The sequence below is a fragment of the Mixophyes fleayi genome, chromosome 4, assembly GCF_038048845.1.
Source record: "Mixophyes fleayi isolate aMixFle1 chromosome 4, aMixFle1.hap1, whole genome shotgun sequence".
NCBI lineage: Eukaryota > Metazoa > Chordata > Amphibia > Anura > Limnodynastidae > Mixophyes > Mixophyes fleayi.
Genome location: NC_134405.1, coordinates 8,304,281 through 8,376,369, shown reverse-complemented (window position 1 = coordinate 8,376,369; position 72,089 = coordinate 8,304,281). Strand labels below are relative to the sequence as shown.

At 36.2% G+C, this 72,089-nt stretch overlaps 2 protein-coding genes and 1 pseudogene across 2 annotated transcripts; all 3 read right to left on the bottom strand.

The window, feature by feature from the left end:
- Positions 1 to 20,444: 20,444 nt before the first annotated feature.
- On the bottom strand, positions 20,445 to 21,059 carry LOC142149629 (uncharacterized). The gene has a single exon (XM_075204950.1). The coding sequence runs from the start codon at positions 21,057 to 21,059 to the stop codon at positions 20,445 to 20,447; it is 615 nt and encodes a 204-aa protein (XP_075061051.1).
- Positions 21,060 to 30,092: 9,033 nt separating this feature from the next.
- On the bottom strand, positions 30,093 to 30,743 carry LOC142149628 (uncharacterized). Its single transcript, XM_075204949.1, has one exon. The coding sequence runs from the start codon at positions 30,741 to 30,743 to the stop codon at positions 30,093 to 30,095; it is 651 nt and encodes a 216-aa protein (XP_075061050.1).
- Positions 30,744 to 40,325: 9,582 nt separating this feature from the next.
- On the bottom strand, positions 40,326 to 41,081 carry LOC142149627 (uncharacterized; annotated as a pseudogene).
- Positions 41,082 to 72,089: the final 31,008 nt, after the last annotated feature.

Here is a 72,089-nt window from a genome sequence, read left to right as displayed (position 1 = left end):
CATTTAAATAATTTCTCTCCTGTGTGTTTCCTCTGATGTTCAACCAGATTTGCATTCTCGGTAAAGCACTTGCTACACTCAGAACATTTAAATGGTTTCTCTCCTGTGTGAGTCATCAGATGTCTTACAAGATTTGCATTGTAGTCAAAATACTTGCTACACTCAGGGCATTTATATGGTTTCTCTCCTGTGTGAATTCTCTGATGTACAATAAGCTTTGATTTCTGGGTAAAACATTTGCTACACTCAAAGCATTTAAATGGTTTCTCTCCTGTGTGATTCCTCTGATGTGTAATCAGTTTTGACTTATGTGAAAATGTTTTGTCACATTCAGAGCACAGATAGGGATTCTCTCCTTTTAGATTCATCTTCTGTTTGATAACAAATTAGTTGTAGAAAGTTTCTCCTATTCAGAAATGAAGTTAGCTACTGTAAGAATTGATCACTGTAGTATAGATGACTTGTAGGTGAGTTTTAGGAACACTCAGATGCTCAGAGAACAAGGACCTTTCCAAAATGTCTTCTGTTATTAATGGTAATTCTGCTCATTAATTCACCTGTAAGCAAAAAGAGTGTTAAGATTTAGCAGCCTAATCATTACATTAATGAAACTACTTGAACAATAGTAATGTTATATTGGATACGGAATACAAACATGTTTTATACACTAATAATTATGACCCAGACATTAATCATTGTTTTTATTTTTGTGTACAGCGATACAGAAACATACATACTTAAATTAAATCTGTGAAGGCCTATCTGTGCCAAATAGACTCCCCACAGACTCACTATTATTTAACAGTTTACATCTTTAGATGTAGGTGTTTCACAACAAGTACACTAAAGAAGTAAAAGTATTAAAAATTAAAATTAGACACTTTTCAGTAATGTAAATATATAATCAGTAATTCATGCGGCAGCAACCTAAAGGGGGGTAGTACGCAGTACTAGAAATATGTATTTAATAAAGTGACCACTGAGTGCATATCTATATATCTTCACAAGAATAAACTTTGTGGCGCTAACTGATTACAAAATAATAGTAACAAACAAGTAAAAATCAAAACAAATAAATTAACACCATACAGGAGGCTGCTCTTTCCTTAGACAACTGCTTCAGGTATATCTACAAAGTATCACACAAGAAAAAGCACCAAACAATGAATTATTATCAAACAATTTTAAATAAACAGTGATGTGCTCTAATCAATATCTGTTGTCTTCTTCAAACAATTCGCTGAAAGTTCTCTTCAAAAAAGTTTTACTCATACAAAAGAGGTTTTTCTATATCTAGCTACACCAGAACCATAGGAGAAAGCAGATACATATAATGTACAGTGTATCATCAGGATATATAAAGTTCAACACATGTTTTCCCAGCTTTGTCTTGCAATAACACTTTTACTAATGGATAATACAAAGTACAGATTATACAATGTACAGTAGAGAACGCTAATAATTGTAATTCTGTATATATCAGTATATTCTTATGTATAATATAATTACCTTACTCTGAAGATTTCTCCTTCTATCTCTTTCCCTCCTGATCATTCTTACTGTTCCATCCTTCCAGCTCTCCAGCCACCAACTCACTAACACTGGGCTGATACTGCCTATTTATAGTCATTCCTCCCCATCTCTCTTCAATAGTTCCCGGGATGTCCAGAAGGTTCTCAGACTGTTTGTCTCCAGGTCTCTCATGTAAATCTCACTGATATGTAAATGAGGTATAAACATTCCTACTTACTACAAAGGAAAATTCTAATTAGACCTTGGCAGGTGGTAACATCTCACATTCTAATTAGATCAGCGCAGTCTGACATCCTGTTATGTCAACAAATGGACCTATTGTTTAGGATTCATCTATTATCTAGACAGAGAGTGTGAGCAGAAAGGTGTGTTCTGAATATCAATAGTAACACTGACATAACTAAAATGAATTGTTAAAAATAAAACATAACAAAATATTTAAGTAAATTAATTTGTTATGGCAGATTATTAATGATATTCATCTAAATTAAGCCATAATGATAGATATCACAGAACCTAATTTAAAAAATCAAATTAATTTTACAGAAAAAAAACTCCTTTTCACTTGTTGTAAAGCAGGTGATAGCACCCTCGGGAACATGATTCAAAGATTTATGCATACAGTGATTAGAATTAGCCGTTAGGATAATTTATCAGATAAATTAATGTCAGCCGAGTTCAGAGAACAGACTTGAACAGGTAACTTAGCAATGTCAATCATTCATAGAATCCAAGATTGTAAGGAGACAGTCAGTATAAAGGTGAGTAACGTTGAGATATAAAACCCTTCAATTACCAGTGTTTTGGCTTAAAATGACAGGGAAAAAGAGGCTCACCATAGATATTGAATTTCTCAGACCTTATGTCCCTCCAAGTACCGTGAGCTGACACAGCTCAAATGCTGAAAGCAGAGATCTACTTCTGAGAATAATGTGACCAATCCTCATGGAGACTGTAGTAAGAACCTTGACACCTTTCTGTGCTGTTGTACTTTCATCAGAAGGATGAATCCAGGTGACACAGTCTCAGTATTTATATGTGATGTATTCAATCACAACTGATCACTAATCACCTGTACAACAGAATGACGAATGTCTAATACTTTAAGTATTGCTAAAAGGCTCAATGATATTTCAGATACAAAATTGAAAACATATATTAAACATGTATTAACAGATCTTATGTATATATATATATATATATATATATATATATATATATATATATATACATATAGAAAAATAAGCACATGGGATAGGGCGCCAAAATGGTGCAGTATTGTTTGTGTTAACAGTACTGAGAGATACATATAGATACACAGAATAGGTAGAAAGAAAAACCATCATAGTGTAACACTGTAAATTCAGCAGATTTATTGCAATGAAAATAAGTATCACACTTACATAAGAACAAGTATAAAATGCTTATCTGGGTTTCTTTGTGACATCCATCAGCGAATGGTATCTTCTGTCTGGTTCAGCTGTTACATCCAATAGAAGCTAAGTCACAGTGTGCGCTCCTGATCAAGAAACAAAGAATAAATAGTCCCACAATAGAATCGCTAGTCCTCAACGCGTTTCATCTGTGTATTTCTCAGACATTAGATGGTGCATGATCAAATACAGCGGGTGAAATAAGTATTGAACACATCAACATTTTTCTCAGTAATTATATATTTAATGGGGCTATTGTAATGAAATTTACACCACATGTCAGCAGCAACCCTTGCAATCCACACATGCAAAGAAATCAAACCATTGATGTCCATAAATTAAGATTTCTGCAATAATGTAAAATGACACAGGGAAAAAGTATTGAAGACATGAAGAAAGGGAGGTGCAAAAAGGCATGGAAAGCCAAGACACCAACTGAAATCTATTAGTAATTAGAAAGCAATTCTGCCAGCTGGTTCAGCCAAAACTGATGACCTATAAAAAAGTGTCTCATTACGAAGGTGTCACACAAGAAACATCTCATGATGGGTAAAAGCAAAGAGCTCTCTCAATACATTTGCTACCTTATTGTTGCAAAACATACTGATTGCATTGGTTACAGATGGATCTCTAAACTGCTGAATGTTCCAGTGAGCACTATTGGGGTCATAATCCGGAAGTGGACAGAACATCATTCATCATAAACCAGCCACTACCAGGTGCACCTCGCAAGATTTCTGACAGAGGAATGAAAAAAATTATCAGAAGGGTTCTCTAAGAACCAAGGAGCACTTGCGGAGAGCTTCAGAAAGACCTGGAATTAGCAGGAACAATTGTTTCAAAGAAAACAATAAGTAATGCACTCAACCGCCATGGCCTGTATGCACGCTCACCATGCAAGACTCCTTTGCTAAAGAAAAAACATGTTGAAGCTTGGTTTAAAGTTTGCTGCACAACATTTGGAAAAGCCTGTGAAATACTGGGAGAATATAGTGTGGTCAGATGAGAGCAAAATTGAACTCTTTGGATGCCGTAATACACACCATGATTGGCGAAGCAATGGCGCTGCACATCACCCCATAAACACCATACCAACAGTGAAGTTTGGAGGTGGGAACATCGTGGTGTGGGGCTGTTTTTCTGCACACGGTACTGGCATACTACATGTGGTTGAAGGAAGGATGAATGGAAAAATGTACCTAGACATTCTTGATAAAAATCTCCTGTCATTTACCAGGATGGCAGCAGATTTGTAATCTGTAATGTTTTGTCATTAATAACTATATTATTAACAGGTCACATCAATTACATCTTTTTTTTCTGTGCGTTGTTTTGGAACTTGATATTCCACATATGTATGGGATGTATCCCGCAGTGTATTGTCTGTTAGAGCAGAGCGCACATAGACCCGTATTCATCACCACACGTATCTTTACATCCGCTCCTTGTTGTATATGGATGTGCGCATACCCGATGGACGTCTGTTTTTAAAAAAACGCACATTAGATTACATTACCCTAACACTTACCTTTCATGACAATCGGCATTGACGCTTTAAAAGTGGTGATATCTCGGGCGCCATTCTAAATGATGTCAAAACACCCTGCCGGCATTACTGGTGGTCGTGTTTTCTCATCAGACTGTCGGGGACTTCTTTTGTCATTATGAAGGTCCGTCTGCATTTATTAACTGTCGGGCAAGTAGGTTTTGTTAATTCTTTTGTCGTTCTACTCACTGTCGTAAACAATGTTACATGGGTGAGAATGATAAATACTAGGGGGTAACTGGAAATATTGAAGACACAGAGACCAGATTGAACAGTCACAGGGAAATTCTTATTGTTTGGTAACCAGTTTATTTGCAGAGTCACTTTTGTGTAATGCTGAATATGGATACTTGATGTTTTCTCTGTCTCATGCATTGAAAATGAAAATATACCCCAAGGTCGTTGTACTGTACACTGTATATGTTAAATTTTACCTGACCTGTATTTGTTATAGTCATGATAAAGCTAAAAGTCAGAAATTAATTATGTCACCTGGATTTCCTGCAAAACACTGGGCTCACTTAGAAAATAATAAGGAAAACACTAGTACAGAGAGCCTCATGTTCTTCTATTGTCGAAGTCGTATAATTGGATGAACGAAAGTATATTGGTTAATATTGTTTTGCCGTGCAATAGCGATCCATACGGCACGTAACGCGTGGCATGGTGCGATCGCACGGTAAAATATGCACGCACGCACACGCACTATAACATTTAGTTTCATATATATATTTATAGATTACATTCCAAAGTGATTTATGAGCAGACAGTATTTGGTTTATTATTAGTTTATATACTATGATTCTATGTACACTTTAGTGTTATCTAAGGTTCAGGTTATGGGAAATGTGTCATGTCTGATATCATACTAATCCCCTATTCATCAGCAGCTGTCCGGTACCATCGCCGAAGACTTCGCATATTGCATACTCTAGTTATTGATGTTATGGAATAAATAGCCAAATTGATATCAGAATGTGAAATGCTAATTAACTCATTGTAACTGGAGCACATCCCCTGGAGAGACGACCCCCACCTTTGGATTCCTTAGCCTGAACTAGCCTATGACCTGTTTTCCCTTAAACCACCCTTGTCTGGACCTATAGAAGCAAGCTACGTCATCTCTATTGTTCACTGTGTAACACTGACTGTATATATAATCATAGCTGCACCCCCAAAAGCCTCAGTCTTTACTGATCACAGTATTCAAGGGTGAATCACTGTTCACTGGTGCCCGTGGTTAGCGCAGCGCATCGCTGCGGTATGTATGTATCTTTTTGGTATTGGCTGTACTGTACTGTTGATTATATTATAATAATACATTGAACTGTTAACTTTTTACATCTGCTAAAATAAATCACTTTGTGCATTAGAAACACAATACAATCGCCTATGTACTGCTTATTTGAAAACTATAGAATTACTTTAATACTATCTTTGCCCCTAAACCATGTCATCTATCAGGTATTCTGAGCTGTTCTCTGTTAGTGACGTGTGATGGCGGGTTTTTTGAAAAAAGCACCTGTATCATGGCCTTTTACTATTAGCTACTTTCAAAGTCAGGAGATTTGACATTACAAGCCCTATATAAATCACTTGCCTGCCACTTTTTCTTTGATAGGGTTTTGAGGAGAAAAGAGATAGGAGCTTGGAGGATTTAGGATTGTGAGAGTTGTTTTTGAGCGGTCTCGTGCTGCGATTTCTGATTAGAGTGTAAGTAGTCCTGTGTTCTTTTACAGTATTGTGCCTTTATTTTCTGATTTAATTTCTGTCTTGTATTTATTGTATTTGTCTAGTCCTTTGTCTCTGTTACTTGTGTGTGAGTGTGTTGTGAGTGTTTCAGTAGTTAGTCTACTTTGTCCTTAGTGTTTGTCAGTACTCTGTGTTACTTGTTTTTTGTATATTACTGGACATTATGGCCAGAGATAGGAGGAGGGCAGAGGAAGAGGAGAGGAAGATGGAGCTGGAGGGGACAGAGGAAGGTGAGGAAGGGTTAGAGGAGGCAGGAAAGAGCAGGAAGACCAAGTCATGTAGGAATGTGAGATTTTCTCATGACTAGAATTGTCTGTTAGTGCACAATATTGTTCCCTGCTATTAAATAATTTTAGGGAACCTGGCAGCCCGTGCGAGGCCGTGAACGCGGTGCGGCCATTAAAACGGTCAGTGGCTCACTGCTGCAAAAGATTTTCAGATATAAAGAGGAGACTTAAAGAAAAAATGGCTGAGGAAAGAAAGTCTGCAAGACGAGCAAGTGGTGGACCCCCACTTTGTGTGGAATACACTACATATGAGGAGAAGCTTCAGGAGATACTGCCCCGGGAAATTGTAGAGGGGTCAATGTGCAGGATACAGATGCACCTTCATTTGGCCAACCAGCTGGTGAGTTATTTGCAATTTGTACTCTAACAGATATGCAAGTACACATGACTTTTTATAAAAAATTATTTGTTTTTTCCAAAAACATTTTTCAAATATACTGTATATATTTCAAATGATTATTGCTGCAAATACATTATATGCTTTATCTAATACATCCAGATTCGCCTGTAAGAGACTCCGCTCCGAATCCAAGGTCTACTCCTCCACCTTCTGTGAGGGATTCTGTCCCTGAAGAACAAGCAGGTGCGTGTAGTCTGTTTGGGGGAGAAACAATGGTGCTAGATGTTTTTATGTGCAAATGTTGGTGTACATGTTATATATCTTGATTTTTATATGGTTTGCAATGAAAACATCATGTACTACACAGAGGGAGAGCTAAAATAGTAATAGCTTACCCAAGAGCACTGCCTTGCAGTATTTTGCTGCCAGCACCATCATATTTGTGTATTCAAATAATTTGCTTTTCTATCCCCCTCATCCAAACATAGTCCAAATGTAGCAACACTACAGAACTCCTGTGATGCCTTATAAATAAAGGATAATAATTTTAGAACCAGAGTGGCCATGAAAGGGCATAAATGGCAAATCTAACAGAGCGAAGAACCCATAAGTGAAGCATATGAAAGCAACCAAAAGTAGCTGACAACCCTCATATAATGTGAAGAGTGTCATTATGACATAAATGTGAGTGACCACTAGAGGGTGCAGCTAGAGGATTGTGGCACAATGGAAGCATAATACTTTTATATAAGACATATAAAGCCAAGGTGACTACTAATATCCATATTACAGGTAAATTGTACAGCGACGATTAAAAGTCTCAAAATTCAAAGATTATTTTATGAGGTCAGTAAATATGCCTTGTTGGAATTTGATGAATCTAAGTTTCTGCAACGTTCTGTTATCTAAGCTTGTTGACTCACAAGGAGTAAGCTTGGACTGCTTTATCATAGAAGTGCTACTGTGTATTTTTAATGTTAACGTTTGTTAAAAATAGGTCAGGAAAAGGACTGGATGAACAGTGATCCAATTTGGTTCCCTAAATTTGACATTTTTAAGGTTGAAATTGTTCTAGGGCATTGATGCTGTCCTTGTGAGAGACCTCAAATGTAGCTTTGTGCAATTTTTAAGAGTATCTCTGGTGGTAAGAACCGATTGTCATGATAAACTCTTCCCCTCCAAACATCTCTGACCACATCAAGAGATAGACCTCAGCTCAACCACAGTGCTCTACTTCTGATCTTCCCCTCTCTCCCGCTCTTTAAACCTTTTTCCACTCCCATCTCTAAGACTTCTCCCAATCTGCTTCCAACCAATGAAATTCCTTTCAAAACGCATCTCTTCAAGCTTGTCTACTATACTCCCTCCTAGACCATCATGTCCACTCCAACTATTTCCTCTGTCGACCTCATCCACTCATGTCCTATCTGCATCGACTGTCTCTCATTACTCCCTCTCTCTAGAATGTAAGCTATCATGGGCAGAGTCCTCTATTCCGTAAACCTCATGTCTGTCAGTCTCATATGACTCTGATATGGCAAAGTCTTCTGTTGTTTGTTCACTCATACACATATAACTCATACTTGTATCCATACTAGCCTTATGCCAGCTCATGAGTATCCATGTACATGTTGTTATACTTAATTGTATTTATGTATATGTTAATATGTTTATTATATTCATGTTTGTCATATCTGTAATATGTGTGTTATATTTGTAAGCTGATTGTCCAGCGTTATGGAATCTGTGGTGAACTATATATAAACAATGATGATGAAGATGAGGAATGTCGTCAGAAGTATTAAAATGAAATAAGTCTGTGATGGAGGCTTCAATATCGAGAGCTAAAGATCAAATTAGAAGCAGTGATTAATCCAACCGCATTCAGTATTGTTGTGGGACGTTAATGAAATGAAATTATAAGAAAATCCGCCATAATGTGTCCATAAAATGGGAATGATCTATGGGAAGGTTGTCCATAATGGGCATTGCTATATGGGAGTGGTGGGTACAGAATAGTTATTATTTATTTAAAATTTTTTCATGCAAATAATGCAGCTCAAGTAGGACAGTAATTTTATGCGATGCCCTGGAGGTGGTCTGACGGTATTGGAGCTGATGGATATGTATATATATATATATATATATATATATATATATATATATATATATATATATATATATATATATATTAATATATATTTTATGTACGTATTGTCGCTAACCAATAACGATTGCCGAGTCTCGATTTGTGTTTCCAACGCACAAAGATTTATTCGCAAAAGGTAGTATAATATGTTCAAGCGAAGTGATAATAAATACAGCCGTTACTTATCGCAGGCGCTCTGGATCCAGTGCAGTCATTCAATCCTGAAGTCTGGGGACAAGATGTCTGAACACTGGATGAGAAGCTGCTGCTTATATGCACACAGAATTACAGTAATACAATGGAGATGGTATAGCTTGCTTCTATTGGTCCAGGTTTCAGGAAGGTCTCAGGGGTCGTCATCATTGGCTACTTCATACTAAAGAATCCAAAGGAGGGGGTCATCTCTCCAGGGGGTATACTCTGCTCTTCCCGCCAAGATTCCTTAGTCTTAAGTAGTTCATAATTCCCTATCATTCATAACTCGTGTATGCACTCTGCGATTCCTTCGCAGAGTGAACCAAACAGTAAAAAATGTTAAAAGGTTTATTATGATACCACATATGATATGATTCCTTCAACCTGTTCCATATATTTCACTAATGTGCATATAACATATAATATATAACATAAATACTACAATATTCCGACATTACTGACTATGTGTTGCAACTACCATTAATGTGTACTATTTTACAAGTATGCGTGTTTGTGCGAATGTATGGTAAAAGACCAATTACTGTTGCTGCCACGTGTAGTAGCTGCGTACGCCCTTCCACGCCGTAGCGTGCCCATGTACGCCGTAGCGTACCGTACGCATCTTTTCAGACAAAGACAACCAAGTTTGCTCGACATTAATTGAAAGGGCTTTATCCAATTTGCTGACTTCGACAATATATATAATGGATAGATGTGTGTTAAGTTTACTTCATTAGCCACACTTACACTGTGAGTTGTTGTCCCTCTGGATGACAGGAGACAAGGAAAGACAGCAGCTAGCAGGGAATACTAGGTATGTTTTCTTTTACTCAGCAATTGCTGATTGTCAGTAAGACCCTGTGCCTGATTCATCAAGTCATGCAAGCTGAGAGCAATATGCGCTTTAATGTAAAACACCCAGTAATTAGTTCTGCAGATTCCAGAGTTCAACATTTAAACAATCTGAAAGACCTATTCAATTTATGTCACCTGTTAATAATATAGGCATTAATGATAAAAATGTTTTTAAAAAAGTGTATTTTTATTTTTTTCCCCAAATGAAATTCATTTATTATATGTTTTTAATGTCTACTGAACATAAAATACATTTTTACAGTTCCTCCTGATTACAAACACATGTTATATCATGCATATGAGACTTTCATCACTAGTAATCAGGACTTAAACTAGTCCTGTAGCTGGAGCAAGAGATACAGTTGAAAATCAAGTACCTGAGAAATTCCCAGAGCTTGAATCTGATGTGGCTCCGTGCGCTCGTGTTTGACACCCCTTTAGGGGAAAGAACACATAGCTAATACATTTGCTGTATGTTATCAATGTGTTCTTTGCTGTGTTTTCATTATTGGTTGTCATATTGTCAGCATGGATGACCACCTAATTATCACCCCTGGTTCCACCATCTAAAATGCAGCAGAGTGTACAGTAGTCTATACTACTGAATATAGATATTAGATCCACGATCAAAAACATAATCTACACATTTATCAATGTAAGATGTTATTAAACATCAGGGGCTAGATTTGCTAAGCTGCGGGTTTGAAAAAGTGAGGATGTTGCCTATAGCAACCAATCAGATTCTAGCTGTCATTTTGTAGAAAGTACTAAATAAATGAATGCTAGAATCTGATTGGTTGCTATAGGCAACATCCCCACTTTTTCAAACCCGCAGCTTAGTCAATCTAGCCCCAATTGTGATAGAAACAGCTTCCAGTAACATAAATGGTAATTACAGATATTGTGTGATCATGGTCCTTCAGTCTATATGCAGGTCAGTGCTGTCTGATTTGGATCACTATAAAGTATAAAAAAAAATACTTATTTAAGACCTTTACAAGTAATCTGGAAAGTCTATAAATTCAGTCTATATATAGGTCAGTGCTGTCTGATGACAATGACTATAGAGTATAAAAAAATACAATTGATGGTACCTTGGGAAACAATGTGTCCTCAGTTGGACTTATTTAATAACATGGTGTGAAGAACAAGGATGTGCTGTAACCCATAGCAACCTGATATCAGCTATTAACAGTCCGTTGTCATAAAACCAGCGAATGTGATGATCTGATTGGTTGTTGTGGGATACAGCAACCAGTATTTTACATTTAACATTTACTAAACAACCCTTTCTGAGTATATAGTTGTCATAACAGACATAGAAAAGACAGTAATAGAATGGTATGAGAGAAAGATTATGGAGATTATGAAAGATTATGTTATATATAACATAGACCAAGAGGGAAACATGTAATGTGAAACAGGGCAGTGTACAGGGTTATTGTAGAAATGTTCAGTACTTATAGCTCTGTCTGTCATAGAAGTAATCACAGTACTGAGAAGAGCTGCTGGAACTCTCTACTAGTTAGAAACTTCTTTCTTATACTAGTCCCAGCACCTGCATGAGCAGAACAGCAGTATATTACAGAGCTCAGCAAGGGCTGCCACATCGTCATTGTCTACCACTAGTAGTATAGAGCTCTAGCTCATATTAGGAAATCCATGCCAGGTGAAAAGATGTCCCCAAGTCCAATAACCAGACTGCTCTATTCTTTTATGGTTTATATCCTGTGTGAATCTTCTGATGTCTAACAAGATTTGATTTTTGGGTGAAACATTTGCTACATTCAGAGCATTTAAATGGTTTCTCTCCTGCGTGAATCATGTGATGTACAATAAGCTTTGATTTCAAGGTAAAACATTTGCTACAAGCAGAGCATTTAAATGGTTTCTCTCCTGTGTGAGTCCTCTGATGTACGATAAGCTTTGATTTCTGGGTAAAACATTTGCTACACTCAGAGCAATTAAATGGTTTCTCTCCTGTGTGAATCACAAACTACCTCCGTTGCCTGCCTGATTCTGGACAAGTCTCCTCTCCACATTGGTAGTAGAACTTACCCGCTGCAGTCTACTCTCACTACCTCCGTTACCCGCCTGCACCTGGACAAGTCTTCCCATCACATCAGTGGTACAACTTACCTATTGCAGACCACTCATGTTACTCCGTTCCACGCCTGCACCTGGACAAGTCTTCCCTACACATCAGTGGTACAACTTGCCCATTGCAGTCCATTCACGTCACTCCGTTCCACGCCTACACCTGGACAAGTCTTCCCTTCAGATCAGTGGTACAACTTGACTATTGCAGACCACTCACATTACTCTGTTCCCTTCCTGCGCCTAGACAAGTCTTTCCTACACATCAGTGGTACAACTTGCCTATTGCAGACCACTCACGTTACTCCGTTCCACGCCTACACATGGACACGTCTTCCCTTCACATCATTGGTACAACTTGCCAATTGCAAACCACTCACGCTATTCTGTTACCATACCTGCACTGAACAAGTCTTCTCTACATATCCGTGGTGAAACTTACCAGCTGTAGACCATTCATGTTTCCTTGTGCTATAGCTACTACTCTGTATGGTACCTATTGGCTGGACTAAAATCTACAAGTGCCTCTGTATTGTAGCTGCAAGTCGCTGACTTTTCTACTATATTGTTGATTGGTCGTTGCCTAACGTTACCCAGTTATCAAGTACTGGCCTGATATATGCTACCTGCGTGCTAAGCACTTGGACTCTTTTCTCATTTGATCCTGTTTACTAAACTGCTGAACCATCATAGTTCCATGGTGCCAAGACTCAGCATTTATACTATTGACATTCCTTTCCTCTATTCTACTGTATGGTTCCACTGATTCACCACACTACCCAGAGGTCCGCACTTCTGGTAAGTGTAGTTACACCTGGTGAATTCTGGGTAAAACTCCTAGTGCCCGTGACACTTGCTGTGTTTTCATAATTGGTTGCCAAGTTGTCAGGAAGGATGACCACCTAATTATCACCCCTGGTTCCATCATCTAAAATGTAGCAGAGAGTATAATACTCATTACTACTGAAAAAGATATTAATTCCCCAATCAAAAACAGAATCTCCACATTTATCAATATCACATTTTACTAAACATCAAGTGTGATAGAAACAGCTGCCAGTAACATAAATGGTAATTACAGATATTGTGTGAACATGGTCCTTCAGTCTATATACAGGTCAGTGCTGTCTGATGACGATCACTATAGAGAATAAAAGAAATACTTTTGAAGGACATTTACAGGTACCCTGGGAAACAATGTGTCCTCCTTGGGACTTAATTAATAACATGGTGTGAAGAACAAGAATGTGCTGTAACCCATAGCAACTAGATATCAGCTATTAGCAGCCTGCTATCATCAAACCAGCAAATGTGATGATCTGGTTGTTATAGGCTACAGTAACAGTATTTTACATTCAACATTTACTAAATAACCCTTTCTGTATATATAGTTAACAGAGGGAGATAAGACAATAATAGAAAAGTATGAGGTAAAGAACACGGAGGCTATAATATAGACCAATAGGAGCACATGTAATGTGAAACAGGGCAGTGTGCAGTGTTACTGTAGAAATATTCAGTGCTGATAGCTCTGTCTGTCATAGAAGTAATCACAGTACTGAGAAGAGCTGCTGGAAATCTCTACTAGATAGAACGTTATTTTATATACTAGTCCCAGCACCTGCATGAGCAGAACAGCAGTATATTACATAGCTCAGCAAGGGCTGCCACATCGTCATTGTCTACCACTAGTAGTATAGAGCTCTAGCTCATATTAGGAAATCCATGCCAGGTGAAAAGATGTCCCCAAGTCCAATAACCAGACTGCTCTAGTCTTTTATGGTTTATATCCTGTGTGAATCTTCTGATGTCTAACAAGATTTGATTTTTGGGTGAAACATTTGCTACATTCAGAGCATTTAAATGGTTTCTCTCCTGCGTGAATCATGTGATGTACAATAAGCTTTGATTTCAAGGTAAAACATTTGCTACAAGCAGAGCATTTAAATGGTTTCTCTCCTGTGTGAGTCCTCTGATGTACGATAAGCTTTGATTTCTGGGTAAAACATTTGCTACACTCAGAGCAATTAAATGGTTTCTCTCCTGTGTGAATCACAAACTACCTCCGTTGCCTGCCTGATTCTGGACAAGTCTCCTCTCCACATTGGTAGTAGAACTTACCCGCTGCAGTCTACTCTCACTACCTCCGTTACCCGCCTGCACCTGGACAAGTCTTCCCATCACATCAGTGGTACAACTTACCTATTGCAGACCACTCATGTTACTCCGTTCCACGCCTGCACCTGGACAAGTCTTCCCTACACATCAGTGGTACAACTTGCCCATTGCAGTCCATTCACGTCACTCCGTTCCACGCCTACACCTGGACAAGTCTTCCCTTCAGATCAGTGGTACAACTTGACTATTGCAGACCACTCACATTACTCTGTTCCCTTCCTGCGCCTAGACAAGTCTTTCCTACACATCAGTGGTACAACTTGCCTATTGCAGACCACTCACGTTACTCCGTTCCACGCCTACACATGGACACGTCTTCCCTTCACATCATTGGTACAACTTGCCAATTGCAAACCACTCACGCTATTCTGTTACCATACCTGCACTGAACAAGTCTTCTCTACATATCCGTGGTGAAACTTACCAGCTGTAGACCATTCATGTTTCCTTGTGCTATAGCTACTACTCTGTATGGTACCTATTGGCTGGACTAAAATCTACAAGTGCCTCTGTATTGTAGCTGCAAGTCGCTGACTTTTCTACTATATTGTTGATTGGTCGTTGCCTAACGTTACCCAGTTATCAAGTACTGGCCTGATATATGCTACCTGCGTGCTAAGCACTTGGACTCTTTTCTCATTTGATCCTGTTTACTAAACTGCTGAACCATCATAGTTCCATGGTGCCAAGACTCAGCATTTATACTATTGACATTCCTTTCCTCTATTCTACTGTATGGTTCCACTGATTCACCACACTACCCAGAGGTCCGCACTTCTGGTAAGTGTAGTTACACCTGGTGAATTCTGGGTAAAACTCCTAGTGCCCGTGACACTTGCTGTGTTTTCATAATTGGTTGCCAAGTTGTCAGGAAGGATGACCACCTAATTATCACCCCTGGTTCCATCATCTAAAATGTAGCAGAGAGTATAATACTCATTACTACTGAAAAAGATATTAATTCCCCAATCAAAAACAGAATCTCCACATTTATCAATATCACATTTTACTAAACATCAAGTGTGATAGAAACAGCTGCCAGTAACATAAATGGTAATTACAGATATTGTGTGAACATGGTCCTTCAGTCTATATACAGGTCAGTGCTGTCTGATGACGATCACTATAGAGAATAAAAGAAATACTTTTGAAGGACATTTACAGGTACCCTGGGAAACAATGTGTCCTCCTTGGGACTTAATTAATAACATGGTGTGAAGAACAAGAATGTGCTGTAACCCATAGCAACTAGATATCAGCTATTAGCAGCCTGCTATCATCAAACCAGCAAATGTGATGATCTGGTTGTTATAGGCTACAGTAACAGTATTTTACATTCAACATTTACTAAATAACCCTTTCTGTATATATAGTTAACAGAGGGAGATAAGACAATAATAGAAAAGTATGAGGTAAAGAACACGGAGGCTATAATATAGACCAATAGGAGCACATGTAATGTGAAACAGGGCAGTGTGCAGTGTTACTGTAGAAATATTCAGTGCTGATAGCTCTGTCTGTCATAGAAGTAATCACAGTACTGAGAAGAGCTGCTGGAAATCTCTACTAGATAGAACGTTATTTTATATACTAGTCCCAGCACCTGCATGAGCAGAACAGCAGTATATTACATAGCTCAGCAAGGGCTGCCACATCGTCATTGTCTACCACTAGTAGTATAGAGCTCTAGCTCATATTAGGAAATCCATGCCAGGTGAAAAGATGTCCCCAAGTCCAATAACCAGACTGCTCTAGTCTTTTATGGTTTATATCCTGTGTGAATCTTCTGATGTCTAACAAGATTTGATTTTTGGGTGAAACATTTGCTACATTCAGAGCATTTAAATGGTTTCTCTCCTGCGTGAATCATGTGATGTACAATAAGCTTTGATTTCAAGGTAAAACATTTGCTACAAGCAGAGCATTTAAATGGTTTCTCTCCTGTGTGAGTCCTCTGATGTACGATAAGCTTTGATTTCTGGGTAAAACATTTGCTACACTCAGAGCAATTAAATGGTTTCTCTCCTGTGTGAATCACAAACTACCTCCGTTGCCTGCCTGATTCTGGACAAGTCTCCTCTCCACATTGGTAGTAGAACTTACCCGCTGCAGTCTACTCTCACTACCTCCGTTACCCGCCTGCACCTGGACAAGTCTTCCCATCACATCAGTGGTACAACTTACCTATTGCAGACCACTCATGTTACTCCGTTCCACGCCTGCACCTGGACAAGTCTTCCCTACACATCAGTGGTACAACTTGCCCATTGCAGTCCATTCACGTCACTCCGTTCCACGCCTACACCTGGACAAGTCTTCCCTTCAGATCAGTGGTACAACTTGACTATTGCAGACCACTCACATTACTCTGTTCCCTTCCTGCGCCTAGACAAGTCTTTCCTACACATCAGTGGTACAACTTGCCTATTGCAGACCACTCACGTTACTCCGTTCCACGCCTACACATGGACACGTCTTCCCTTCACATCATTGGTACAACTTGCCAATTGCAAACCACTCACGCTATTCTGTTACCATACCTGCACTGAACAAGTCTTCTCTACATATCCGTGGTGAAACTTACCAGCTGTAGACCATTCATGTTTCCTTGTGCTATAGCTACTACTCTGTATGGTACCTATTGGCTGGACTAAAATCTACAAGTGCCTCTGTATTGTAGCTGCAAGTCGCTGACTTTTCTACTATATTGTTGATTGGTCGTTGCCTAACGTTACCCAGTTATCAAGTACTGGCCTGATATATGCTACCTGCGTGCTAAGCACTTGGACTCTTTTCTCATTTGATCCTGTTTACTAAACTGCTGAACCATCATAGTTCCATGGTGCCAAGACTCAGCATTTATACTATTGACATTCCTTTCCTCTATTCTACTGTATGGTTCCACTGATTCACCACACTACCCAGAGGTCCGCACTTCTGGTAAGTGTAGTTACACCTGGTGAATTCTGGGTAAAACTCCTAGTGCCCGTGACACTTGCTGTGTTTTCATAATTGGTTGCCAAGTTGTCAGGAAGGATGACCACCTAATTATCACCCCTGGTTCCATCATCTAAAATGTAGCAGAGAGTATAATACTCATTACTACTGAAAAAGATATTAATTCCCCAATCAAAAACAGAATCTCCACATTTATCAATATCACATTTTACTAAACATCAAGTGTGATAGAAACAGCTGCCAGTAACATAAATGGTAATTACAGATATTGTGTGAACATGGTCCTTCAGTCTATATACAGGTCAGTGCTGTCTGATGACGATCACTATAGAGAATAAAAGAAATACTTTTGAAGGACATTTACAGGTACCCTGGGAAACAATGTGTCCTCCTTGGGACTTAATTAATAACATGGTGTGAAGAACAAGAATGTGCTGTAACCCATAGCAACTAGATATCAGCTATTAGCAGCCTGCTATCATCAAACCAGCAAATGTGATGATCTGGTTGTTATAGGCTACAGTAACAGTATTTTACATTCAACATTTACTAAATAACCCTTTCTGTATATATAGTTAACAGAGGGAGATAAGACAATAATAGAAAAGTATGAGGTAAAGAACACGGAGGCTATAATATAGACCAATAGGAGCACATGTAATGTGAAACAGGGCAGTGTGCAGTGTTACTGTAGAAATATTCAGTGCTGATAGCTCTGTCTGTCATAGAAGTAATCACAGTACTGAGAAGAGCTGCTGGAAATCTCTACTAGATAGAACGTTATTTTATATACTAGTCCCAGCACCTGCATGAGCAGAACAGCAGTATATTACATAGCTCAGCAAGGGCTGCCACATCGTCATTGTCTACCACTAGTAGTATAGAGCTCTAGCTCATATTAGGAAATCCATGCCAGGTGAAAAGATGTCCCCAAGTCCAATAACCAGACTGCTCTAGTCTTTTATGGTTTATATCCTGTGTGAATCTTCTGATGTCTAACAAGATTTGATTTTTGGGTGAAACATTTGCTACATTCAGAGCATTTAAATGGTTTCTCTCCTGCGTGAATCATGTGATGTACAATAAGCTTTGATTTCAAGGTAAAACATTTGCTACAAGCAGAGCATTTAAATGGTTTCTCTCCTGTGTGAGTCCTCTGATGTACGATAAGCTTTGATTTCTGGGTAAAACATTTGCTACACTCAGAGCAATTAAATGGTTTCTCTCCTGTGTGAATCACAAACTACCTCCGTTGCCTGCCTGATTCTGGACAAGTCTCCTCTCCACATTGGTAGTAGAACTTACCCGCTGCAGTCTACTCTCACTACCTCCGTTACCCGCCTGCACCTGGACAAGTCTTCCCATCACATCAGTGGTACAACTTACCTATTGCAGACCACTCATGTTACTCCGTTCCACGCCTGCACCTGGACAAGTCTTCCCTACACATCAGTGGTACAACTTGCCCATTGCAGTCCATTCACGTCACTCCGTTCCACGCCTACACCTGGACAAGTCTTCCCTTCAGATCAGTGGTACAACTTGACTATTGCAGACCACTCACATTACTCTGTTCCCTTCCTGCGCCTAGACAAGTCTTTCCTACACATCAGTGGTACAACTTGCCTATTGCAGACCACTCACGTTACTCCGTTCCACGCCTACACATGGACACGTCTTCCCTTCACATCATTGGTACAACTTGCCAATTGCAAACCACTCACGCTATTCTGTTACCATACCTGCACTGAACAAGTCTTCTCTACATATCCGTGGTGAAACTTACCAGCTGTAGACCATTCATGTTTCCTTGTGCTATAGCTACTACTCTGTATGGTACCTATTGGCTGGACTAAAATCTACAAGTGCCTCTGTATTGTAGCTGCAAGTCGCTGACTTTTCTACTATATTGTTGATTGGTCGTTGCCTAACGTTACCCAGTTATCAAGTACTGGCCTGATATATGCTACCTGCGTGCTAAGCACTTGGACTCTTTTCTCATTTGATCCTGTTTACTAAACTGCTGAACCATCATAGTTCCATGGTGCCAAGACTCAGCATTTATACTATTGACATTCCTTTCCTCTATTCTACTGTATGGTTCCACTGATTCACCACACTACCCAGAGGTCCGCACTTCTGGTAAGTGTAGTTACACCTGGTGAATTCTGGGTAAAACTCCTAGTGCCCGTGACACTTGCTGTGTTTTCATAATTGGTTGCCAAGTTGTCAGGAAGGATGACCACCTAATTATCACCCCTGGTTCCATCATCTAAAATGTAGCAGAGAGTATAATACTCATTACTACTGAAAAAGATATTAATTCCCCAATCAAAAACAGAATCTCCACATTTATCAATATCACATTTTACTAAACATCAAGTGTGATAGAAACAGCTGCCAGTAACATAAATGGTAATTACAGATATTGTGTGAACATGGTCCTTCAGTCTATATACAGGTCAGTGCTGTCTGATGACGATCACTATAGAGAATAAAAGAAATACTTTTGAAGGACATTTACAGGTACCCTGGGAAACAATGTGTCCTCCTTGGGACTTAATTAATAACATGGTGTGAAGAACAAGAATGTGCTGTAACCCATAGCAACTAGATATCAGCTATTAGCAGCCTGCTATCATCAAACCAGCAAATGTGATGATCTGGTTGTTATAGGCTACAGTAACAGTATTTTACATTCAACATTTACTAAATAACCCTTTCTGTATATATAGTTAACAGAGGGAGATAAGACAATAATAGAAAAGTATGAGGTAAAGAACACGGAGGCTATAATATAGACCAATAGGAGCACATGTAATGTGAAACAGGGCAGTGTGCAGTGTTACTGTAGAAATATTCAGTGCTGATAGCTCTGTCTGTCATAGAAGTAATCACAGTACTGAGAAGAGCTGCTGGAAATCTCTACTAGATAGAACGTTATTTTATATACTAGTCCCAGCACCTGCATGAGCAGAACAGCAGTATATTACATAGCTCAGCAAGGGCTGCCACATCGTCATTGTCTACCACTAGTAGTATAGAGCTCTAGCTCATATTAGGAAATCCATGCCAGGTGAAAAGATGTCCCCAAGTCCAATAACCAGACTGCTCTAGTCTTTTATGGTTTATATCCTGTGTGAATCTTCCGATGTCTAACAAGATTTGATTTTTGGGTGAAACATTTGCTACATTCAGAGCATTTAAATGGTTTCTCTCCTGCGTGAATCATGTGATGTACAATAAGCTTTGATTTCAAGGTAAAACATTTGCTACAAGCAGAGCATTTAAATGGTTTCTCTCCTGTGTGAGTCCTCTGATGTACGATAAGCTTTGATTTCTGGGTAAAACATTTGCTACACTCAGAGCAATTAAATGGTTTCTCTCCTGTGTGAATCATCTGATGTCTTACAAGAGTTGACTTCCGGGTAAAACCTTCGCTACATTCAGAACACTTAAATTGTTTCTCTCCTGTGTGAATCATCTGATGTTGTACAAGATTTGCCCTGTGGTTAAAACACTTGCTACATTCAGAGCATTTAAATGGCTTCTCTTCTGTGTGAGTCCTCTGATGTACAACAAGAGTTGACAGGTGGGTAAAACATTTGCTACATTCAGAGCATTTAAATGGTTTCTCTCCTGTGTGAATCCTGTGGTGGCGAATAAGCTTTGATTTACATGAAAATGTTTTGTCACATTCAGAGCACAGATAGGGCTTCTCTCCTATTAGATCCATCATGTGTTTTACAACAAATTAATTGTAGATAGTTTCTCCTTTTCAAATTTGAAGTTAGCTACTGTAAGAATTGATCACTGTAGTATAAATGACTTGTAGGTGAGTTTTTGGAACACTGAGATGCTCAGAGAACAAAGACCTTTCCAAGATGTCTTCTGTTATTAATGGGAATCCTGCTCATTAATTCACCTGTAAGCAAAAAGAGTGTTAAGATTTAGCAGCCTAATCATTACATTAATGAAACTACTGGAATAATAGTAATGTTATATTGGATACAGAATACAAAAATGTTTTATACACTAACAACTATGACTCAGACATTGATCATTGTTTTTATTTTTGTGCACAGTGATACAGAAACATACATACTTAAATTAAATCTGTGAAGGTCTATCTGTACTAAATAGACTCCCCACAGACTCACTATTATTTAACAGTTTACATCTTTAGATGTAGGTGTTTCACAACAAGTACACTAAAGAAGTAATAAAGTATTAAAAATTAAAATTAGACACTTTTCAGTAATGTAAATATATAATCAGTAATTCATGTGGCAGCAACCTAAAGGGGGGTAGTACGCAGTACTAGAAATATGTATTTAATAAAGTGACCAGTGAGTACATATCTATATAGCTTCACAAGAATAAACTTTGTGGCGCTAACTGATTACAAAATAATAGTAATAAACAAATAAAAATCAAATAAATTAACACCATACAGGAGGCTGCTCTTTCCTTAGACAACTGCTCCAGGTATATCTACAAAGTATCACACAAGAAAAAGCACCAAACAATGAATTATTATCAAACAATTTTAAATAAACAGTGATGTGCTCTAATCAATATCTGTTGTCTTCTTCAAACAATTGGCTGAAAGTTCTCTTCAAAAAAGTTTTACTCATACAAAAGAGGTTTTTCTATATCTAGCTACACCAGAACCATAGGAGAAAGCAGATACATATAATGTACAATGTATCATCAGGATATATAAAGTTCAACACATGTTTTCCCAGCTTTGTCTTGCAATAACACTTTTACTAATGGATAATACAAAGTACAGAATATACAATGCACAGTAGTGAATGCTAATAATTGTAATTCTGTAAATATCAGTATATTCTTATGTATAATATAATTACCTTACTCTGAAGATTTCTCCTTCTATCTCTTTCCCTCCTGATCATTCTTACTGTTCCATCCTTCCAGCTCTCCAGCCACCAACTCACTAACACTGGGCTGATACTGCCTATTTATAGTCATTCCTCCCCATCTCTCTTCAATAGTTCCCCTGATGACCAGAAGGTTCTCAGACTGTTTGTCTCCAGGTCTCTCATGTAAATCTCACTGATATGTAAATGAGATATAAACATTCCTACTTACTACAAAGGAAAATTCTAATTAGACCTTGGCAGGTGGTAAAATCTCACATTTTAATTAGATCAGCGCAGTCTGACATCCTGTTATGTCAACAAATGGACCTATTGTTTAGGATTAATCTATTATCTAGACAGAGAGTGTGAGCAGAAAGGTATGTTCTGAATATCAATAGTAACACTAACATCAATATTATTCATTGTTAAAAATAAACCATAACAAAATATATAAGTAAATTAATTTGTAAAGGCAGATTATTAATGATATTCATCTAGATTAAACTAGAATTATATTTATCAAAGAACCCACTTTAAAACAATCAAATTATTTTTACTGAATAGAAAACTTTTTTTCAATTGTTAAAAAGCAGCTGATAGCACCCTCAGGAACATGATTCAAAGATTTATGTACACAATGATTAGAAATAGCCGTTAGGATACTATATCAGATAAGTTAATGTCAGCAGAGTTCATAGAACAGAGTTGAATAGCTCACTTAGCAATGCATGAATATTTATAAACATTACCATACATTTGCAATATATGTATAAATATGGACTTTTCTAGGTTTTCACTTAAATTCTAATAAAAACACTGAAAAGATAAGTTATTATTATTAAAATACAGCAAATATATCAGCTATGTCTTTTTTTATCTATACTGAAATTTGAACACACGGGGCTAGATTTACTAACAGGCGTGATGCATGGCGGCTTGAAGCTTGAAGCCGCCATGCATTGCGGCGGTTTTCCAGCGGGTTTGCATTGCAAACAGCCGGATTTACTAATGGGCGCATTTCAGCTTCAATTTGAAGCCGCCAGCGATGTAACGGTGGGATGTAATGCTCAAAGCCGCCGGCGGCTTTAAATAGAACATGGCGCTTTTGCTTGAAATGACGGCGCTTTTGTGTAAAGGCGGTTTTTTTAAAAAATTACACCTGTCTCCTGGCCTGTTACTATTGGCTATTTTCAAAGTCAGGAGATTTGACATCACAAGCCCTATATAAACCACTGGACTGACACTTTTTTCTCTGATAGGGTTTAGAGGAGTTTTGTGAGAGGAGTTTGGAGGATAGTGGTTTGCTGAGAGTTGGTGAGAGTTGGAGTTTGGTGGATTGGTGGAGCGATATCTGATTGAAGTGTGAGTAGTCCTGTGCTATTTTTCTGTTTTGTACATTTATTTTCTCTTTTATTTTCTGTCTTGTATTTTTTGTATTTGACTTGTCCTTTGTCTGTGTTACTTGTGCGTGCCTGTGTGGAGAGTGTCTGTAGGTAGTGTAGTTTGTCCTTTGTGTTTGTCAGTCCTTCTGTGTTTTGTGTTTTTGTGTCTGTGTAAAAATGTCCAGAGATAGGAAGGGAGAACAGGCTGAGGAGAGGGAGATGGAGGTTGAGGGGGCAGAGGAGGGAGAGGGAGAGGTTGAGGAGTCAGGAGAGGGCAGGAAGATGAAGACAGGGAGAAATGTCCGATTCTCCCACGACGAAAATTGTGTTCTGGTGCACCACATAGTTCCCTGCTATGAGGTCATCCTAGGGAACCTGGCAGCCCGGACTACTCTAAGGCGGCGTCACCAACTGTGGGGGAGAGTGTGCGATGCTGTGAACGCGGTGGGCCCACTAAAGAGGACAGTGGCGCACTGCCGCAAGCGCTTCTCAGACATCAAGAGGAGGCTTAAAGAGAAGATGGCCCAGGAAAGGAGGTCCACAAGACGCACCGGTGGTGGCCCCCCTCTTCGCATTGAATACACCAGTTATGAGGAGGAGCTGCGGCAGATAATGCCCCGTGAAATTGTGGAGGGAATTAATGTGCAAGACACAGATTCACCCTCGTTTGGCCAAGGAGTTGGTGAGTTATTTGTCGTTTTTACGATAACAATATTAAAAGTGTTTTTTTTTTCTTAAAAGTGCCTTTATTATTTTAAACATGTTTTTTTTTTAAAAAAATATGTTTTTTTTCTTAAAAGTGCCTTTTTTAGACAATCAGTATGTAAAGGGAAAAAAATTGGTTTTGAACTGTTTTTAAATTTGCAAACACATTTTTTCCAAAAATTTTTTATTTGTAAATTGCTTTTTGCTGCAAATACATTGTATGCTTTGTCTAATACATCCAGATTCGCCAGGACGCCAGTTTACTCCCAGTCAAAGGTCTACACCTCCACCTTCAGCAAGAGATTCTGGCTCTGAAGAGCAAGCAGGTGCGTGTTCTCTGTTTGGGGGAGAAATAATGGACTTGGATGTTTTTGTGTACAAATGTTGGAGTCCATGTTATATTTAGTGATTTTTATATGGTTTGCAATGAGAACATAGGGCTAGATTTACTAAACTGAGGGTTTGGAAACCTAGAGATGTTGCCTATAGCAACCTATCAGATTTTAAAAATAATTTATTTATTGCGTTCTTCAAAATGTCTGCTAAAATCTGATTGTTATATGATATGATTGCTATAGGCAACATCGCCACATTTTCAAACTCGCAGTTTAGTCTATATCCCCCATCATGTACTACACAGAGGGAGACCTAAAATAGTATTCGCTTACCCCAAAGCACGGTCTTGTAGCATTTTGATACAAACACCCTCAATGTTAGCATTAAAAATTATTGACATTTTGAACCCATCACTGTAACGCATAGGCAAAATGAGATTTTACTCCTAAAACATATGAGTAGCATCCTTCATCAGGTCGCAGAGGACAACTAATCTTGAAGGTAGACATTGGTAACCATTCTTTAGTTGTTAAATGGGTTTTTTTTTGGGTACATTGACCAGAATGCAATTTACAAACATGTCATTTCCTATATACTTACCTTGGTTATTTCACCACAGGAACCTCAGCATCTCTGCAAGGCCAGCGCCAGTCTGCGCAGATGTCACCTACTGATGACCCACAAGGAGACACAGTCATCACTTTAGAGATGGTAGATGTCCCCGTGTCTACGCGCCAGGAACAAGCCCTCCGGAACAGTCATCCGAGCAACAAGCTGCAGCTCCTCAGATGGATACAGGGCGAGAAATGGCCCAATCCGTAGCTAATTTTCAGGTACAGCAGTGTCAGTTTATGGACAGCCAAACTCGGCACATGTCCCAAATTGCGGGCCAGTTGAGGCGGATACACCGCTCCAATAGCCAAATCCCTGCTGGAATAAACCGTCTGGCAAACGCTTTGGAGCAAACCAATGTGCAGCTGGCCCAAATGACTGGGGCTGTGGACGCCTTGCATTCCTCCATTCGCGAGGGGAATGCAAATGTTATCCGGCTGGCAGGGCAACTACAGCAGGAACTCATTGCCCGCTTGCCGGCTTCTTTTTCATCGGCCTCCACCAGTACTGCTAGTACGCCAAGCAGATCGGCACATAGCACTCCTCCAAGGAGAGGTGCTCGCACCAGGGGTGGGCGAGGGAGAGTAGAGAGTGGGGCAAAACATAGTGATATGCCAGCGAAAAGGCGGCGCTAGGGCAAAAATTGTATTATTGGGTAATGTTTTGTTATGTATGTGTAAGCGTTATACTTTTTCTTTTATTGTGTTGTAATGCAATAAATGCAGTTATATTTCATTGGTATCAGTCTTTCTTTTCTGCACATTAAACAAGAGTATACTGTTTGCATTAAAATGATGCACTAATGTCACGTACACATTGACCTCTGACTGTCACTTTCCAGGGATTTTCACAACTACAACATCCGGAGTACACACTATCCTCTGTTTAAAGGGTCCAATTTTATTAAAAAATTCCATAAAAAAAACCATTGCACTGACATAAAAAAAAAAACCAATATATTTTTTTTTACAGTATGCACTTACATTTAAAGTATTTTGTAATAAGACGGTCTCAAATCTGCCTCCCCCTCTGTGCTCTGCACATCACCAAATGGGACACGAGCCCCTACTTGTTCACTGTCTACTGCAATAATCGGTGGGGTAAGTTGATGTAAAGCTAGATTATGTATCAGACAGCAAGCCAGGATAATATCAGACACCTTTACAGGTGCATACATAAGCACCCCACCAAATATATCTAGGAACCTGGTTTACATGAGTACAAACATTGCTACTACGTCCACATCAGCCAAAGATTCCAGATTCAAACGCACTTTAAATGCACGTGGAGTGGCCGGTCTGTGCAGGGTCCGCGGAACAGATGACAACTGTTGTACATCCTCCTCCAGGCGCCTTTCTGTCTCCATCAGGTAAAAAGCTGCAAACATACACTGTCCAGAATGCACCACATTCCCCGCAAAAGCCATTCTCCAAAAAACCCACCCCTGATTAACTGCTGCCCGCTAGACTGTCACTGACTGTGATTTATTCAGGCAGAAACACCTTTTTGATCTTGTAACTTTTGGATTGCATTACCATTAAAGTAAGGGTTAACTATGTAATGACATATTGTGCATCCTGATTTTGAAAAAACAACAGTATTTTTGAGGATTTGTTGCAACTGGAAAACCAAAAAAAAAACCTTTACATCAGTAAATAGGATGCAATAATACTGGGTGGAAAAAAAGAAAAAAAAACCTACCCTCAAATTACATGACAGTTTGCCCATTTCCCATATACAATCCTAAAGGAGGAAACTTTGCACAAAATGGCTCTTTCTCTTATGTTAAAAATGGCTAAATAGTTCAAACAGCACACTGAGCAATCTCGCTGCTCACAAGCAGCGCTTTCATTTTGGTCTATTGAATGGCGGTTTTCCGGCGGCTTTATAAACCCCCTAATAGTAAATCCGGCTGTTTGTATGTTGAACATTGTTGAAACCGTCATGGCGCTTTATACAGAGGCGGGTTTGGAAACATAATTTCTGGCCGTTTGGACGGCGGGTTTAGCCTTAGTAAATCCGGTGAGGGCTAAACCGCCGCCACATCCGCCGAAAGTCGGCGGGTTTACAAACACGCCTGATAGTAAATCTAGCCCAGGGTCTTACTGCCAATATTTATTAGCTCAGTATAAGAAAATATACATCAAATTATTATTTATTTTTTAGGTGCGATAAAAGGTCTGCTGCACCGTACTTGACATATACAGTCAGCATTGATCTTTAGCCCATTACATAATACATATTAAATGAAAAAAATATAAAGACCTGACATATTGAATAAACAAACACAAACAGATAACAGGGTAATGTAGATAAAATTATTTACAAGACAGGAAGTGAGAGTTATTGTAATGTCCAATGTGCAGTAAGCCTGAACTCAAGAGAACAGGGCCAAGGAAGCATGCCAAGAGGTAGCGAGACTGATGGAATAGTAGAAAGAGTACACGAGGAAAGAAATCCCTCCACATGAGAAATTACGTCCTAAAGGAAGAAGGAAGAAATAAATAGGGTGGTTCCGAGTGGGAAAATGGAGATGGTAGACAATAAATGGGAGTTAGAAGGAGGGCTGATAGGCTTCAATGAACAAATTAGTCTTAAGGGCATGTTTAAAGCTTTGGAGAGTAGAGATAAATCTAATAGGACATGGGAGATCATTTCACAACTGGGGAGCAGCCCAGGTGAAGTCCTGGAGGCAGCAGTAGGAAGAGGTATTCAGTGAAGTAGTGAGGTGGCAGTCACTGGCAGAGCAGCCACAAGTATTGGATGAGAGATTTGTATTTTAGGAGTTTAAAATTTAATTCTGTAGGCTTCAAGGAATCAATGTAGGGACTGGCGGAGAGGGCGTCAGAGAGGGAGAGAGAAATAAGTTGTGAAGCAGCATTGAGGGTAGATTTAAGAGGGGGAAGGTTGGAGTTGGATAGGCCAGAGTGAAAAAGGCTATAGTAATCAAGGCAAGAGATTACCAGGAAGCGAATACGAGTTTTGGTGGCTCCCATGTGAGAAAGACCTGGATCTTGGATATATTCCAGAGGTGGAAGAAGCAGGATTTTGAGAGTGAAAGTATGTGAGGTTTGAAGTAAAGAGAAGAGTTGAGGATGACCCCTAGGCAGCGGATTTCAGGGACAGAAAGGAGGGTAGTGTTATTAACAAAAAGAGAGAGGGGGGGCAAGGGTGTCCTGGAGGGGAGGGGATTATTTCGGTCTAGAAATATTAAGTTTAAGAAAGCACTGGGATAGCCATGAGGAGATGACCATGTGACAGCAGGAGACACAACAGATACTCTGAGAAGCAGACAAGTCTACATCTGAGGGTATTTTATTAAGGCAGCACCAAGAAAATAATCAGCCTTGGAAATGTCAAATTTAGAAAAATAAATTGGATCCCTTTTCACCCAATCTTTCCCTTGACCTATTTTTTTTTAAAAAAAGCAACATCCTATTTTTAAAATTCACACAATACAGTAAAAAGTTCCAGTTTTCAGTCAAAGCTAACAGAAGGCACAGGGAAATGTCCGCTAAAATGTCTGTATAACCGCTCTGTATGACTTAGTGGGATGCAGCAGCCAAACAGTCCCTGACAGTGATTTGAGGTAGTGACGAAGTCTATTATTCTGGGTCACAATAGGGAATAGCTCTGTGTCTCACAGTCTGGCATATCGTCTCACATGGCCGGTTAAACCAAATATGGAAAGAACAGACTGACAGAACCAGAATTCCTGCTCAGCCTTCCAATGAAGTAGCACACTCTCAGACAGTATGCACCCTAGCTTTATACCCTGCTGTAGTAATATTCACTGTAGTGAACTTTATGGTGCCAATATATTCTGGGCTGACTTGGGGCTATACTTTTCTTATCTGTCCCAAGTTAATAGGGCTCAGTGAGAACATAATCAAATTGCCTTCCAACCCACACAATCTGGAAAGCGTGTTAAGTCCCAGTGATTAAACAATAAGCCCACATTATCTATGGCTCCCAACTGCCTAATTTTCAGAAACCACTAGGTAGACAATATGCAAACATAAACAGTGCATTGCACGGAGTTAACTAGATAACTAACTTTATAACACAATAGCCGTACTATGTTCCTTAAGAACAGAAGCGTACAATCTTGCGAGTGTACGCCATGTTACGTTACTGCGCAGTTCATGTATATTTTGCAGTATATGCAGAAGGAAGGAATTATATTTGATACCAATTGTATTTTGTGGCTCTCCATAGGGGCCACCCTTCTTTGCCCACAGAGAGCAGACCCATTTTAGAGATCAGTGACACCAAGGAGTGCAGCCAGAACAATTAAGACCACTGTGTATGTGCAAACAAAAGAAAATATAGTCCAGCGCTCTAAAGAAATAATATGAAGATCACTCTGTGCAGGCATGAACATAAATAGAAGAAAAAGAAAAAACAACCAATAGGGCGCTAACGGGATTACTTCCTTAGGGAGCTTCACCAACCGCAGCTACAACAATATGCAGAAACTGTTACTGCTAAAAAGGTCAAAACTTAGAATAAAAATAAAAGAAGAGCACTGTTTGAAATAAAAAAATTAGTATAAAATCCAATCCATTGATTTTATTAATATATAACAATTTTAAATAATATAAAATAGTCATACATATCTAATAACACAATATATAGATCCTAGTGTAGGCAAGTGACATTTTCTAAAGGCAAATTGCAAAATACAGACATCCAAACTCACTAAAGATATTCAATTAGCTCACATTAGATCAGTCTCTTTGGGGGGTGGTTTCATCAACCTCTGATGAAACCGCCCAAAAGAGGCGACGAAACGAGTCAGAAATATACTAGTTGGTAAGTGTATTAATTTTTCGAGCTCATCAATCACTAACGCTCACTGTGGTCTTTACATTCAGACCATTTAAATGGTTTCTGTCCTGTGTGAGTCATCTGATGTTTTAGAAGAGTTGACCTCTGAGTAAAACATTTACTACACTCAGAACATTTAAATGGTTTCTCTCCTGTGTGGATCATCTCATGTACAACAAGATTTGACTTGTGGAAAAAACACTGGCTACATTCAGAGCATTTAAATGGTTTCTCTCCTGTGTGAGTCATCTGATGTTTTAGAAGAGTTGATCTCTGAGTAAAACATTTAATACACTCAGAACATTTAAATGGTTTCTCTCCTGTGTGAATCCTCTGATGTTCGACCAGCTTTGATTTCACATTAAAGCACTTGCTACACTCAGTACATTTAAATGGTTTCTCTCCTGTGTGAGTCAACTGCTGTCTTACAAGAACTGACTTCTGGTTAAAACACTTGCTACACTCAGAACATTTAAATGGTTTCTCTCCTGTGTGAATCCTCTGATGTACAATAAGCTTTGATTTCTGGGTATAACATTTGCTACACTCAGAGCAATTAAATGGTTTGTCTCCTGTGTGAGTCCTCTGATGTGTAATCAGTTTTGACTTACATGAAAATGTTTTCTCACATTCAGAGCACAGATAGGGATTCTCTCCTTTTAGATTCATCATGTGTTTGACAACAAATTAGTTGTAGAGAGTTTCTCCCATTCAGAAATGAAGTTAGCTGCTATAAAGAAGAATTGATCACTGTAGTATATATGACTTGTAGGTGAATTTTTTGGAACACAGAGATGTTCAGAGAACAAGGACCTTCCCAAGATGTCTACTGTTATTAATGGGAATCCTGCTAATTAATTCACCTGTAAGCAAAAATAATGTTAACATTTAGCAGCCTAATCATTACATTAATGAAACTACTGGAATAATAGTAATGTTATATTGGATACGGAATACAAAAATGTTTTTTACACTAACAACTATGAATCAGGCATTGACCATTGTTTTTATTTTTGTGCACAGCGATACAGAAACATACATGCTTAAATGAAAACTGTGAAGGGCTATCTGTGCTAAATACACTCCCCACATACTCACTAGTATTTAACAATTTACATCTTTAGATGTAGGTGTTTTTCCAGTGAATAAAATTCACAACAAGTACACTAAAGAAGAACAAGTGTTAAAAATTAGACACTCTGGAGTAATGTAATATATAGTCAGTAAATCATGCAGCAGCAACATAAAGGGGGGTAGTACCCAGTACTAGAAAGGTGATTCTAATAAAGTGACCACTGAGTGCATATCTATATATATTCACAAGAATAAACTTTGTGGCACTAACTGATTACCCAATATTAAGTGATAGACAAATACAAATCAAATAAATTAACACCATACAGGAGGCTGCTCTTTCCTTAGACACCTGTTCCAGGTATATCTACAAAGCATCACACACAAAAGCACCAAACAGTGTAGTATTATCAAACAAATTTAAATAAACAATGATGTGCTCTAATCAATATCCGTATACCAAAAGAAATTAGATATAAATCTTATCTGAGATATCTGTTGTCTTCTTCAATTATTTGGCTAAAGAATATATTCTAAAAAGTTCTACTTACAAAAAAGATAGCGAATATCTTAGCACAGATTTTGACGCTTTTCATTGTGTGATTCTAATACATACAGTATTTATGATACATACATATCATTTTTTATTGATATAATTATTGCCACACAAAATTCATTATCATATATACAATAATTGGCTCATGAGAATATTTGGACCTTAATCTTAATTGTACAACCAAATTTAGTTTATACGATTATGGGAGAATACACTTATTACAATACTATATCTACAACATAATATCTCCAAATATTTGTGTATATATCAGTATATTCTTATGTATAATATAATTACCTTACTATGAAGATTTCTACTTCTCTCTCTTTCCTTCCTGATCATTCTTACTGTTCCATCCTTCCAGCTCTCCAGCCACCAACTCACTAACACTGGGCTGATACTGCCTATTTATAGTCATTCCTCCCCATCTCTCTTCAATAGTTCCCCCGATGACCAAAATATATTCTCACACTGTTTGTCTCAGGTCTCTCATGTTTAGCTCACTGATATGTAAATGAGGTATAAACATTCCCACTTACAACAAAGGAAAATTCTAATTAGACCTTGGCAGGTGGCAAAATCTCACATTCTAATTAGATCAGCGCAGTCTCTGACATCCTGTTATGTCAACAAATGGACCTATTGTTTAGGAATCATCTATTATCTAGACAGAGAGTGAGAGCAGAAAGGTATGTTCTGAATATCAACTGTAACACTAACATAACTAAAATGAATTGCTAAGAATAAACCATCACAAAATATATAAATAAATTAATTTGTTATGGTAGATTATTAATGATATTCATCTAAATTCAGTCAGAATGATAGATATCACAGAACCTAATTTAAAACAATCAAATTAATTTTACAGAATAGAAAACTCCTTTTCACTTGTTAAAAAGCAGGTGATAGCACCCTCAGGAACATGATTCAAATATTGATGTATGCAATGATTAGAATAAGCCGTTAGGATAATATATCAGATAAGTTAATATCAGCCGAGTTCAGAGAACAGACTTGAACAGGTAACTTAGCAATGTCAATCATTCATAGAATCGAAGATTGTAAGGAGACAGTCAGTATAAAGGTGAGTAACAATGAGATATAAAACCCTTCAATTAACAGTGTTTTGGCTTAAAATGACAGGGAAAAATGGGCTCACCATAGATATTGAATTTCTCAGATCTTATGTCCCTCCAAGTACCGTGAGCTGACACAGCTCAAATGCTGAAAGCAGAGATCTACTTCTGAGAATAATGTGACCAATCCTTATGGAGACTGTAGTAAGAACCTTGACACCTTTCTGTGCTGTTGTACTTTCATCAGAAGGATGAATCCAGGTGACACAGTCTCAGTATTTATATGTGATGTATTCATCACAACTGATCACTAATCACCTGTACAACGGAATGACGAATGTCTAATACTTTAAGTATTGCCAAAAGGCTCAATGATATTTCATATATAAAACTGAAAACATATATTAAACATGCATTAAAAGATCATATATATATATATATATATATATATATATACATATGTATGTACATATATATATATATATATATATATATATATAAATGTATGTATGTTTTTTTTTATATATATATATATATATATATATATATATATATATATATATATAAATATATATATATATATATATATATATATATATATATATATATATATATATATATATAAATAAGCACATGGGATAGGGCGCCAAAATGGTGCAGTATTGTTTGTGCTAACAGTACTGAGAGATACATATAGATTAAAATATTAAAGGAAGTTCACTATCATATATAGGTGGACATGACAGTCTCAGAAAAGATATAGTGCAAATGTGAACATATATGGCAAATCGTGAGCAGAGAGTTCATGCAATCCCAAGGATATCCTTTCCAATACGGCAAATGCGTACCAAATGAACAATCTTTAGCGCTTATCTGTATAATGAGCAAATTCTTCAAACATCCCATGATAACTCCGATAATGGCACTTCTTGTATAGCTGTGATCTCTATAGATGCTGCTGAGACATCTCAGCAGTACACAGAATAGGTAGAAAGAAAAACCATCATAGTGTAACACTGTAAATTCAGCAGATTTATTGCACTGAAAATAAGTATCACACTTACATAAGGACAAGTATAAAATGCTGATCTGGGTTTCTTTGTGACATCCATCAGCGAATGGTAACTTCTGTCTGGTTCAGCTGTTACATCCTATAGAAGCTAAGTCACAGTGTCAGCTCCAGATCAAGAAACAAAGAATAAATAGTCCCACAATAGAATCGCTAGTGCTCAATGCGTTTTGTCTGTGTATTTCTCAGACATTAGATGGTGCATGATCAAATACAGCGGGTGAAATAAGTATTGAACACATCAACATTTTTCTCAGTAATTATATATTTAATGGGGCTATTGTAATGAAATTTACACCACATGTCAGCAGCAACCCTTGCAATCCACACATGCAAAGAAATCAAACCATTGATGTCCATAAATTAAGTTTTGTGCAATAATGTAAAATGACACAGGGAAAAAGTATTGAAGATATGAAGAAAGGGAGGTGCAAAAAGACATGGAAAGCCAAGACACCAACTGAAATCTATTAGTAATTAGAAAGCAATCCTGCCAGCTGGTTCAGCCAAAACTGATGGCCTATAAAAAGGTGTCTCATTACGAAGGTGTCACACAAGAAACATCTTATGATGGGTAAAAGCAAAGAGCTCTCTCAATACATTTGCTACCTTATTGTTGCAAAACATACTGATTGCATTGGTTACAGATGGATCTCTAAACTGCTGAATGTTCCAGTGATCACTATTGGGGCCATAATCCGGAAGTGGAAAGAACATCATTCACCATAAACCAGACACTACCAGGTGCACCTCGCAAGATTTCTGACAGAGGAATGAAAAAAATTATCAGAAGGGTTCTCCAAGAACCAAAGACCACTTGTGGAGAGCTTCAGATAGACCTGGAATTAGCAGGTACAATTGCTTCAAAGAAAACAATAAGTAATGCACTCAACCGCCATGGTCTGTATGCACGCTCACCATGCAAGACTCCTTTGCTGAAGAAAAAACATGTTGAAGCTTGGTTTAAAGTTTGCTGCACAACATTTGGACAAGCCTGTGAAATACTGGGAGAATATAGTGTGGTCAGATGAGAGCAAAATTGAACTCTTTGGATGCCATAATACACACCATGTTTGGAGGAGAAATGGCGCTGCACATCACCCCATAAACACCATACCAATAGCCCCACATCGTGGTGTGGGGCTGTTTTTCTGCACACAATACTGGCATACTACATATGGTTGAAGGAAGGATGAATGGAAAAATGTACCTAGACATTCTTGCTAAAAATCTCCTGTCATTTACCAGGATGGCAGCAGACTTGTAATCTGTAATGTTTTGTCATTAATAACTATATTATTAACAGGTCACATCAATTACAGCTTTTTTTTCTGTGCGTTGTTTTGGAACTTGATATTCCACATATGTATGGGATGTATCCCACAGTGTATTGTCTGATAGAGCAGAGCGCACATAGACCCGTATTCATCAACACACGTATCTTTACATCCGCTCCTTGTTGTATATGGATGTGCGCATACCCGGTGGACGTCTGTTTTTTAAAAAAAACGCACATTAGATTACATTACCCTAACACTTACCTTTCATGACAATCGGCAGTGACGCTTTAAAAGTGGTGATATCTCGGGCGCCATTTTAAATGACGTCAAAACACCCTGCCGGCATTACTGGTGGTCGTGATTTCTCAGCAGACTGTCGGGGACTTCTTTTGTCATTATGAAGGTCCGTCTGCATTTATTAACTGTCGGGCAAGTAGGTTTGTTAATTTTTTTGTAGTTATACTCACAGTCGTTTTTGTCATCTATGTTAAATCGCACCCCACCCATATAAACAATGTTACATGGGTGAGAATGATAAATACTATGGAGTGATTGGAAATATTGAAGACACAGAGACCAGATTGAACAATCACAGGTAAATTCTATTGTTTGGTAACCAGATTATTTGCACAGATTCATATCAAGACATTATCTAATCATTTGTGTATGTTTCATTATCTTATTAGACATAAAATAATTACCTTACACTGTTGAGTTCGCCTTCAATGTATTTACTTTCTGCTTATTCTTACTGTTCCTCCTTCCAGTCCTCCAGCCACCAATTCAACCATCAACTAACTGACAAAAGCCAGATACTGCCTATTTATAACAATTCCTCCCCATCTGTCTTCAGTAGTTTCCGAGATGACCAAAAGATATTCTCAGACTGTTTCTATCCAATTTAAATTAGGGTCTCATAACGTTCATACATATTCTTTCATCAGAGCAGCTTCTCATGTAAACCTCCTTGACTTGTAAATGAGGTATAAACATTCCTGAGATCAGTGAATACAAAGGAAAATTCTAATTAGACCTCAGCAGGTGGTAAAATCTTCTAATTAGATCATAGCAGTTTCTGACATCCTGTTATGTCAACAAGTGGACCTTTTGTTTAGGATTCACCTATTGTTTAGGCATATAGAAGGTAAAAATAGCCCTGCCCAAATCAATTTACAATCTGTTACACACATGATACCAAAGTGCTGATAATAGAGAATATATAGATTTATATTAATGTCTAGATTTATATAATTTAATAACTGATTTATACTTACTTATAGAGACTAAATCTCATTGTTATTGGCATTTGGTGGATGTTTTGTTGCTTTTTATCTGCATTTGCAGATCTAATAGGTGAAAACCTGCTACATGCTGAGATATTGTCCTCTTCAGAGGATGAAGCCAGTAAAATGATTCATTCTGAGACTTTACCCGATAATGCAGACACTACAAGTTCTAAAGTTATTTATAATGTATTTTTGACATTACAGAAAAGAGAGGTGGATTTACATTTCATTCAGCCACTGTAACTCACTATTATAAAGCTAAATAAATACCCAGATTTTTTAGATTCAATAACCAGCCCAATATAGACCGTAGAAACAATGAATTCTGTAGAACATGTTGGATAATTTTAAATAAATCTTCCATGGATTTGATCCTTGTTGTTACTGAGGAGGCAAAGAAGGACCTGGTGGATGCTAGAAATTAAATCACCCAGATTAATGATTTACATGTTATCATCATATAGAATGTTTGATTTAAGAAGGTGTCTGATCAGGCAACTAAATATGGGGAAGAGCTTCTCTCCTTCAATAAGGTCAAACTGCACAAAGCGTCTCTAGACTATAAGATAAATATAGTATAACCTTGTCTTTTGGGGGATGAACCTACTAGATCCCATAGTCCCAACAGTCACTTACAAAGAAGAGATGTCTGTTTCCAGGAAACTAGACCTAGTGAGGAGGAGGAAATCACCCCCTTTCCAGTATGGATAATGCACTTGGATCCTCTTCAGACAGTTTTTTTAGGAGTGAATTATACCAGTGCAAAAGGCACAGAAAAAGGAAAAGACGACACCTGAGAGGATGTGGCTCAAGGCACAAGGTTGCAAATATCACTGACGGGTGTCAGCAAACCATATTTTACAATCTTTCGAAAAGAACATTGTCTACAACTGTGTTCCAGGAATAACTATAATAAATATATATATATATATATATATATATATATATATATATATATATGTGTATACTTTAATAAAAAAATACTATATCAAATTAATGATAAATCAATAAATTCCACAATGCTTGTTACACTTGAAAATGTATTAATTGATCCCCACATAACATGATAAATATTGTTTTGCTATCAAGTTCTGATCAGTGCACTCATCTTCCAATGTGTATAGTGGTCGCTTGTAGTTATTAAAGGATGTAAATCAGCGGCACAAAGTAGATTATTATTGGTCTTTGCAGCTGGTGATAAATGAGGTTTGATGAGATGATAAACAATTTAGATTTCCATAAACCAGCGGTATAAGCACGCTATTCTATATCTAAATAGCCGGTGATCAGTAGGATTTTTTTTTTTTAACTCTTTATTTATGCAAAAAAAACAGGAGTTCCACATAGCAGATAATAAAAAAAAGAAAAACATTTGAACATAAGGGCCAAAACATGTCAATTGAGAAATGAAAAAAAAAAAAAAAGTCAGGCAAATGACATATTGTTACACAGATTCCTAAACATAAAAAAAGTAGTAAGTTAACCCATGAAAAGGAGATAGGCTGACCCAGCCAAGGATGTTGGAAGACTCAACTGCCCTGGAACTCTATATCAATGCTGTTTTTATTTTTTATTTTTTAGAGAGAGAAATAGAAGAGAGAAAGAGGAGGGAGGGAAGGGATGTGGGGAGGACCTGGTAAGAGCTTCTGAATAAAATAGCCTTTTAAGTAGCGGGCATATTTGCTTGATGAAAGGAGGTCCAAAAGTTCCACACCTTATTGAAATTTATAATTTTGTCATGGAGAAGGCTGGTGATGTATTCCATAGAGGCCATGTACCACACACGAGAGACTACACTTTGGAGGCTGGGTGAATGGAGGGACTTCCATTCCTTCGCTATCTGGAGGCGAGTAGCGGCACAAATGCGTTGAACAAGTCTATCTGCCTGTTTAGTTAGGCCTTTGACCCGGGAGCATAGCAGCATAACCATTGGGTCAGGTAACACCTCAATGTCTAAGATTCTTGTCATTAGGTCAGCCACCTTGGACCACAAATTTGAAACAGTAGGGCATGTCCACCATATGTGGTAGAATGAGCCCACCTCCCCACAACCTCTCCAACATGAGTCTGAAGTGCCAGGATATATTATATGAAGCTTTGAAGGCACTAGATACCATCTTGTATATACTTTAAATGTGTTTTCTCTTTTGAGGTGTTAATGGAGATTTTGGAGATTCTCACCCTTAGCCGGTACCATCCCTCCTGATCCAGAACTCTACCAGTATCCCGAAGCCATGCCGCCTCAAACGATTCCGCATTGTCAGTTTTTGGTTCCAGGAAATTATGATATACCAAAGATATTAGTCCTGGAGCTCCTGGCCTATACACACAGCTCCACTGTCTCTGCGCTCTGTTTTGCTCCTCACATCCAAACTTTTTCCCAGTTTTGTCAACTACCAAAACTCTTATCCATTTTCTCATCATCTCGCGTCTTGATTAATGTAACCTCCTGGTATCTGGCATTTCCAACACTAATGTATTCACGCTTCAATCCATTCTTAATGCTGCTGCATAATTGAACTTCCTCTCTCACAGCTACACATATGCGGCACCACTTTTCCAAATCCCTACACTGACTGCCTGTATCCTCCAGAATCAAATTCAAATTACTCAACCTTACCTACAAAGCACTCAACAATACCACCCCATCATACTTTTAAAATATCATATCAAAATGCTCTCCCTCCCACCCTCTTAGATCTTATAATTCTGACCTGCCCTTTTTTCTTGTCTCTGGTAACAACCTTTCACTCCCACCTACAAGACTTCTACCGAGCTGTTCCCAACTTATGGAATTACATAGCATGACCAATCAGACTTTGCCACAGCCTTCAAATCCTTAGATATTACAAAGAACTAAGATAGTGCAACCTAGAGAGCTCCTAAATGGTGGCAGCCTGAGAAGTAAACGGGGTTTGTAACCCACAAACCAATTAACTCAGACCAAGAAAAGAATAGATAAACATCTCATTTAAACAATATGTGAACAAAGTACATAGGACTAACATATCACAAGTCCAGTAAATCATATAAATCATAAGTCTATATGTATATTGGACTTATGATATGTTAGTCCTATGTATTTTTTTTACACATTGTTTAAAGGTTGTATAAAGGTAGCGCCTAGAGATGTTTATCTATTCTTTTCTTGGCCTGAAAAAGATATTAGTTCTACAATCAAAAACAAATTCTCCACATTATTAATATCAGCATTTATTTAACATCAAGTGTTATCAGTAACATAAATGGTAATTACAGATATTGTGTGAACATGGTCCTTCAGTCTATATACAGGTCAGCGCTTTCTGATTTGGATCACTAAGAAAAAAGTAGCCGGGGAAGCAATGTTTTCTCCTTGAGGCTTATTGGAAAACATGGTGTGAAGAACAAGGCTGTGCTATAACACATAGATACCAGATATCAGCTATTAACACTCTGATGTCATCAAACCAACAACTATTGTGTTATGATTGATTGTTATAGGATACAGCAACCAGTGCTTTACTTGCACCATTTTACTAAATAACTCTTTCTGAGTACATCAGTCTCATAACAGAGGGAGGTAAGACAGTAATAGAAAGGTATGAGGGTAATAATAAGGAGATGCAACAGAAACAGTTGCCACATTCAAAATATAATTGCACATCCCTTGGGATATTATGGAGATATAAAGTGATAATTTGGTGATGATACATATGCTACATTCAGATCCTCAGGGTAACTCTCATGCATGTATCTTCTGGTGAGTGACAAGTGGTTTCTTTTCAATTAAACACTTGCTGCATTCAGACTATTTAAATGGTTTATTTTTTATGGGAATTACCTGATTTTCAATTAGAGCTGACTTGTGGGTAAAACACTTGCTACATTCAAAGCATTTAAATGGTTTCTCCTCGGTGTGAATGCTCTAATGTGCAACAAGAGCTGAATTGTAAATAAAATACTTGCGACATTCAGAGCATTAAAATAGTTTCTCTCTTGTGTGAATCCTTTGATGATTTTTAAGAGTTAACAATTGGGTAAAACTCTTGCTACATTCAGAGCATTTAAATGGTTTCTCTCCTGTGTGAATCCTGTGATGTGCAACAAGACTTGAATTCTCGGTAAAACACTTGCTACATTCAGAGCATTTAAATGGTTTCTCTCCTGTGTGAATCCTCTGATGTCTAACAAGGTGTGACTTTTTGGTAAAACACTTGAAACATTGAGAGCATTTAAATGGTTTCTCTCCTGTATGAATCCTCTGATGGCTTGCAAGATGTGACTTTTTGAAAAAACACTTGGAACAATCAGAACAATTAAATGGTTTCTCTCCTGTGTGAATCATCTGATGAACAACAAGATGTGACTTTCTAGCAAAACTCTTGCTACATTCGGAGCAATGAAATGGTTTCTCTGCTGTGTGAATCTTCTTATGTGCAACAAGAGTTGACTTTTGGGTAAAACACTTACTACATTTAGAGCAATTAAATGGTTTCTCTCCTGTGTGAATCCTCATATGTGCAACAAGAATTTTCTTTAGGTTAAAACACTTGGTACATTCAGAGCATTTAAATGGTTTCTCTCCAGTGTGAATCCTCTGATGTTTCACAAGATCTGACCTTTTGGTAAAACACTTGAAACATTCAGAGCACAGATAGGGTTTCTCTCCTGTACGATTCATAATGTATTTCATCAGCAATGACTTAGTTGTAGAAGGTTTTTTCTGTTCAAAAATGAAATTAGCTTGTGTAGATTTTCTATGGGATAGGAAGAATTGGTGTCTGTAGTCTATTCCTTGTAGGTGAGGATTATTTTTGGAACCCTCAGGAGTTCAAAGGACAAGGTCCTTTCCAAGATGTCTTTTGATTTTAGATGGAATCCTGTGAGAAAACAAAATGTTTATAATGATTCAATGAATGGATCTATGTTAACAGTGGTAGTGTTATATTGTGTAATAAACACTCAAATATTTTATACACTAACAAATGTGACCAAGTCACTGACCATTGTTTTTATTGAGAAGACTTATCTGATCTGTGCACCCACACAAGACAAAACGCTGTGATATATATCGAGACAGGAGGTTATGTACAAGTCACCAGTTCACTATGAATTAAGTTTTAATAGTAAATACAATTCATAGTGTGCAACCTAATGTGTATTTAAACTTGTATTTTTTAGAATACTTATTGCTTAATTTGGTAATAGCCTGTACAATGCTTTTAAATGTTATAATCTATGCGACCATCAAAACGGCTGCTATATATGGGCAAGAATGTAGATCCATGAAAACAAACAAAGGTGATTCTTCATTGCTTTGTTATTACCTTGCTGTGACTTCTTTCTATCATGTACTGAAACCAGGGTATATTGACATCATTTCTACAACACACCTTCCATTGTAAATTTATTTATTGAACTGCAACAAGATCTCTGGCTCTGAGTCTTCTGTGGAATCTTGGGTTGTAGGTGGTATTGACACTGAACTGTGTACTTATTGCAATAACCCAAAATGTAATAAATAGACCTCTATTTTTTTACAACTTCCACATGTGATATGGATAACATATTTATTTTACTTTTACAAAAGTAATTTACATATTTAGTTTTAGGTGATGCTCCTGTGACCAATATTCAGAATAAGTACACTAAAGATAAAAAAGTGTTCAAAATGAGGCAGCCAATCATCTGGCAGAAACTTATTGTGTGCTCCAAACCAGTGGAAGAAAGTTATACCTGATAAACTTGCTACTGAGGGCATATATATATATATATATATATATATATATATACACACTTTTTTGGAATTTATGCTACAAAAAAATCAACGCAAGCTAAAGTGATTATGCAACTAATTTGGTTTATAAGATTATGGGAGAACTAAATTATTTCTGCCCTTTAATATATGACTCATACGAGTTAAGTGAAAACCTAGAAATGTCCATCAACATATTTATACATATATTACAAATGTATATTAATATTTTTGATTATTCATGAACATGAATAGTTATTATACATTATTATACTATTGATTTTACTTTATTATAACATGAATAGTTATTATACATTATTATATTGTTTATTATACTTTATTATAACATGAATAGTTATTATACATTATTATACTATTTATTATACTTTATTATAACATGAATAGTTATTATACATTATTATACTATTTATTATACTTTATTATAACATGAAAAGTAATTATACATTATTATAATATTTATTATACTTTATTATAATATGAATAGTTATTATACAGGCAGATAGCAATACACCCCCTGTATTATTAGAAGGGATGGTGTTTTGTCTACATGGGATAAATGAAAGTATCAAATATAAACATTGATCCCAGTTAGAGGAACCGCCAAACATTTACAGGAAAATGGAATTGCACTAATTATTGAGCAAATATAGTAATAATTATCTCAAACCCACTTTATACTACAGATACAAATGTCAAATGAGATAAGTGGGATTAACAACTATATTTCTCCAATCCTATTTTCAGTATAAGCCCACACACCAATAGAGAGGAACGTTTTGGTTTAGATAGCAATTTTTAAATTCAATTTTATTTTAAAATTATGTATACATAATAATTGGTTTTAAATTTTGCTCTTTCTTTTAACTAATTTAATAAAAGTTAATTTTTATTTATTATTATAGATAAAATCGTGCAGGCTGATAGTGCATCTTACTGAACAACTTATTTTTTCTTTATCCTATCATAAGAAAGTTTAAGATAGCACCCGAGTAACAAAGAACTGGAAATATACATGAAAATCATTAGTATACATGAGATAAATGATATGAAATAGCCCAGGATACAGCTTTCTGTGATTAGTGCGACAGTCTTTCTCTCTTTTTTTATATTCATGAATATCTAACTACACTGCCAACCATATATGAATGTACTTACATATAATGTACAGTGTATTATCAGGATATTTAAAGTTCAAGACATGTATATGTATATCCAGCTTTGTATATCCAGCTTTGATTCACAATACAATATTTACTAATAGATACAACAAATGCAGAATATACAATGTACAGTATCATCATCATCATCATCATCAGTAATGTAACAGTAATGTACATTGATAATTATAATTCTGTTTGGTTATAAAACTAACTATATAAACAATGTTGTAACTAAAGCATATCTCACATTTACAACTATACAATAACAACAACAGAATATCTCCAAATGATTGTGTATATATCAGTATATCGTTATACATAATATAATTACCTTACTCTGAAGATTTCTCCTTCTATCTCTTTCCCTCTATAGTATAGATCTATAGATATAGATAGATAGATAGATAGATAGATAGATAGATAGATATATTATTTGTTATCTAAATTGTACAACAAACTTTTGCTGATAAGAATATTGAAGACCACATTTTTAACAATACAATAGCTACAATATAATATCTACAAATATTTGTGTATATATCAGTATATCCTTATAAATAATATAATTACCTTACTCCGTCTATCTTTTTCCCTCCTGATCATTCTTACTGCTCCATCCTTCCAGCTCTCCAGCCACCAACTCACTAACACTGGGCTGATACTGCCTATTTATAGTCATTCCTCCCCATCTCTCTTCAATAGTTCCCAGGATGACCAGTAGGATCTCAGACTATTAGTCTACCGGTCTCTCATGTAAATCCCATTGACATGTAAATGAAGTATAAACATTCCTAAGGCTACTTACTACATGGGAAAATTCTAATTACACCTTGGTAGGATCTTGCATTCTAATCAGATCTTCACAGTCTCTGACATCCTGTTATGTCAACAAATGGACCTATTGTTAAGTATTCACCTATTGTCTAGGCAGAGAGTGTCAGCAGAATGACCTGTTTTAGATATCTGCAGTAACTCATTTTAATATTGTTCATTCTTAAAAATTAACTAAAAAAAAATATTGTAATGTAAAAAAGATATTGCTCTGCAATTACCAAAGAGAGAGATGATATGTATGTGTTGTACTCAGCAATGATAAGTGATGGTTAGGGGAACAAGATAGAAATATTTAGCAAAGTTATTCCAATTCATACAACATAATATGTTGCAGGTAAATGGTGTCCAAATGTATCAATAGTTCAAATAGTATATAAATATACATAAACTGATTTGTAAAGGCAGATTATTAATGATATTCATCTAAATTACACAAGAATGATAATACCCTTAAGATGGGTAAACACTACAAAAACTTTAGACCAATTAGTTGTCTCTAACGATTGTATAAATTACTGAAGTCCCGATCAGCAGCCGATTCAGCTGTACACACTGTACCCAATTACCTTCATATCTCTGCTCTTCATCTGTCATAACCATAGGCTACAAGTGACAGCTGCCCTGGGTGTCAGTGGATAAAGCAAAATGCTCAATGAACTGTGTAAGATTCAGAAGCTAAGATGTTACTTTCCGCACTGCTACATAAGATAACAGTGTTTCAGCAAAGACTGACTGCAGGTCAGACACCAGCTCCGTCCGCTGATACTGATGATCATGCCGGCACCTGTGACTTATGGTCAGACTGTCTGTTTAAGGAGTATAATTTATGCGCTGCAGTAACTTCTCCTAATGCGTTATACACACCTAGGGTTCAGGTCACTTCTTACTTTATATTCATCTGACAGCTTCTACTATAGTAAGTAGAATGATTTCCTTTTATTCCATAATTCCATAAAATTAGTACTAAGATAACAATTTTCAACACAGCACAAATCACTGTTCTATATAAAACAAAAAGACTTTTCTTGGTCAGTCTTCTCATTTGGTCGCACTCGTGGCCCCTTTTGGCTGATATGGGGATGGAATCACTTCTACAACTGCATAGAATATAGAAGTGATAACTTGGTAATTACCTCAGATTGTAGTGATACATTTTGGAATAATACATAATTATATTTTGGACATCTGAAGATATGTAGTTTGGACACACACTAATATACATCAACATGAATGGGAATTTTCTGAGAATCTATAGCAAGATAAAAATATATAAAACTAATTTTCAGAAAATTAATTGAGAAATAGGCTTTCCTGTTCATGTTAATTACCTCTTGGAGAAAATACACTATCTGGAGTACTCACAATGTTATGATAATGTTATGATATACAGTACATATATTACACACATTACACAAGAGTACTGATAAAGAATATATATATATATATATATATATATATATATATTACACACATGATACCACAGTACTGATAGAGAATATATAGATATATTACACACATGATACCACAGTACTGATAGAGATTATATAGATATATTACACACATGATCCCACAGTACCGATAGATAATATATAAATATAATACACACATGATATCACAGTACTGATAGAGAATATATAAATATATTACACACATGATATCACAGTACTGATAGAGAATATATAGATATAATACACACATGATATCACAGTACTGAAAGAGAATATATAGATATACCGTAATACACACATGATACCACAGTACTGATAGAGATTATATAGATATATTACACACATGATACCACAGTACTGATAGAGAATATATAGATATATTACACACTTGATACCACAGTACTGATAGAGATTATATAGATATATTACACACATGATATCACAGTACTGATAGAGAATATATAGATATATTACACACATGATACCACAGTACCGATAGAGAATATATATATATATATAATACACACATGATATCACAGTACTGATAGAGAATATATAGATATAATACACACATGATATCACAGTACTGAAAGAGAATATATAGATATACCGTAATACACACATGATACCACAGTACAGAAAGTGAATATATATATATATATATATATATATATATATAAATATATTACACACATAACTTTACACCACAGTACTGATAAATAATATATTATTGCTAAACTATATTTATTATCATGTTCATTTATTTATTTATTCATGTTTGTTTATTTAATTATCATGATATATTTAAACCAATGGTTGGTTCGAGAAAAGATTTGGGCCAAGATTTTAAATAATTGTGCACGAAAAGCTGGCTTTTAAGGTTATGGGAGAATTAAATTATTTCTGTCCCTACCTATGACTCATATAGTAAAATTGAAATGTTAAAAATGTTTATCATTATATTTACACATATATTAGAAATGTACATTAATATTTTGGTATTTATCTCCATCTCTATTCAATAATTCCCAGAGGACAAAGAAGTATTCTCAGACTGTTTGTCTCCAGGTTATATTTAAATTAGAGTCTCATAAGATGTGTAAGTTTTCTTTCATCAATGCGGCTTCTCATGTAAACCTCCCTGACTTGTAAATAAGATCTAAATATTCCTAAGGTCACTTAATAGAAAGGAAATTATAATAAGACTTCAGCAGGTAGTAAAATTACACATATATAAATCTCCAATGATTATGATAATATTTTTAGCACAGTGATGTATGTTTATATTTAGTGTAAGAACTGTAAAGAAAGGGCAGAGTTCGGTGTGAGTTGGTTATCTTACCATGTATTACAATATGTGGAACGGACATTACCTGTTTTTCAATACAGATTACAGCTTAAATAACATTTATAATGTCATTGGTGAGTGCAGAAGATAGTATGTTTATTTTAAAAATATCTTGCATATTACACTCAGAATGAGCACAAAATCATAGTTATTATACTATTACCTCTCTCCTGTGTACTATTATCTCTCCTGTGTACTATTACCTCCCATGTGTACTATTACCTCTACCATGTGTACTATTACCTCTCCTGGTACTATTACCTCTCTCCTGTGTACTATTACCTCTCCTGTGTACTATTACCTCTCCTGTGTACTACAACCTCTCCTGTGTACTATTACCTCTCTCCTGTGTACTATTACCTCCCCTGTGTACTATTACCTCTCTCCTGTGTACTATTACCTCTCCTGTGTACTATTACCTCTCTCCTGTGTACTATTACCTCTCTCCTGTGTACTATTACCTCTCCTGTGTACTATTACCTCTACCATGTGTACTATTACCTCTCTCCTGTGTACTATTACCTCTCTCCTGTGTACTATAACCTCTCCTGTGTACTATTACCTCTCTCCTGTGTACTATTACCTCTCTCCTGTGTACTATTACCTCTCTCCTGTGTACTATTACCTCTCCTGTGTACTATTACCTCCCCTGTGTACTATTACCTCTACCTTGTGTACTATTACCTCTCCTGTGTACTATTACCTCTCTCCTGTGCAATATTACCTCTCCTGTGTACTATTACCTCTCCTGTGTACTATTACCTCTCTCCTGTGTACTATTACCTCTCCTGTGTACTATTACCTCTCCTGTGTACTATTACCTCTCTCCTGTGTACTACTACCTCTCCTGTTTACTATTACCTCTCCTGTGTACTATTATATCTCACCTGTGTACTATTACCTCTCCTGTGTACTATTACCTCTCTCTTGTGTACTATTACCTCTCTCCTGTGTACTATTACCTCTCCTGTGTACTATTACCTCTCCCCTGTGTACTATTACCTCTCCTGTGTACTATTACCTCTCCTGTGTACTATTACCTCTCCTGTGTACTATTAACTCTCCTGTGTGCTATTACCACCGCTATGTACTATTACCTCTCCTGTGTACTATTACCTCTCCTGTGTACTATAACCTCTCCTATGTACTATTACCTCTCGACTGTGTACTATTACCTCACCCATGTACTATTATCTCCAATGTGTACTATTACCTCTACTGTGTACTATTACCTCCCCTGTGTACTATTACCTCTACCATGTGTACTATTACCTCTCCTGTGTACTATAACCTCTCCTATGTACTTTTATCTCTCCTGTCTGCTATTACCTCTCCTGTTTACTATTACCTCCCCTGTGTACTATTACCTCCCCTGTGTACTATTACCTCTCCCCTGTGTACTATTACCTCACCCATGTACTATTATCTCCAATGTGTACTATTACCTCTACTGTGTACTATTACCTCCCCTGTGTACTATTACCTCTCCTGTGTACTATTACCTCTCCTGTGTACTATAACCTCTCCTATGTACTTTTATCTCTCCTGTCTACTATTACCTCTCCTGTTTACTATTACCTCCCCTGTGTACTATTACCTCCCCTGTGTACTATTACCTCCCCTGTGTACTATTACCTCCCCTGTGTACTATTACCTCTTCCCTGTGTACTATTACCACTCACTTGTGTACTATTACCTCCCCTGTGTACTATTACCTCCCCTGTGTACTATTACCTCTCCTGTGTACTATTACCTCCCCTGTGTACTATTACCTCTTCCCTGTGTACTATTACCACTCACTTGTGTACTATTACCTCCCCTGTGTACTATTACCTCCCCTGTGTACTATTACCTCCCCTGTGTACTATTACCTTTACCCTGGTAACAATCATAATGGACGGTTCTGTTTGTGAATTTACTCACTTTTCCTTAATTCAAATAGATCACATACTGCAGCAGATATTTGAATAAAAATGACTTAAAACATTACTTGTGATATACAGATATACAACACAACTAGACAATAAAACATGTAATAACATACAGGATATTTCAGTGTCAAATTTACACTTCATAGAGCAAATGTATGAAAATATCTATCACTTTGTCTGAAATACATCAGTATAAAAACAAGGATTGGAAGTCAGTCACCCACCCATTCACTTGTACAGGTCACTATCAGAGAACAGCTCAGAATAACTGATAGATGACATGGATTAGGGGGCATAGATAGAAGAACATGAGACTCTCTGTACTAGTGTTCTCCTTATATAATTTTGTCATTTTGTGAATTATGATTATGTAATTATGTAAAATTGTGTTTGTATTTATATAATATTGTCACATTTGTGTCTATCTTAGTTTGTCATTTTGTGGTATGTTATAACCTCCTGTGTGCGACGCCGCAGATCCCTTGTGGTGCCTTATAAATAAATGATAATAATAATTTTAAAAACAGCGTGACCGTGAAAGGACATAATTGGCAAATCTAACAGAGCGAAGACCCCATAAGTGAAGTAAATGAAAGTGACCACACGCAGCTGACAATCCTAATATAATGTGAAAACTGTTATTATGACAATAATGTGAGTGACCACTAGGGGGTGCAGCTAGAGGATTGTGTAAAGTTCCGTTAATTGGATGGATAGGACTGAGCAGGTTATCTCTGTAGCCTTATAACATTCTGCACATACATAGGATCCGTTACTGTAAGTTATAAGAATATTAGAAGCCACCAAGGTATTGTGTAAAAATATAAGGGCACAATGCTGGAAGCAGAGCATTTTTATAGAAGACATAAAAAGACAAGGTGACTACTAATATCCATATTACAGGTAAATTATACAGCGACAAATAAAAGTCCCAAAATTCATTGAATACTTTATGAGGTCAGTAAGTACGCCTCATTGGAATTTTATGAATCCTAGTTTCTGCAACCTTCTGTTATCTAAGCTTGTTGACTAGAAAGGAGTAAGATTAGTCTGGTTTATCGTAGAGGTGCTACTGCGTTTTTTAAGGTTAATGGCAGCCTTTGTAGAAAGTGGAGTGTTACATTTTTCTTTCAGTGTGTTGTTTATGTTATAAAGAGGTCAGGAGAAGGACTGGATGAGCAGTGATCCAAGTTGTTTCTTTATATCTTACATTTCTAAGGTTGATATTTTTTTCCAGATGCCGTCTTAATGAGAGAACTCAGATATAGATTTGTGTGTTCCACAGACTATCTCTGAAGGTAAGTACTGAGTGTCATGACTAACTCTTCCCCTCTATACATCTCTGACCTCGTCAAGAGATAGACTCCAGCTCAACCACAGTGTTCTACCTCTGACCTTCCACTCTATCCCGCTGCTAAACCTTCTACTGATCCCATCTTTAAGACTTATTCTGATCTGCTTCCAACCAATGGAATTCCTTTCAAAACTCATCTCTTCAAGCTTGTCTACCATACTCCCTTCTAGACCATCATGTCCACTCCAACTATTTCTTCTGTCGACTTATGTCGACTAATCTCTCATTACTCCCTCACTCTAGAATGTAAGCTATCTTGGGCAGAGTCCTCTTTTCCCTAAACCTCATGTCTGTCAATCTCACATGACTCTGATATGGCAAAGTCTTCTGTTGTTTGTTCACTCACACACAGGGAACTCATACTTGTATCCATACTAGCCATATGCCAGCTCATAACTCTCCATGTACATGTTGTTATACTTAATTGTATTTATGGATCAGCTAATATATTTATTATATTCATGTTTGTCATATCTGTAATATGTATGTCATATTTATAAGCTGATTGTCTGGCACTATGGAATCTGTGGAGCACTAGATATAAACAATGATGATGAAGATGAGGAATGTCGTCAGAAGTAATAAAATCAAAGAAGCCTTTGATGGAGGCTTCAATATTGAGAGCTAAAGATCAAATTGAAAGAGTGATTAATGAGTATTATTGTGGGGTGTTAATGAAATAATATGTTAATAATGCCCCTGCATAATGTGTCCATAAATTGGGAATGATCTATGGGAAGGTTGCTTTCTGTGTGAAAAGGGAGCCCATAAAAGACATATCTATATGGGAGTAGACTTGGTGGATACAGAATAGTTAGTAATATTTTTATTTTTTTCATGCAAAATATAGAGTTCAAGTAGGGCAGTAATTTAATGCGTTGTCCTGGAGGTGGTCTGAGGGTTTTGGAGCTGATGGATATGAGTATATAATGGAGAATGTGTGTTTAGTTTACTTAATTAGCCACCTTTACACAGTGAGTTGTTGTCCCTCTGGATGACAGGAGACAAGGAAAGACAGCAGCAATCAGGGAATATTATGTACGTTTTCTTCTACTGAGCAATTACTGATTGTTGGTAAGATCCTGTGCCTGATTCATCAAGTCATGCAAACTGAGAGCAATGTGCGCTTTAATTTAAAGTGTCCACTAATCAGCTCTGTAGAATTAACGGATCAGAAAAACCTATTCAATTAATGTCACCTGTTAATAATATAGGCATTAATGGTAAAAAAATTAAAAAAGTTTTTTTTTTTTTCCGCCAAGTGAAATAAATGTATTAGGATGTTTGTAATGTCTACTGAACATAAAATAAATTTTTACAGTTCCTCCTGATTGCAAAAACATGTTATAGCATGCATAGAAGACTGTCATCACTAGTAATCAGCACCTAAACTAGTCTTGTAGCTGGAGCAAGAGATACAGCAGAGAATTAAGTACCTGAGAGATTCTCAGAGCTTGAATCTGATGTGGCTCTGTGCGCTCGTCGTTGGCACGCCCTTATTGTACATAGAATAAGGGACAACGCTGCTTCCCTGCCCGTTCCCTTAAAGAAATAGTAACCTGCAGTAAGTGTTCTTTGCATATGCAGATGAATTGAAAATTGCTGTGTTTAGTTGTGAATGGTCCGGATATTGCGGATTATACGCATAAAATTGGCATTTATTTTCTTTTGACAGACCCCTGTGTTTATATTTCAGTTTAGGCAAAAAAGCACATTGCTATTACATTTGCTGTTTGTTATTAATGTGTTTGTTGCTGTGTTTTCATCATTAGTTGTCATATTATCAGCATGGATGACCAACTAATTATCACCACTGGTTCAATCTTCTAAAATGCAGAAGAATGTACAATACTCATTACTACTGAAATAGATATTAGTTCCACATTTAAAAACAGAATCTCCATATTTTTTAATGTCAGTTTTTATTCAACATCAAGTATGATAGAAACAGCTGCCAGTAACATAAATGGTAATTACAGATAATGTGTGAACATGGTCCTTCAGTCTATATACAGGTCAGTGCTGGCTGATGACAATGACTATAGAGTATAAAACTAATACAGGTACTCTGACGAAAAAATGTGTCTTCCTTGGGAATTATTTCATAACATAGTGTGAAGAACAAGGATGTGCCGTAACCAGTAGCAACCAGATATACTAGCAGTCTGCTATCATCATACCAGCAAATGTGATGACCTGATTGGCAGCTATGAGAAACAGCAACCAGAAATTTTCTTCTAACATTTACTAAAAACTTTTCTGAGTACATAGTTGTCATAACAGATAGAAATAAGACAGCACTAGAAAAGCATGAGGGAAACAACGCGGAGGCTATAACATAGACTAATAAACTCACATGTATTATTAAACAGGGCAGTGTGATGTGTTCCAGTAGAAATATTCAGTACTAGAAACTCCTTTTTTTCTGAAAAACACTTGTTATATTAAGAACATTTATATGGTTTATATTGTGTGAATCCAATGATGTACAACTAGCTTTGATTTCTGGGTAAAACACTTGCTACATTCAGAGCATTTAAATGTTTTCTCTCCTGTGTGAATCCTCTGATGTTTTACAAGATCTGACTTTTGGGTAAAACATTTGTTACATTCAGAGCATTTTAATGGTTTCATTTTTTCGTGAGTCCTCTGGTGTATGTTCAGTTCTGATTTAAGTAAAACTTTTGTCACATTCAGAGCACAGATAGGACTTCTGTCCAATTATTGAGCAAGAACTTATTTGTAGAAGGTTTATTCTATTGAAAAATGAAATTAGATTGTGTGAACCAGAAAGAGTTTATGTAGAACGAATGTCTGTTGTCTATATGACTGGTCAATTAGGGTATATTTTTGGAATGTTCAGAGTACAAGGATCATTAATTCACCTGTGAAAAAAAAACATGTTTATATTAAGAATCCTATAACATTAATTATTCTATTTTAACAGTAGTAGTGTTATATTGTGCAAGGAATACAAAGATATTTTATACACTAACAAATATGACCCAATCATTGACCATTGTTTTTATTTTCGTGTACATTGCCAAGCAAACATAAATTCTTAAAAGAAAACTGTGAAGGATTATCTGCACAACTACACAAAATTAAAACCTGTGATTTATCTGCACAGATGATGAAGTACTCACCACCTTCTCACTATTAAATTAAGTAATTTACATATTTTTTGTAGGTGGTGCTCCTGTGAACAAAATTAACAATATTTACAAAATTAAAGAAAAAAATTTCAAAAATGAGGCAGAAAATCATGAGGCAGCAACTTAAAGGTTGGTCCTATCCAGTACTAGAAAGGTATACCTGTAAAAGTGGCCACTGAGTGCATATTTACATAATTTTTCTAAGGAAACTATTTGGGCCTTAATCTAAAACAATTGTGCAACAAAGATGGCTTTTAAGATTATGGAACAGCTATATTATTCCTGTCCTCACATATAAAGCTTTTACAATATAGGAGAAAATCTAGAAATGTTCATCAATATATTTGTGAATATATTATCAATGTAACAAAATCAAAAATCTACCAAATTTTAATTGGACAATGACCCAAAATCCTTATTACACACGATAAATTAGACCACTTAAAAATACTCAGATGATATCTATCTTAATGAAATTTTAAATCCTAATTATTTTTTTGTCTTTAATTCAATTTCTTAATTATTTGTGAAGAGATTTGCTGCTCTAATAATAAATTACTGTGTAAAGATTTAACCACCAAAAACTTCAAAAAGATAAAAATAATTGCAATCAGGCTCGCCAAAATATATACATTTTATGCAATTAATCATTAAAAAAAACATTTTATACCATCCAAACATATAAAATTAAAGTAAAATCCACCTAATTAAATAAAAAATAGAAAAAAGCACCCAATTGCCTGTTAATTATAAAATAAAATAAGAGAGTTAATAATGCCGTTGTTACGCACACAGAAGTTTTTTCATTCATTAATATTATTGTTATTTGCTCCCTAAAACTCTAACAAAAGTATACCTACAATTAGCATTTGGAGTGACTTTTCCTTTATATAGGATATATCTGTGACAAATAACTATTTACACAATTCGTGGAGAAACTAATGAATGAGTATACTCCGGTGTGTGCACCAACAGAAATATTAACCCATTTATTTTATTTTACAATTAAATGGCAATTGGGCTATTTTTCTATTTTTTTATTTAATTTGGTGGATTTTATTTTAATTTTGTGTGTTGGATGCTAATAAACATATTTTATTTTAATTATTAATTTGATGTGTGGTATATAATTTGGTTAGAGAAAAAGTAGAAGGATAGGGAAGAATTGTGTAATTGGAGGCACTCAGCGATCATAGTTACTAAAATATCTATGTCTTTATTAATATACATTAAAATAATCCCTCCTAGTTCAGATAGCGAAATATTAAAATAATTGTGACTATAATTGTGAGTTAAAATAGCAGAACTTGCTATGCCCTGCTACTTTATACCAACATATATAAATTGTCAATGTATGATATTATTAGTCACTCTCTTATTGAAAACGTTTTGTTATTCTGAGGTAACATTCATTAATAAAGATATATGTGATGTGAATTGATTATTGCGGTGACGGTTGTTCAATAAGGACCTTTACATTGCTTCAATTCACTCTGAAGCAGTTAATTTATAAATGACACAATGTATTGTCACTTTGGTCTTTTAGAGTGGTTAATTAATCACTGTTCATACCACTGATGTAATAAAGACTACATATAGATTTGAAATGTGTCCGTTATTGTTGACCTATCCAGTACATATACGTATTATCTTGTAAAGCCCAGTAAGGGTTAAACTTTAATATGCTCAGACCCAGCTGTTAATCCACAAGTTTAGACCATTCTATCTATATATGGTAATATACCAAGGACTAAGCAAAATAACAGAGTTAGCATGTGCTCTCTGATCTAGCAGTATATGCTGGTAATACTGATAATGTATTGTTCCATTTATCATTAAGTGGATTAGTTTTGTTATTGTAGGTCAGTCACCTATATGTTAAGTGAATGTCCTTCTAAGTTACAGCCATATCGTTTAGCCGTCACACTCATACACACACACATCTATAATATCTATCACCCATATAGGGTTGATGTATCCTGAGAATTATTAAGTTTAAACAATTTATAACAGAGAGTGAATGGGAGCAGTAGCAGGGTAAACGCCAACGCGCGTTTCGCTACATGCTTTTTCAAGGCTAACCAGAAACAGTGAGGAGTAAACATATTTATGCAGTAGTTCACGCCTACTAGTATGACGTGTAACGTTATGATAGGCGGAACTCCGTGACAAGCAATTCTATTGATCGACAGTTGCTGCAGCCAATCCTATTAATCGGATTAGCATTAATCCGCCCCTTGTAATCAATCATTGGAAGATCGTCATTCCCGGCTGTCAGCATGTAAACAAAGAGTGTATAATAACTGAATTGAGACTGATTGTATCTACATTTGATCCCTCCTGGATCCTACCTAAATTAGATGTCAATATTACCCTATATACTAAGCAGCATATACAAGAATGATAGTGATAAATAACTATAGTAAGTATGAGATAAATGCGCAAAATAATTATCCTCATCTGAAATTAAAGAGGAGATATAGTATATATATTAATATTGGTGTGGGATTTAGACACCTATCCCAGTGAAATAATATAAAAGTGAAAGTGATGAATAAAAATAAGACTGTACAAAAATTTGTACAGATAAAAGTGACTACTATGTGAGAATCAAAAAATATGAGGATCGGTATGATTATCATTTCTAGGTAGTACCTATATTAGGAGTTGTTGACATAGAAATATATAGACACTAAGTTCAGAATAATTGTGTCTGTATTTAAACCTTCATGGATCCTACCTAAATTAGATATATTGCATCCCATATATTCAGGTAAGTGTATAAATTTAATTAATTATGATCAGTGTAAAGCAAATTTAAAATATGCAAGGAAGATCCTCATATAAAACTAACGGAGGAATAATTTATGTGAACCAATCGTAATAATAGTGCAGGATTGAATATCTACACCATATTGATTAATTATGAAGGTGAATAATTCTGATGAATGAAATATGGGGCTATACTAACAAGATGTATTGATTGTATTGATTTAGAATATAAAAATAACAAAATTGTCATTTATAGGTAGACCATAAGATTATTTGAATCATTCAGACCGTTTGGAATCAGACTATTCATCATAAAGATTTGTCTTGCCTCTCGTTTAAGGAGTTCTTGATGAAAATTACCCCCACGAATCCCTAGAGAGACCTTTTCCATGGCAAAGGCCTGTAGTTGTTTGGGATTACTTCCATGATATGACAAAAAATGCTTTGCCACTGTTGTCAAAGGTTTAAATTTTTCTTTGTTCCGGGAAGCATTTTTAATATTGTTTACATGTTCTAAAAGACGTTTCTTAAACGGCCTGCTTGTCATGCCGATATATTTCAACCTACACGGGCAGGTTAAACAATATATTACGCCAATAGAGTTGCAGTTCAAAAAATCTGTTATTGGCCAAATTTTGGAATACCGATCAGTGTATTCTTTAGTTTGTATACAAAACTCACATGCCTTACATGTACCACATTTGAAAAATCCAACAGTCTTCCTAGTAATCTTATTGTTAGACCTAAAATGACTGTGTACCAGTTGGTCCTTGAGATTCTTAGATCTCTTCCAGGTCATGGAAACTCTGTTGTCCAAAATTTGCTTAAGATCATCATCTAGCAATAATACATTCCAGTGTTTCTGAAAGATCTCTGAAATTTCCTTCCATTCATTACAGAATGACCCAATCATTCTTACTCCAGAATCCCGAACTCTTACTTTAGGAAATGGATAAATTAATGTTTCTCTGTTTCTTTCTTGAACCGAATGGGCTGCTTTCCGTATAACTTTATTGCTATAGCCACGTCGTTTTAATCTTGTCTGTAATTCCTGAGATCTAACCTGAAAAGTGTTATCGTCTGAACAGTTACGTTTCGTCCTAAGAAGTTCACCCTTAGGTAGACCTCTAAGAACAGGGGGAAAGTGTGAGCTAGTATAGTGTAACAGACTGTTAGTGGCTGTGGACTTTCTATAGATATCAGTACACAGTCTGCCTTCACTATTGATTTGTATTTTCAAATCAAGGAAATTGATAGTATTTTGGTGTATATCTGAAGTCAATTTCAAATTAAGATGGTTTATATTCAGAATTCCAATGAATTCATGAAATATATTCTCCTGCCCATCCCACAAAATCAAAATATCGTCTATGTAACGTAGCCATAATAATATATGTCTAGTGTATTTCTCATTGACCTCATTAAACACATATTGATGTTCCCACCAACCAAGAAAAATATTAGCATACGTCTGTGCACAAGATGTGCCCATGGCGGTTCCTCTGGTCTGCAGAAAGAATTTGTCCTCAAATAGAAAATAGTTCTTAGTTAGAACAAAATCAAGAAGTTCAATAAGGAATGTATTAAATTCACTGTGGGTCTTCAAGTTCAAGAAATGCTGAACTGCCAAGATGCCATATTGGTGTAATATATTAGTATACAGAGATTCTACATCAAGAGATGCTAACATGGTCTTACTGTCAACAGATAGATCATAGATCTTGGATAATACGTCTAGGGTATCTCTTGTATATGATGGTAATCCTGTTACAAATTCTCGTAAATGTTGATCTACAAACTGACTAGCTTTCTCAGTTAAACTTCCAACCCCAGAGACTATGGGTCTCCCTGGTGGAACTTTGTCATTCTTATGAATTTTAGGTAAGGCATAAAGGGTTGGAATCCTTGGGTTTTCTACCTCAAGAAAATCGTAATCTGTTTTTGATATTACTCCATTATGGAAAGCTCGTTTTATCAAGTTCATATACATTGTTCTAAAGTTTGCAGTGGGATTGAAAATGAGTCTTTTATAGCATGATGTATCCCCCAATTGACGATATATTTCCGCCTTATACATTGATGTTGGCCATAGAACAATGTTCCCCCCTTTATCCGAGGGTTTGATTACTATATCATCCCATGTTTCTAAATCCCTTAGGGCATTCCTTTCTTGTACAGTAAGGTTGTGTTTAGATTGTAGACGTTTAGGTCTATCCATTAATTTGTCAAGATCCATTGATACTAGATCTCTGTATATTCTGGCTTGTGGGCATATTGATAGGTCAGGAGAAAATTTAGATTTTTTCTTAAGTTGTGAACCTACAGTATTAATGTCATTTTGTGGACATACATCAAAATCAGTATCCAATTCCTGTAAAATCTGTAAGGCCTGTCTGTCCTCCTCAGTTTCTAGACCAGATACTTGTGCAGTAGCATCGTTTACTCCTGAATTGAATCTCTCTTTATTACTGAAGAATTTTTTAAGAAGAAGTTTCCTTATGAATAACATAAGGTCTTTTTCCCATTCGAATCTATTGAACGTTTTAGTCAGAGAAAACGTTAATCCCTTACTTAATACTTGAATATGTGAAGCATCAAGTTGTCTATCTGATAAATTTATAATTCTCAAAGACAGCATTAATCCGCCCCTTGTAATCAATCATTGGAAGATCGTCATTCCCGGCTGTCAGCATGTAAACAAAGAGTGTATAATAACTGAATTCAGACTGATTGTATCTACATTTGATCCCTCCTGGATCCTACCTAAATTAGATGTCAATATTACTGTCACTCACCGGACTGTGAGTGCTTCTTCCCGTACAATTAGGAAACGTGGCCGTCCTCCATCCTGAGGGTCTGCGCATGCGCAGCCCTTTCAAACACTTAAGTACCTGTCCCTTTAACTTAATTGGCAGATCAGGCAACACTCCCTATATTAAGCACCTGTGGTCAATACCACGTTGCCTGATCTTGGAGTCTCATTCCCCATGAGCCTCTGAAGGTGTTCCTGTGTTTCCTCGTGTATTCAGCGCTGCTGATTCCTGTGGTTTCCAAACCACTTCTACCCCTGTGGTTTCCAGACCACTTCTACTCCTGTGGTTTCCTAACCACTTCAACCCTCCTGTGTATCATCGTGACTGTTAGCTGATTCCTATCCGCTGCCTCCGTGCACTACAGTCTTCAAGCCACTTCAACTCTGCTATGTATCATCGTGACTGTTAGCTGATTCCTATCCGCTGCCTCCGTGCACTACAGTCTTCAATCTACTTCAACTCACCTGTGTGCCATCATGACTGTTAGCTGATTCCTATCCGCTGCCTCCGTGCACTACAGTCTTCATCTACTTCAACTCGCCTGTGTTTCATCGTGACTGTTTGGCTGATTCCTATCCGCTGCCTTCGTGCGCTTCAGTCTTCAGCTCATCTCATCTCTCCCGTGTTTCCTCGAGACTGCTACAACTGATTCCTATCCGCTACTCTCCGTGCTCAACAGTTCCAGCTCAGCTCTGCTCTCCCGTGTTTCATCGTTGCTGCACCTGCTGGTTGCTATCCGCTACCTCCGTGTATCTGCAGAGTCCTGCTGCTGCTACTCCTCAGTTCTACTCGTCCTACAACAGCTGACCCGCTCTCCGTGCTTCTCCGTGTTCCCGCTGGTCTCTACTCGCCAGTCTGCATCAGATCTGCGCCTCACTGTTTTCATCTCATCTAGACCATCGCTACTCTTCAGGGTCCTCCAGGAGTCCAGTTCTACATACTACTGCTTCCTGAGTATTTGTTCCCCTGCTGGTCTACCTACCTGTGCGCTGCACCTACTTGATTACCGCTTCACCCCTCCAGGGACTTCGCATCCTGCCGGCCTCCAGCCGTTCAGGTATCTCTGCACTCCTGTCTGACAGCCTGCTTCTGAACCACGGTATGCATACTTCTCATTGACTGTGCTGGTGTATTGCATATCTTGCTGGACTGAGTTTGTTCTCCTCTGGAGTTTACTATCCGCTGAGACTATTGCCATCATTGACTGTGTTATCTTGTGCCGGATTACCTCAAGTGACTTTCTATTATTGCAGTGCTGTTCAGTCATTAATATATTGTGCATGTTATTGTGGATCAAGTTTAAGGTGCCCGTGTATCCCCTGTATTGCAGTCTCTCCCCGTGCTCCTCCTCACATATATATTCAGTGGTACAACTTGCTAGAGGCAGACCACTGATCCCTGTTTCCTGTGTCACCTGTTCCAGTATCCTCTCACATAGCAGTGGTACAACTTGCTAACGCAGACCACTGACTCCCCGGATACCTCCACTTGGATTCCATTCCTTCACTCAGACAGCGGTACAACTTGCTATCCGCAGACTGCTGACTCTCATCACCTCCTCGTTTCTGTTGGACATTCCTCCTCACTATAGCAGTGGTACAACTTGCTACCGCAGACCACTGACTACCTTCACGTGTCCTTTGTCCATACAGTTCCTCGTGTATTTCTACATCCATATTACCAGTGCTGCTAGTCATAGACTTTCCTGAGCATCTCCATCATCTGCTATTTCCTGTTCCGTGATCACCCTGCTACCAGAGTACCATATTACCATCTATACTGCTCTGGTAAGCCTATCACCTGGTGATCCCTGGGTAAAGACTCCTAGTGCCCGTGACAATTACCCTATATACAGCAGCATATACAAGAATGATAGTGATAAATAACTATAGTAAGTATGAGATAAATGCGCAAAATAATTATCCTCATCTGAAATTAAAGAGGAGATATAGTATATATATTAATATTGGTGTGGGATTTAGACACCTATCCCAGTGAAATAATGTAAAAATGAAAGTGATGAATAAAAATAAGACTGTACAAAAATTTGTACAGATAAAACCTACTGTTGGAACAATACACTAGGGATTTAGCCAGACTGGGAGAAAAATTGAAGGAGTTTGAAGGATTAGATCGTTTTAAGAAAGCCTATGACAAAATAAAGGAAGATCTAGATTAATATGATAAATTTATCATGGAGAAAAAACGTACAAAATTCATACGTGATAAAAATGATTATGCCCAAAATAAAATATTCAAATGGGATTCTCGTAAATTTAAGAGACCAACTACTTCCTTCAGTACCTCGGAAATGGAATCTTCTGAGGGTGAGGTATCTGAAACCTCTCCTAGAAATAGAGATCACACTCTACAATCTAGAGATTTTTTAGGACGAGGTTCAAGAGATATGGAAGGAGGAGGTCCTGTACAAACAAACCGATACGAAGGGGTAGGGGTAAAATCCAAAGACAAGAAAAGGAAGCAGATGGAAGGATTAGAAGGTCCCCAAACCTTTCGGAGGAACAACAGACGACAGAGATAAGCGAGGATACTTTGAGAATTTTAAATTTATCAGATAGACAACTTGATGCTTCACATATTCAAGTATTAAGTAAGGGATTAACGTTTTCACCGACTAAAACGTTCAATAGATTCGAATGGGAAAAAGACCTTACGTTATTCATAAGGAAACTTCTTCTTAAAAAATTCTTCAGTAATAAAGAGAGATTCAATTCAGGAGTAAACGATGCTACTGCACAAGTATCTGGTCTAGAAACTGAGGAGGACAGACAGGCCTTACAGATTTTACAGGAATTGGATACTGATTTTGATGTATGTCCACAAAATGACATTAATACTGTAGGTTCACAACTTAAGAAAAAATCTAAATTTTCTCCTGACCTATCAATATGCCCACAAGCCAGAATATACAGAGATCTAGTATTAAGGGATCGTGACAAATTAATGGATAGACCTAAACGTCTACAATCTAAACACAACCTTACTGTACAAGAAAGGAATGCCCTAAGGGATTTAGAAACATGGGATGATATAGTAATCAAACCCTCGGATAAAGGGGGGAACATTGTTCTATGGCCAACATCAATGTATAAGACGGAAATATATCGTCAATTGGGGGATACCTCATGCTATAAAAGACTCATTTTCAATCCCACTGCAAACTTTAGAACAATGTATATGAACTTGATAAAACGAGCTTTCCATAATGGAGTAATATCAAAAACAGATTACGATTTTCTTGAGGTAGAAAACCCAAGGATTCCAACCCTTTATGCCTTACCTAAAATTCATAAGAATGACAAAGTTCCACCAGGGAGACCCATAGTCTCTGGGGTTGGAAGTTTAACTGAGAAAGCTAGTCAGTTTGTAGATCAACATTTACGAGAATTTGTAACAGGATTACCATCATATACAAGAGATACCCTAGACGTATTATCCAAGATCAATGATCTATCTGTTGACAGTAAGACCATGTTAGCATCTCTTGATGTAGAATCTCTGTATACTAATATATTACACCAATATGGCATCTTGGCAGTTCAGCATTTCTTGAACATGAAGACCCACAGTGAATTTAATACATTCCTTATTGAACTTCTTGATTTTGTTCTAACTAAGAACTATTTTCTATTTGAGGACAAATTCTTTCTGCAGACCAGAGGAACCGCTATGGGCACATCTTGTGCACCGACGTATGCTAATATTTTTCTTGGTTAGTGGGAACATCAATATGTGTTTAATGAGGTCAATGAGAAATACACTAGACATATATTATTATGGCTACGTTACATAGACGATATTTTGATTTTGTGGGATGGGCAGGAGAATATATTTCATGAATTCATTGGAATTCTGAATATAAACCATCTTAATTTGAAATTGACTTCAGATATACACCAAAATACTATCAATTTCCTTGATTTGAAAATACAAATCAACAGTGAAGGCAGACTGTGTACTGATATCTATAGACAGTCCACAGCCACTAACAGTCTGTTACACTATACTAGCTCACACTTTCCCCCTGTTCTTAGAGGTCTACCTAAGGGTGAACTTCTTAGGACGAAACGTAACTGTTCAGACGATAACACTTTTCAGGTTAGATCTCAGGAATTACAGACAAGATTAAAACGACGTGGCTATAGCAATAAAGTTATACGGAAAGCAGCCCATTCGGTTCAAGAAAGAAACAGAGAAACATTAATTTATCCATCTCCTAAAGTAAGAGTTCGGGATTCTGGAGTAAGAATGATTGGGTCATTCTGTAATGAATGGAAGGAAATTTCAGAGATCTTTCAGAAACACTGGAATGTATTATTGCTAGATGATGATCTTAAGCAAATTTTGGACAACAGAGTTTCCATGACCTGGAAGAGATCTAAGAATCTCAAGGACCAACTGGTACACAGTCATTTTAGTTCCAACAATAAGATTACTAGGAAGACTGTTGGATTTTTCAAATGTGGTACATGTAAGGCATGTGAGTTTTGTATACAAACTAAAGAATACACTGATCGGTATTCCAAAATTTGGCCAATAACAGATTTTTTGAACTGCAACTCTATTAGCGTAATATATTGTTTAACCTGCCCGTGTAGGTTGAAATATATCGGCATGACAAGCAGGCCGTTTAAGAAACGTCTTTTAGAACATGTAAACAATATTAAAAATGCTTCCCGGGACAAAGAAAAATTTAAACCTTTGACAACAGTGGCAAAGCATTTTTTGTCATATCGTGGAAGTAATCCCAAACAACTACAGGCCTTTGCCATGGAAAAGGTCTCTCTAGGGATTCGTGGGGGTAATTTTCATCAAGAACTCCTTAAACGAGAGGCAAGACAAATCTTTATGATGAATAGTCTGATTCCAAACGGTCTGAATGATTCAAATAATCTTATGGTCTACCTATAAATAACAATTTTGTTATTTTTATATTCTAAAATGTATATATAGCATCTGCAATCAATACATATTGTTAGTATAGCCCCATATTTCATTCATCAGAATTATTCACCTTCATAATTAATCAATATGGTGTAGATATTCAATCCTGCATTATTATTACGATTGGTTCACATAAATTATTCCTCCGTTAGTTTTATATGAGGATCTTCCTTGCACATTTTAAATTTGCTTTACACTGATCATAATTAATTAAATTTATACACTTACCTGAATATATGGGATGCAATATATCCAATTTAGGTAGGATCCATGAAGGTTTAAATACAGACACAATTATTCTGAATTTAGTGTCTATATATTTCTATGTCAACAACTCCTAATATAGGTACTACCTAGAAATGATAATCATACCGATCCTCATATTTTTTGATTCTCACATAGTAGTCACTTTTATCTGTACAAATTTTTGTACAGTCTTATTTTTATTCATCACTTTCACTTTTATATTATTTCACTGGGATAGGTGTCTAAATCCCACACCAATATTAATATATATACTATATCTCCTCTTTAATTTCAGATGAGGATAATTATTTTGCGCATTTATCTCATACTTACTATAGTTATTTATCACTATCATTCTTGTATATGCTGCTTAGTATATAGGGTAATATTGACATCTAATTTAGGTAGGATCCAGGAGGGATCAAATGTAGATACAATCAGTCTCAATTCAGTTATTATACACTCTTTGTTTACATGCTGACAGCCGGGAATGACGATCTTCCAATGATTGATTACAAGGGGCGGATTAATGCTAATCCGATTAATAGGATTGGCTGCAGCAACTGTCGATCAATAGAATTGCTTGTCACGGAGTTCCGCCTATCATAACGTTACACGTCATACTAGTAGGCGTGAACTACTGCATAAATATGTTTACTCCTCACTGTTTCTGGTTAGCCTTGAAAAAGCATGTAGCGAAACGCGCGTTGGCGTTTACCCTGCTACTGCTCCCATTCACTCTCTGTTATAAATTGTTTAAACTTAATAATTCTCAGGATACATCAACCCTATATGGGTGATAGATATTATAGATGTGTGTGTGTATGCGTGTGACGGCTAAACGATATGGCTGTAACTTAGAAGGACATTCACTTAACATATAGGTGACTGACCTACAATAACAAAACTAATCCACTTAATGATAAATGGAACAATACATTATCAGTATTACCAGCATATACTGCTAGATCAGAGAGCACATGCTAACTCTGTAGTCTGCTTAGTCCTTGGTATATTACCATATATAGATAGAACGGTCTAAACTTGTGGATTAACAGCTGGGTCTGAGCATATTAAAGTTTAACCCTTACTGGGCTTTACAAGATAATACGTATATGTACTGGATAGGTCAACAATAACGGACACATTTCAAATCTATATGTAGTCTTTATTACATCAGTGGTATGAACAGTGATTAATTAACCACTCTAAAAGACCAAAGTGACAATACATTGTGTCATTTATAAATTAACTGCTTCAGAGTGAATTGAAGCAATGTAAAGGTCCTTATTGAACAACCGTCACCGCAATAATCAATTCACACCACATATATCTTTATTAATGAATGTTACCTCAGAATAACAAAACGTTTTCAATAAGAGAGTGACTAATAATATCATACATTGACAATTTATATATGTTGGTATAAAGTAGCAGGGCATAGCAAATTCTGCTATTTTAACTCACAATTATAGTCACAATTATTTTAATATTTCGCTATCTGAACTAGGAGGGATTATTTTAATGTATATTAATAGAGACATAGATATTTTAGTAACTATGATCGCTGAGTGCCTCCAATTACACAATTCTTCCCTATCCTTCTCCTTTTTGTCTCTACATTAGTGTTGGTGTAGGAGTGCACCCACCAGTAAAGATACAATTTTCAATCTTAGAAGTTATAGATATTATTAAACTGGTAGCGATACCTAGTGCAGCGGTATTTTCTTCTAAAATTATATAATTTGGTTAGCCTGTTTGTGCTTCATTTTTTCATTTTGAAGATAATATGAATACATTGATATTTATAATGGTTCATGAATATCTAACTACACTTCAATCATGTGGTAAAGTAGATACATATAATGTACAGTGTATTATCAGATTTTTAAAGTTCAAGGCATGTTAACCCAGATTTATTTTGTTATACAATATTTACTAAAGATAATACAAAGTACAGAATAAACAATGTACAGTAGTGTAATTAAATAATTATAAATATGTTAGGTTGTAGTACTAACAGTAGAAACATTGTTATGGCAAAAATGCATTACACATGTATAACACTACAATATTTACAACATAATATACACAAAAATTTGTTTATGTATCTACTTATGCGTAATACAATTACCATACTCTGAAGATTTTTCCTTCTATCTCTTTCCCTCCTGATCTTTCTTACTATTCCATCCTTCCAGCTCTCCAGCCACTAACTCACTAACACTGGGCTGATACTGCCTATTTATAGTCATTCCTCTCAATCTCTCTTCAATAGTTCCCAGGATGACTAGAAGGTTCTCAGACTATTCTCAGGTGAAATTTAAATTAGGGTATAAACAAATATTGAAATTTTCTTTAATCATAACAGCTTCTCATATAAACCTCATTGACTTGTAAATAAGGTATAAACATTCCAAAGGCCACTTACTAAAAAGGAAAATTATAACTGGACATTGGCAGAGGGTAAGATCTTGTAATTTAATTAGAACATCACAGTCTTTGACATCCTGTTACTGAAATTCGTAATAAATTCAAATATCATATTTCTATAAAACATAATATAATAAATACAAATAGTCATCAAGATAAAGACTCAGCTTATCCTTATTGTTCGTCCATGACCAGCAGAAAAACAGACTAACAAAATCAGTTGAAGAACACAAAGGAAGAGCACTAGTAGTATAGTTATAACACAAAGGTATTAAAAGTAGTATTAATATTACATACTTAAATGAAAACTGTTAAGGTGTATCGGTACTCCCACACAAGACACAAAGCTGTAATATATCCGCACAGGATATAATAGACATGCCATTTACTCACCATTAAAGAAGCAATTAACATATTTAATTAAAGGTGGTGCTCCGATAAACAAAATGGACAATGAGTACACTAAGGAAGAAAAAATGAAAAAAATGAAGCACACTTGAGTACTGCACACATCTAATTAGTGAATCAGGTGGCAGCAACTTAACTGGTTGTCCTACCCAGAACAAGAAAGGTACCTAATAAAATAACACAACTGTGTCCTCTGGCACTGAGAGTATTAGGTATATAATAAATATTTACTAATGGATTCAGAATTAATTAACTTCTCCTCTGTGAGAGTTTGCTTAGAAACACGTACTGTAAGAGAATTTATAACATAGTGCTGAGGAATCAATTATTGCCATTTATTTATATAGCGCCACTAATTGCACAGCGCTGTACAGAGAACTCATTCACATCAGTCCCTGCCCCATTGGAGCTTACAGTCTAAATTCCCTAACATACACACACACACAGACTAGGGTCAATTTGTTAGCGGCCAATTAACCTACCAGTATGTTTTTGGAATGTGGGAGGAAACCGGAGCACCCGGAGGAAACCCACGCAAACACGGGGAGAACATACAAACTCCTCAAAGATAAGGCCATGGTCGGGAATTGAACTCATGACCCCAGTGCTAACCACTGAGCCACCGTGCAGCCATTAACATCAATTAACCTAATCTGTACAGGAATGAGTTCATGGAAAGAATAATAAATTTATTACTTTATAAAAAAAATACTAAAACAAAATAATAATAAATTGAACAATAATTGTTATACTGGACAATGTATTAATTGATCCACACATAACAAGATAATTATTGTATTTTTTTCAACTTCTGATCAGTGCACTCATCTTACAATGTATATGTGGTCTCCTGTAGTTATTATAAAATGTAACCTAGAGGCTCAAAGTACATTATTATCAGTCTGAACAGCTGGTGATAAATGAGGTTTGTTAAGATGAAACCATTGGTATAAGCTCGCTATCCTCAATCTAAGCAGCTGGTGATCAATAGGATTTTTTTAAAAAGGGATTTAAACCTTTAAACAAAGATTGATAGCAATATAATATTTATGTTGATATGTGTGGATCAAATGATAATTTTACAAGTGTAACAAGAATTGTGCAATTTACTATTAACTTGTTGTAGTCTTAAGTTAATCAAGTTATTAGTTTATATTTATTTTCATGAACTCCTCCTTGTTAGGATTAGGTTAATTAATTCCTCAGTGCTGTGTTATAAATTCTCTTCCAGTACCGAGTAAATTGGCCAATCAGTTCATAAATATATCTATCGCTCTATCTATGTGTGTTTAGTTATAGAATTATTGTCACACTAAATTCATTATCATATATACAATGGTTGGTTCATGAAAAAATTGTGCAACAAAATTTGGCTTTTATGATTATGGGAGATCTAAATTATTCCTGTCCATACTTATATGACTCATACAATTTGAAGGTGAAAATGTCGAAATGTCAATAAATATATTTGCACATATATTACAAATGTACATTAATATTGTAATGGTTCATGTATATCTAATTACACTGTACCATAAGTATAAAGCAGATACAAATAATGTACAGTGTATTATCAGGATATATAAAGTTGAACACATGTAACACAGCTTTGTTTTACAATACAATATTTACTAATAGATAATACAATGTACAGAATATACAATGTACAGTAGTGCACTCTAATAATTATAATGCTGTTAGATTGCAATAATAACGATATACATATTTTTACAACAAAAACACATCCCATATGTACAATACAATATCTACAATTTAATACCTATAAATGTTTGTGTATATATCAGTATATTCTTATGTATAATATAATTACCTTATTGTGAAGATTTCTCCTTCTCTTTCCCTCCTGATCATTCTTACTGTTCCATCCTTCCAGCTCTCCAGCCACCAACTCACTAACACTGGGCTGATACTGCCTATTTATAGTCATTCCTCCCCATCTCTCTTCAATAGTTCCCGGGATGACCAGAAGGTTCTCAGACTGTTTGTCTCCAGGTCTCTCATGTAAATCTCATTGACATGTAAATGAGGTATAAACATTCCTAAGGTCACTTACTACAAAGGGAAATTCTAATTAGACCTTGACACACTTGGTAATATCTTCAATTCTAATGAGGTTATCACAGTCTCTGACATCCTCTTATGTCAACAAATTGACCTTTTGTTTAGTATTTATCTATTGTCTAGGCAGCACTAACTCTGATTTCAACATGATTCACTGTTAAAAATAAACCATAATATAAAATTAAATGCCATAAATACAAATTATCCTCAAGACAAAGACTCAGATCTTGTACATCCTCAACCAGCCAAGAAAGTATTTACAATATCAGATAAAATACACTGAGGGAAGGCACTAATAGTATGGTAAAAACACCAAGGTATTAAAAGTAGGATTAATATTACACACTGTGATGGTTTATCTGTACATCCACACAAGACTAGAAGCTGTAATATATCAACACAGGAGACAATGGACTCGTCACCTACTCACTATTAATGAAGGGATTTATATAATTAGATGTAGGTGCTGCTCCTGTGAACACATTAGACAATACGAATACTTAAGAAGAAAATGTGATAAATAAAATGAGGGACTCTGGAGTCACATAATATAGTGTATCAGTATTATGTTATGTTATATTACATATTATATGTATATTGTTGATATACAATATAATATATAATATATATAGTATATATTATATTATATAGTATGTATATAATCTAATACAGTATATACAAATAATATACAAACAATAACTGGATACAATGTGGTGCTTAACTGAATTTTCAGATAATGTTCATAAGTCCATTCATAGTTCTACACCTTTGTACACTTCCCAATGTGTCGGTGGCAGCCAATTCCCAAAAAGACCGGTTGGTAAGCCCGGAAAGATGGGTATAAGTGCACTATGTCTAAACAGTACTTGTTGTATGTTATACAGACAGAACACACTGCAGGATACACACATGTATATGTGCAACATAAAGTCCCATCAGAATGCATGCAAAAAAAATGTGATACATTAAATTTATTACACTTAATGTCATAATTATTAATACAAATTAATTACAATTAAAATGAATTACCTGCAGTTGTGTTCATTGTCATAAGTCTCATTCAGCCACATGCGTAGAACTATTTTACGCAAGAAACGTCACACAAATAGACCCGTGTTCCTGGATGAATCTGCCCTACATCTCAATATACTATAAATCACAGATAATATCACAACATAAAATATGACAGCCACACGTTGTGTAATAATAACATTTCAACCCTGTGACTTCACCAGTCGTGTAATTTAATGATTACAGGTATATTGGTGTGTGAGCCTAACATAGGGTAATGTTCATAGCAGATGTATAATGACTTCTAATACTGGGTCCTTATCATCCGGCTTTCCTCACATATAGATATAATACACACATGATACCACAGTACTGATAGAGAATATATAGATATATTACACACATGATACCACAGTACTGATAGAGAATATATAGATATATTACACACATGATATCACAGTACTGATAGAGAATATATAGATATATTACACACATGATACCACAGTACTGATAGAGAATATATAGATATATTACACACATGATACCACAGTACTGATAGAGAATATGTAGATATAATGCACACATGATACCACAGTACTGATAAAGAATATATAGATATAATACACACATGATACCACAGTACTGATAGAGAATATATAGATATATTACACACATGATACCACAGTACTGATAGAGAATATATATATATATTACACACATGATACCACAGTACTGATAGAGAATATATAGATATATTACACACATGATACCACAGTACTGATAGAGAATATATAGATATATTACACACATGATACCACAGTACTGATGGAGAATATATAGATATATTATACATGACAACACATTACTGATAGAGAATACATAGATATATTACACACATGATACCACAGTACTGATAGAGAATATATAGATATATTACACACATGATACCACAGTACTGATAGAGAATATATAGATATAATACACACATGATACCACAGTACTGATAGAGAATATATAGATATATTACACACATGATACCACAGTACTGATAGAGAATATATAGATATATTACACACATGATACCACAGTACTGATAGAGAATATATAGATATATTACACACATGATATCACAGTACTGATAGAGAATATATAGATATATTACACACATGATACCACAGTACTGATTAGAGAATATGTAGATATATTACACACATGATACCACAGTACTGATTAGAGAATATATATATTTATATATATATATATATATATATATATATATATATATATATATATTACACACATGATACCACAGTACTGATAGAGAATATATAGATATATTACACACATGATACCACAGTACTGATAGAGAATATATAGATATATTACACACATGATACCACAGTACTGATAGAGAATATATAGATATATTACACACATGATACCACAGTACTGATAGAGAATATGTAGATATAATACACACATGATACCACAGTACTGATAGAGAATATGTAGATATAATACACACATGATACCACAGTACTGATAGAGAATATATAGATATAATACATACATGATACCACAGTACTTTCAGAGAATATTTAGTTATAATACACACATATATACACCATAGTACTGTTAAAGAATATATATTATTGCTAATCTATATTTATTATCAGTTTTATTCATTTATTCATGTTTGTTTATATAATTATCATGATATATATATATCAATGACTGGTTTGTGAAACTATTTGGGTCGAAATTTTAAGTAATTGTACAACAAAAGTTGGATTTTAATATTATGGTAGAGCTAAACTATTCCTGTCTCTACACATATAACTTATACAGTGTAATTTAAATTTTGTAAATGTTCATCATATATTACAAATGAACATTATTGTTTTGTCATTTCTCCCCATCTCTGTCCAACAGTTCCCAGATAACAAAAAAAGT

Coding starts and splice junctions, on each gene's coding strand:
- LOC142149629 (XM_075204950.1), bottom strand. CDS start 21,059: ATGGATCTAATAGGAGAGAAGCCCTATCTGTGCTCTGAATGTGACAAA.
- LOC142149628 (XM_075204949.1), bottom strand. CDS start 30,743: ATGAATCTAAAAGGAGAGAATCCCTATCTGTGCTCTGAATGTGAGAAA.